This window comes from Netta rufina (assembly GCF_964035555.1).
Source record: "Netta rufina genome assembly, chromosome: 1".
Taxonomy (NCBI): Eukaryota; Metazoa; Chordata; class Aves; order Anseriformes; family Anatidae; genus Netta; species Netta rufina.
Window position 1 is genome coordinate 185,980,101 of NC_140123.1, and position 60,948 is coordinate 186,041,048.

A 60,948-nucleotide genomic window follows, 5' to 3' on the forward strand; every position below is an offset into this window, starting at 1 on the left:
TGATCTAACATCCTTACTGGGAATGGAAAAAATACAGTCACGGGAGGTGTAGAATACAGATTGCAAGCACAACCTGATTTTATTTATTTTTTCCTCATTCAGGTACAAACTGACCACTTTTCAAGAGAATGAAGAGCAAGACAAATTTAACAGGGCTCTGACCCCCCATTACTTGTTGAAATACACCCACCTGCCTGTGCAGCCGGTTCAGCACAGCATTGGCTAACACCCAGACACACACGTGGATCTTGGACTGCTTGAGCTGGCAGGCTTGAATAATTTGGCTGATGCTGGAAGCCCACAGCCTGACCTTCAATATGTTGCTATGTAATTGTTAGGGATGCAACTTTTATTAGATAAAACAAATATCTGTTATGACAAGATATGGAACTAGCAGAAACAAAATTATTTGCCCAGCAACTCCTACGCCAATGATTTGGCCTGACCTGACCTGAACCACTCCGAACAGATCAATGACAGCAATTCCATTAAATCAGAACTTTAAAAGGTTGAAAACAGCAGAAGACTAGAATGAGCAATAGGAGAGGCTATGACTGATAAAGCCTTCATATTCTAAAATGCCATTAAAGAACATGCTTTTATTTATTTATTTATTTATTTGAGGTCTAAATGCAGCCACTTACAGGTTTAAGTATCTCTTTCAAAAACAAAGAAAGCCACTGAGGGAACTCCTTGCCACAGCACAGAGTTTTAACTCTGGACTACTTGTAAGGCTGCAATAGCCACAACAGAACGTACTTCTCAAACCTTAATTACTTTTTGAAACATATTGAGAAAAACAGAACAACCTGATGAGTACACAGTTGAATACTACATGCTTAAATTTTAAGAAAACCTCTGGGATGTTGCAGTGTCTTGACTGGTCTTTTGAAGGATTTTTCAACTCTTAACGGCTCATGAACGGCTCAGGCTACCTCTTGCTTTTTGTAACCCATCAATCTCTAATCCAGGGCAAGGAGGGAAAAACATCGAGGTATTCCTGTGCTCTCTTACTTAATGCACCTCCATCTTACTCTTCAAGAAATGGTTGCAGCACTCTGGCCTCTACCATTTCTTGGTAAAGCAAGGAATTAATAAATCTCTTCCTCAAGGAGAGCATGAGCACACTTGACAATAGGTGTAAGCAGCAGTAGGGCTGAGTAGTGGTTGTAAGATCTGGTACATCATAAGTGCACATACTACTTCACTATTATTTCTACAGTGTTGTACGGTGAGACTTAGTTAACAAGGAGAGAACAAGAGAAGAATATTCAGTTTAAGGGAACAGCACAGCACACAGTTAAGGTGACTGCAAGATTACTGCTAAGCCATCAGCCAGCCCATCAGTTATTTTTCATTTTGTTGAAGTAAAATACAATGCTTTATTCTACAGTGCATTTGCAGAAACACAGAACAGTTTTCACCCCACCGCCTCCTTTTTAAATCCGTCATCTGACACATTCTGACATACATCACAGCAGACATCTGGACTACAGTAAAGAAATAGGAGAACCCTGTATGAACTCCAAGTTGTTAGACCAGCAAGTAGGGCTTTTAAGCCTGCTTGGCTTAAGATATTCAGCATCAGTTAACCAGAATGAATCATGCATCATTCAAGTTCACTGTGCGGATATATTACTGTAACACTCCCGTAACAAGATTACAAGACATACATGTTCTTGGGACAGACCGGTCTCAGAAGTCTTTACAGAAGTCTGAGAACATTGAGAAACTCAAAAAAACAAACAAACAAACAAAAAAAAACAGAATAAGAAAAAATTAACATAATTCATCAGTATCTTCTGAAGCTTGCAGGACTCATCTACACTTCTAAACAGAAGCATAAAGCTATACACTTTTTTTCCCCCTCCAAAAAAAAAAAAAAAGCAGACTAATTGCCACTCTTTACACTTTTCAGAAGTATTACAAGTGTCTCTTGGATAAACTTCACAGAATTTCAGAATGTGTGCCTTTCCCTGAGGCCAAAAGGTGTTGGATTCACTTAGGAATGGATTTCTGTTAAGCATTCTTAGCTTTAAAATCAGAAGAGGACTGAATGCATCTTCAACACTGGAAAAATCACTCACATCTGTCAATTAAAGGAAATAAGAGAAATTAATTTTGATTACCTTTACATAAATAATGATTTTAATAATTTTTTCTTCTAGAACTTCCCTTCTAGCAAGATGCAATACACGTTTAAACCAATCTTTCAAACAAATTTCTTTGACTATAGTAGAGCCACCATAAATACTTCCCCCTGCAGAACCACAATCCCACCGAAGTTCCCCTTATGATCCCTAAATACATGATGCCTCATTTGGGGGTATACAAAATACCAAAGTCAGCAATACCCTGTACTTAATGCTCAGACTTTTCTTACAGAGTGAGGGAAAATACTGTTACATGTTATGTTTACTGTACTTAAGATTGCAAAAATCAAATCTTAATATATTGTAGCAGAGGTTTTTATATGTCATCTTTCAAATGGTATAGAGCAGTCTATGATATTTTTAAAGCAACACTCACTGGTGCAGGCATTCCAGCTCAGAAGGCAGGTCACAACCTACATAAGCTTTGTTCATTAAGCTGTACTCCAGCAGTGCACAAAAACAGGGATCCTACAAGAAAAGATTAATGTTTAACATAAATCATGCTACTGTGTGTAATGAATTTTCAAACAAATTAGCATAGCACACGAATGCAGGAGATTTAACTGGACCTCTTCCAGGAACAGAAGGCGGCAAACAGTGCAGGTGTGGAATAACATTGGAGAAAGATCCTGAGAGCTGCAGTGTTACATTTGTTGCATATAGGTGTGGGGAGACTAAGCTTTTTATTCAGCTTGTTTTCTGGAATATTGTTTTTCTTCTATTTTATCAGATATTAAGAAGTGCTTGGGAGTCTACTGTACAGGTGCCTGAACTGTCCACCCTTACCTCTGGAGCTGAGGCAATCCCAAATGCAGACTGAGGACAGCACACCAACTATCAACATAAAAGATGTTCTCTCATATCAGATAACCCCATAGATTAGTCATTTATCATGGCAAATATCACGTGCAAATCAAAAATAAAAGCAAACAAACAAACACTTACTTTCACAAGAACGTGGGGATTTCCCACAACGATCAGCAAAGCTTTTGCTCTAGTAATTGCTACATTAAATCGCTTTGGGTTACAGAGAAAGCCCAAATAGTATTTCTCTTCCATAAACATGCCTTCATGAGATCGCACCTAGAAATTAATTTCAGAATTGGAATAATGAGAAACCAACTTCCCTAGCCGTAGAGTAACTATGATGAGCAACATAGGATTTGCTCACCGCAGCAAACCACAGGTCAGTGTGAGCAATGCACAAGCTAGCTTCGTAACCACACTTCCCACGATGCATTTTCCCGTGGACTTTCCACGATGGATTTTTCCAGGTCTCTTCTCCTATAGTCCCCTAACACAACTTTAGCAATTTCAGAAGAATGGCATATTAGCTTTATTTTAGGATCATGAATACCCACTGTAATTTGAAACGCAAAATACTAACACTACATCCTGAAAAACACCTTTTTTTTTTTTTTTTATTTTTAATCTTTTCAGTAGAAGAAATGGTAGTTACTGGTTTTCTAAGTTCTACAGCTCAATGATATTTCAGAGTGTCTCGTCAGTGAGCTTTGCCGTAGCCTAGAGGAAAACGCCACTGAAGCAACTAATGTGCTTTGTAATGATTTCTCATCAAGTTTTCACCTTTATTTCAATCAATATTTGAACTCATATTTGATAAAGTAATTTTCCATCACTAATAATGGGTTTGTGTAAGTAGGAGCACAGTACATACCTACAACTATTTTAAGATAGTTTACAATGCTGGAGTGAAAAGCCACGACATGATAAAGTATGAAGAAGAGTAAGCATGGTTCTGCTGCCCTTAGGAAAAAAACAAGCAAGCAAACCCCCAAATGCTTCCTCCAAGCCACAAGACAACCCCTCACCCAAACAGATTTCTTCCCTCCTTTTCCTCCCCAGTCATCCTGTTTTCCAGTCTTTGGTTGTTTTAATAGCTATTTTGTCCTCTCTCTTAGAGATCCTATGCACTGCTGTTAGAAGTAGTCCAGTGTATCTTCAGCCACACACTCCTGGTCTGCATTGCCTCCTTTCACCAGTCTGTCCTCTGTGCCATTACCCAGACTCACAGGGGCACAGCCTGTAATAGTGCACATTCTTGAACAGTTCTGAAGGATCCCAGGTCACAAATGCCTCAAGAACTCCACATTCCAGACTTACATCTTTTACTTTACTTTAAGACTTACTGCTCCAAAAACATCCTACCATTTGAACCAAAAGCAAGCACACAGACTGCACTCTGAACCCAGCTTCACACTGCAGAGATAAAGGTCTATAAAGGTCCGCATGGGCCTGTAATACCCACCAGAAAAAAGTCTAAAGCCCCAAAACACAATCACATGCACTGAACTGCTATCACTGGGATGTTCAGTGTCAGGTTAGCTTTTCTCTCAAGTTTCCCAACCACCTTCTTTGCTGACTCAGCACAGCTTCTTACTCCTGGCCAGCAGTTCAGCATGTATGTACAATATCTTCACCAGAGTATACTTGGATGTTAGCTCAGAACATAAAGGATCAGTATCACACATTCCTGTATAAAGGCATCTGCAAAACATGTCAAGATTGATCAGCTAATTGCTTATAGCAGCTGCTGCTTCTACTTCTTGACTCCACACTGAATTCTCCTTACAAGCACCAAGAAAAACCTCCACTATCAAGAGCCCCATCCAACAATTCTGTTCCTGAGAAGAAATTCTGTTCCTGATGTTTTTTTTTTTTTTTTCTCCTTATGGGGTTTTCACGTGAATCCACATACCAAAGATGTGTGCATATGCTCTGGAGTGAACATCTAGCATTGAGAGCAGGAACTGGCACACACCTGCACCTAATCAAAAACAAAGGGGTGGTAAACACTGGTGTGTGGAGCTCCTCCTCAGTCTTCTGAGGCCTGGTGTCTCAGCTGCTGCAGACAGTTTTCAGGCTGTTGACTGGAGTGTGGTAATCAATCATTGTGATTCACTCAGTTCTCTAATATTTATAATGCTTCCAGTTTGCATCTTCTCTAAACATGTTTAACTGAAGGTATGTTATCTGCATAAAACTCTAAAACAAACTTAGTGTGAACATCCAAAAAGGTTTGAAGTTTACTTCAAAAAGCCCAGACAGCACCTTGTTCACATGTGCTTAAAATAAGCACTTTTCCCAAATACTGCAGACTACTGATAATAAATATAGCTTCCTCCTTCCCTTCCCTCCCTAAGCCTCATGCCAAAGGAGCTAGAGAATTAAAAATATATTAAAGTATTCTACACAGGACCAGAGCAAAAATACATACCGTTGATAGGATGGTAACCAGGTGCTCCTGCCCTTGAAACTCTTCCACCGTGCCAACTTTAACATCTGACAAATCAATGCTTCTCAGAAGAAATCTGATTTTTTCCACCTACAAAAAAAGATTTGAAGGATTTTTATTTTTTTTTTTTTTTTTAACACATTTGAGAGTGGATTACTTCAAAGCCAAAACATACCTCACAAAAATAAGGAATTTAATGCAGACGGGTTGTAGGAAATGCCCGCAGCAAGGTTAGCCATTAGCCACTAGTGAAATTTAAAAATGAAACAGCAGCTTTTTTTCTGAGATGTTTAACACTTCTTACATGACGCAGCAGGTGAAATACTTTCACCATGTGTACAGAAATTGACAGTTTTTTGATAAATCCAGATTTCAATGAGAAAAACAACTTAGATCTTAGGAGTTTATCCATCGGAATCCTTCTTCCAGTGTAGAATGTATCCAAAACCAAGACTTAAAACAGGTGTGGTAGGGCAAGCAGCTTCCCCCATCCCTCCAGAAGACTGTGCAGAGATTCCCCCTCTGCTTGCCAGCTGCACCATGCAGAGTGAAAAGCAGAGGCTAGGTGTGCCTACAGGTGCCTGCTCTCTTCTGGAGGGTACAAGGCAGTGTTTTCCACCACAATGCTGGTATGTTTGGGATAAGCATACGACCACCAGGAAAAAGCTGCTTGGAGACTGCAGCTGAAGTGCTCCAAATTAAGTGAAAAATGAACCACGGCTAAGCCAAGGGTTACAGTGCTTCTTTTCACATCAGCATTCTTGCAAGACAAAGTGACTTTCCTGAAGCAGACATTATTAGTATGCCTTGCACCATAGGCAGATGAAGGACACAATCATACTCCCTGAACCACTTCACAGGTTTTAATATAAGAGGTTCAGCCACATCTCTACCATACATAAGTATTTGAAAAATAAGTAGTAACTGTAAATACAGGTGGGTGCATATGCTTCAACAGTGGAATCAGCACAGACAACTCTAATTTGCAAGTCAGACTTCTTCAAAAAGGGGGCTGGTCTTTTCCACATGCCTTACTGTGTTTGCCCCAGCCCTCACATGCATGACCACAAAGACTGAGATGCGCACATCAAAAAAAAAAAACTGAACGCAACCTGTCCAGAGCATCCTCTGGAAATAAAAGATTTTAAAAATGAAAGCAGACATCACGCACTTAACAGACTTGAAGTTGCCATCCAACATTCTGTACGTGTTCAAAGAGCAGTACAAGCTTCGAGCCTGACTGCTGGACTGCTAAGTCCCAATTCCTGTACTTTCCTCAAAGTCACAACAAAGCGACATACCCTCTACTTGCTACATTTCCCTTTTGTTCCGCTCCTCAGTGTGCATGGTAAGTGAGGATATCAGATACCTGTTCCAGCTGTCAGATATTAAGTTCTTTACTTGCTCCCTACTCCCAACAACTGAAATACCTGCTTTGATCCCTGAAACCACAAGCAGATCTCTCCCTATCACTTCCTAATTTATGAAACGAAGCAAAGCAGAATGCCATTAGTGCTATCTAGGTTTACAGTTCAATGGAAACATCATTAAAGATTGATAACACGCTATGTAATGACACAGTGACATCCTGACACAGGCCTTCCTGCTCTAACAAACCACAACATGAAATACACTAACTCTGAAGTTTTTAAACACTACTGATACCTGTTTACGATACGGTGTAATCACTCCAATATCAGTCACAGACACTGCAGTGCTTTCATTTTTAGCCAGGTGGCAACAGTACTGCATCACTTGGACTGCTTCAGTTGGATTAAACCACGAGGGGCTGTGGCCTTCACGTGTTTCATTGCCCTGGATTAGGGGAAGCAAAGCGAGCAGATGAAGAAAATGTGCAGAAATTAGTATGTATTTAACAGATTATATCACATCTTTTTTTTGCATTTAGGATGTTTGAGACTAATGTTATATGCTTCTTTGCTATAAATCCTTTCCAATGAACGAACAAGCATCACTTAACACCTTTTTTAAAAGCTAGATTTATAGTATATTTACAGATGACAGTGCTTTGTATACGTGACAGAGGATGCAAATCGCAACTCAGAGTGACAGGTGTTACCAAGCTGCTATCCTGCTTTTCTGCAAGGTGTAGGAGTTCAAAAAGCACCTCCAACAGTAGATTTACCACTTGCTACTTCACCACTTCTTGGAAGACCAAAGAAAACTTTTCTTCCTGATATACTATTCCCTCTCCTCCCTCCAACTTCATCTTTAATAATCTTCCAGTTGTAGGGGATTGTATTCATTCTAATACAGCAAACTCTTATCAGAAATTATCTAAATCTAATGAAGCTGCCTGTAGCTCCGTGCTGCTGCTTTATTTGCCAACTTGATTTTTTTTTTTTATATTAAAATGTCTCCACAAGACGCTGTGATCTGCAGCTACTTAAGTTGTTTGTGAACATCTGCCTTCAGTGGTTGTTTCATCAAAACCCAACCAAGTACTGAACAAGTAGATTTTCAAAACCAAGAAGCCACACTTCTTACAAAAAGCTTGTTTTCATACCCTTTCTGAAATCCATTCTTAAGAATAAAACTTGCTGTCTACATTATCAGACAACTTCTGTGAGGCCCCTTTGTTTATACTTGACTACGTGAACTTTTTACATACCCTGACTCCATGAAAAATTAACGGAAATCCCTTCCTGGGCAATTTCTCCCAATGCAACAAAGAAGTTACTACTGAAGTGTCTGCACAAACTTCCAGCTCTTTATGATAAAACAGTTTAGATGGTAAAGCAAGCAAGGCAGAATGTGACCTGTAGTTCTTTATGAGCTTTGTGATCTGCAGAGACCAAAAAAATACAAATCTGTTACTGAAACAGGCAGCTATTCATCAAGCTTCAAAGCATGCAGCAGCTCCCACACAGGTATCTTGCCATCCTGTAGTATTTAGCTTTTCTAAAGCTGCCAAAGAACTGCATTAAAGGGAAAAATTGTAATTGTGATCTGTAAGTAAATACTAAATAAAAAAAGTCTTAAGAAGGACCATCTCTTTTCCCTCTAAGGGGAGAGGAGACAAAATGAAAGAATGAAATTTACACAAAAGATGAAATTGGCATTCTCCAGTTTAAGGCATCCTATTTGCAAGCCCATTTCCTTTTTTAATCAAGTCAGATTCTTTTCTTGGAGTTTCCATAGATGTAACCTGCTTCTTGGGGGAAGCCCTGATGGGCACAGAAAAAGCATCAGACGAGCTTGTTATTAGAACAGCTAACAGAAGCTGGCCTTGGAAAATTTACTTGTCTCTAAATGAAAAAATGGCCTCGAAGAAGCAATTCCAGCCATTAATAGCCAGCTCAAAGAGCACTAAAGCCTTCACTTTGTGCTCTCTCACCATGCCAGCTTGCCTTAAGCATTGTATACGTAACACAAGAACAGAAGTTTGCTGTAACAGATTTTAAGAGGAAGTTTGAAGTAACTTTTCATTAGGTTGAACCCAACCTAAAAGCTAGAGCTAAATATCACCCACTCCCTGTCCCCTCCAGCAACTGCCATCAGACTTCCTCCTCTGGCCACACAATTATTGCGTCACCTTTGGTTTTAATTTTTCAGAGTATAGTACCAGAAGAATGAGAAGGCACTTTAATAAATCAAGTTTACATTTTAGCCCTGTATCTCAGCCTGTGACAAGAACTTAAAGCCACTGAAACATTTGTGCTTACTTACCTAGCAATGCTACCTCTGGCACTTGAAATGGACTTTAGGCACTTCACGGTACAAGAGCATTAGGAAACTGTAATGACACTCTGAACTGTTTCCCTACTAGTCAAACTGACACAGAGTCTAGCAAAAAAGGATGTTTTTAGTACTCCATATATGGACGACATATTCAACATGCATGTGTAGAGTTGTCCTCATTCAAGAACTTACTGCCCCAAATAGTGCCCTTGTCCCCAGCTTTTCATTCTCTACCTTTCAACCTTCAGAGCTATGCAAGACCACAAAGCGAGACTGAGCTTACTTTGTTTAAATTTAAGTGTTTACTCAACAAATGTTGAGTAAGAAGTAACGGTTCTGGTGAGTCGTATGAAATCTACTTATGAGGCTCTTCGATTCAAATCCATACTTCGGAATGACATTAAGGGGCTACTCTGGTCAAGGATATATCAACGGGGTGCCAGATCCTGATTCTGAAATACGCTCACCAAAACGTGTTCACCAACTGTCCTAAAAACATTTCACTAATGGTAATTTGCTTCTGATACCCCAGTTCATGTACTGGGCTGCTAGGTGTAGTTACAGCTCAGAGATGAAAGGAATAGTTTAAGTATTTCTCTATGTCATGGAACATTCAGCTATTTCCAGCTACCCTGTAAACACTGTTTTCTTATGCTTGTATGACAAATATCCAAAGCTATCCTTCAGAGGAAGAAGAGGTAAGGAAACAGGAAGTTTATTTTTTTCCCCTTCCTGAAATAACTTGTTCAAGCTTGTGCATTTGTGGAGAATTATGAGCAAGTTTGGAAAATGGAGATGGAAGGGAATTTTAAGCTGTTATTTAGAATTATGCTGTGTGTACTACGTTTGACCAGCTCTGAAGGGGCTGTCTGTTTTTAAGCCAAAAAGGGCTTTAGGAGGTTAGAAGGCTGAACGTCCTTGATATTCTGAGTATTTATTCAAAATAATCAAGTCTTCCTAGAAAAACAACTGTTTGAGTTAGTTTTAAGTCTAAGCATTAAGGAGTAAAGAAAGGTGGTAAGGAAACATCAGCAACCACAGTTTCTCCTTCTTCACAACAAGTAAACTAAAATAATTTGGTTTTACTCACCAACAAAGGATTATATGATCCAGAGGCACTGAAAGCATCCTCATCTCTCAGATACATATCCCTTGATAACAGTCGTTCCAGCAAGGACATATTTAATCCAAATGCCAATGCAATTTTTGATTTTATTACAGGTCCTAACTGCTTTGGATCTCCAACAAGAACTATCTGTATATATAGATAAAAAAAACCCATCTTGTATTATAACAGTTATTAGAAAATGTAGTTTCAGTAACATGCACACTTCAAGAAACGCAAGATGTGTTTAAGTACTCTGCTTTCCTCACAGACTTCTGGGCCTAAACCTGTGCAAACAAATTAGAAGTATGAAAAAATAGCAGCTTGCATTCTACAACATTCACAACGGTAAGAACAGCAAGCAAAAACCTTGTTCTTCCTTTCAGAAGATGACTCTAAGAGACCTACCTGTCCATTAGCTTCTGAAATCAACCCGATAGGAATCAGACTCTCTGGTTCACATGCTTGCCCAGCTTCATCCAAAATCACATGTGTGAAGTGTCCAAGCCTACAATTAAGTAACATGAACTCAAAAGAGGGCTTTTTTTTCAGATTAGTTCATTCTGCCACCCTGTGGTTGACCTCAGTAGCTCCGTAAACTTCCTTGTCATGTGCACCAGGAACCTCCCCTCCACATATACATCAAAGATTAAAATATTTCAAACACAGAAGGTAGAAGAAACAACTCACTAAGTGATTCCTCATCTGTGATTTCTCATCCACACTATCATATACGCAACCACTGCTTATCTTAAAGTATTAGTTAGGGCAAGGCTAAGATTAAAAAAAAAAAAAAACTTGGAAAAAAAAATCATTGTTCTCAAATTCCCTCAGCTACGTAATTAGAATAACGCACTTGGTTTATGCAAAGACAATCACTAGGCCCTGTTTCCACCAAACAACTCTTAAGACAGCTAAACACTTAAAGCATTCTTTTAAAAAGTTATTTTCCTCTGATTTTGCTTAATAGCACTTTATATTGAGGTTGTTTACAGCTAGTTTTCTCATCAGGTCACCTTTACTAAGTAAAATCTAATTTTTAGTGTGAACTCCTACAACAATACTTTTAAGCCAACATGACTGTAAGAAGCAATATAGTTTCTAAGGATACAACTGCTGGTGGTGGAAAACTACTGCGTCAAGACTTTTTATTTTTATTCAAGGTATTTGTTAAGCTTCCTGTGTGTGGAGAAAGTCTCAGCTGAAACATTACTAAAAACAAGAGGTTTGCCAGGAATACAATTTACAAACAGAGGTACATGCAATAAACTGCATGAAAACAGCTGAAGTTACAATACAGAGGGAATCTAAGGCTTGAGATTTTGTAATTTCCAGCTATGTCAGCAATACTCCTGTCTGTAGTACAGTACCTTACTCCTGTTTGATAAAACATTCCTGCACTGCTACAAGTGGTAATTATTATCCTGAACCAAGATGCTTTCCAAATATCTTCGCCATCTTTGCAGTAAGGTTTCACTATGTCATCAATTTGCTGCAGAAACAAAAAGGTATTTTGTAAAACAAAAATGCTACTTGTTGTTTTCATTTGAAGAAAAAGCACTGAAAACTATGTTGGAAGCTAAACAAAACGTTTTGATTTAGACCTGAAACTGAAATGAATTCTTCATGAATGTGCTTAAGCAATATATTTGCATTTCCTTCATCTTAGGGATCCAAATTTTAAGATATATTTCATATACACATTTTCCAGTTCATCCTCTGGAACGGCTACAGTAGTTATTACTTTGGATCCTACCCACCAAGCCTAACCAGCCTATTAAACATTGACAGTTACATTAATAAATCAGTAGTTTTAGATAAAATATTAGAAGTGAAATAATAACTGGTAGTTATCTGTAATACTTACCTCTGGTGATCTGCAGCTAGCATTGATTCGGACCATAGCTCCTGGTTTTAAGAGATTGCTTTGATGCAGCCTCAAGCAGATCAGATCTGTTGCAGCATTTGATGGAGCACAAACTAAGATCCGACTATCTGGTAAAGTATAATGTATCTACGTTCAAGAAGATGGACATAAAGTAAGGTTAATTTGGAGATACAGCAATAGCTAAAATGTGCTCATGTTGTGCCACTGAATACAGAATCCAGATGAGTTTTGAACATGTTATACTCATCCACACTTCTGCAGTTCAAGAACACTAGTCTTGACAATGATAACCTAAGGGTACCAACAGCAGAAGTATTTCATGGTTACCATGTTGATGTATACCTGTGTTTTAGGAATGCACTACGCAGTCCTGGAATTGTGAGTCAGGTACTGGACACAAAAGCTTTAAAAATATAAAAACGGGAAGACTTGAAAATAAGTCATTCAGGAATTCTGTAAAATTCCTATCAGAATCTTTCATTATTTTGCATAGCTCAAGAAAATTGCTTGCAAGAGCATTTCATGAATTCTTGTTTGGGAAAAAAATGTGATGGTACTTACAGAACTACCCTAAGTGTTCTAACACTGAAATGGTTATAGATGACCCAATCATCATCTACCTCTACCTGTAAAATAGCTTCGACTACCGTTATTGTTTTTCCAGTTCCTGGTGGCCCAAAGAGAATGTAAGGCGTTGGACGACATTCACCACTCACTATCCTTTTCACTGCCAGTTTCTGTTGCTCATTCAAAGCAGGATTGAAAAATTCACCAGCTCTCTGCTTAAGTGCCACAGTTTCATCAACTATGATCAAGATAAGCATATATTAAACATGAACATAAGTATTTTCAGCACACACAGGTTAAAGCAACTCCAATTCATGTTATGTTTTACATTTTTTTTCTTTGTTTAACGTGGTAACAACTACCAAACTCCCCCCTCAAACTCTGATTTTCCTAGAACAGCACAGAGAAAATAAGACATTAATATTTCAGAATTGTACTAGATCTTTCATAAAATTGAAGGACAGAAAAGGATTATCATTATCTACTGTAACCACATGTAAAAACTATTCAGTAATTTTAACATCAAGCTCACTTTTTTTTTGTCCTAGGGAAATACATTTTCAGTAATTTTTCAGGGATAATACTAGTGATATTACTTGTTATGGTGATACTACTTGATAACCAGCGGTGAAGTCATATGACAACTGTAATTTTTTCCCTCTCTCATACAGTCCAGCCCTAGCTTTCCACAACAGAATCTTATTAACCCATTAACAGAAGTACAATCTAGGCAACCTATTCCACAATTTAGGTATCCTATTGCTACAACATGATAAAATAACCCTATTTAAACATAAGCGTGCTTAATTGCTGAAGTGATGCCTCTCAGATATGCGAAGGAATGATATGCACTTTCTGAATCCTTTTAAAAATCTGTATCATTTTTTCCAAAATAGCTATCGCAGCATTCCAGTAACAAACCGGAAACTTGGAACATGAGCAAACATTTTCCAGTAGATGGCTTGGAATAATTTATTGAGTACAAAATATCACTGGATGCTTGTTGAGCTGAAGATGTTTAAATACTCCACAGAAGGACTCTAATGAAAATTCCTGCTAGTACCACTGTACAGTTTCTCCTTAAAAGAGCACGAGGGCATCTGAAAGGCACCACCATACTAAGTCCTGATTTGGCTGAAGTAATTGCAGTGTTGAACTGTTATTCTTTAATAAAGAAAGTAATAAAGCATACCGAGCTGGCTTGTTTGTGCAGGAACTGTCACCACGTCTGGTATGTTCATCTGCTTGGATGCCACGCATTTTGTCTGTCTGTTCCGCAGTTTTTTGACCTGAAAACATCAAGTCAAGGTAAATGTGTTTATAATCTTACAGTTACAGGCAATTATCTTCACTAATATTTTTGAAGTTGCTACATTTTATTTTTTCCCCCATTAAATGGCATTGTGTCATTAAACAGACTGTATGAGAAGAAAAGATGCAAGGAGTTTTCACCTTAAATCTAAGGTTTCTAGAAGTTTATGTTAAAATTAAGTATCTATTGCACAAATACTTTGCACACTGATAAGGATTGTGAAGCCATGGTTAAGTAGCTTACATCTTTCAGCAAAAGCCAATGTTCACATTCCATGCGTTTTGGCAAGATGATTTCATATTGCAGCATGGGAGGAAACTGTAGTGAACACGGCATTAACAGCACTCTGGACCAGATGTTACAGTTCTCCTAATAATACTCATCCCAATCAAGTGAACTGATGAGTGTTGGTGTTGATCACTTCTTGTACAGGACAGAGGTAGTTGTTTTCCAGCCATATTATCTTGGGATATTTGCTGCTTCCCCAGAGCCATGATGCCATGGAAATACTGCAAAACTTCTGCAGTCCTGTCCTTCTCATTACTTGCTCTGCTGCTTATCCATAGGTACTAGTGACTTGAATAGATCAGAGCTTCGGGGGTCATACAGGGATCTCTGGGGTAAGATGAGGGGTCCAAGTCATGTTCCCCACCACCCTTATAGTCAAACAGAAGGAACCCTGTAAGAACAGGCGCCTTGCAGTAACTAGCTGCGCTGCAGCTCTTACCAGTATGGCTCCGTGCTTATGTGCAGGAGCTCCTCGACTGCACATTATTCACTGCACAACCAGAGACATGCCCGAGTTGTCACCACAGGAGGATGGAACAGCAATGATATTGTCTGACGGTTTAACAACTCCCCACCAGGAATGGGACAACGTGGGTGGACTTCCCACGAACAACTCGCATTACCCTCCTGGTCACAAGTTGTGCTGCTGACTGGAGATTTCTATCATTCACATACCTACTGCAATACATCCAGGAAATTTCCAGAATTACTAGAGTGAGCTGGTGACAGCTTCCTGACATAAGTGGCAGAGACACTGATCAGGAATAATTCCTTACTAGACTTGCTGCTCCCATACAGGAAAAAGCATGCTTCCACAGAGCAGCCTCTAGTGCAGATACTGCAAGGTAACCTCAAGATCTCAAAGAAGGCTAAAAAGGTAAGAGCAGTCAGAACTTTGGACAATCTAGAGCAGACTTCAGTTTGTTTGAAGAATCACTGAATGAAGTGCTCTGGGAAGCGGACATGGGGAGAAAAGGTGCCCAGGAGATCTAAAAGCTGTCTGAGACATCTTAAACAAACCATCGTGCTGCACAAGATCATCTGGCATTTCAACAGAAGGTCTGCTTAGCCAAGCTTGTAGCTTCTTGATGAATTCATAAAATCCAAGCTGGAAGGTTAAACTAGGACAGGCAAAAATAGAAAAACACTGCTTGGAAAACTGGACAAAATCTGGAGAATCAAAGTCCAGCTGATGTTTAAGTGTGGCAGGAAGGGAGTAACAAGAACAGACTCTGCAACTGTTGTGTGGAAGAGACAGCTCAGAGATGGATGAGAGAAGACAACTTATTGAGGGATGATACACGACAGAAGAACTCAATGCCCTTGAGCAGTTTGGGAACAAGAGGGAAAAGTAATGGAATGGCACTGTGCTATGAGCCACTGCTACTTTAAGCCACTGGATGCACCCATATTCATCCAGTAGCTGTTACTCACGACAGTGATACAGTTGTGGATACTGCTGCCTACTAAACGGAAAAAAAAACACCTCCCCATCCTCCCCCCGCAAAAACAACTTGTCATTCCCACAACAAATTAGGGATGTCCCTGACAGCAGGATGAAGCTAACATTGCTCCAATTTAAGATGGATAAGGAAGATCGTAAGAACTACAGCTCTTTGGCCTCAGTCCAGTCCCTGAACAGATCATGAAGCAAATCCTTCTGGATTCACACATTTAGAAAAAGGTGACCAGGAACAGTTCACACAGTAACAAGGGACAGAGCTTTCTTAATAGGTGGCCAATCCAATTTCCTTCTCTAAAGAAGGGACTTATGTGGACAAAAGAAAGCAGTCATTGTAATACTCTCTGACTTCAGTAAGGCTTTCAAAAATGGTTTATTTACCACAATATTCTTATTTGTAGTCCAAGGACACGACCTAGATGAACACTGTTAGATGAGCTGTAAGTTGGTTGAATTACTGGGTTCAAAATGCATTAATCAATAGCTTGATACTCACCTGCAAACAGGCCACAAGCTAGGAACCCCAGGGTTGTCACTGGGGCCAGTACTATTTAGCATCTTCAAGAATTAGGATGAGACCGAGTACACCCTCAATAAAATAGCAAACAAAGTCAGGATTCATAGTTGAAATGCCTGATGGCTCACCTACAATTCAGAGGGACCACGAGAAACTTTAAGTTAGGCCAATAAAAAACAAAACAAAACAAAAAAAAACAACTCATAAAATCAGTAAGTAGTGGAAAGCTCTGTACCTGGGACTGAGTACCTGCATGAACCAAGACAGGCTGTGAACCCGCTGTCTGAGTGAGTTCCCTAAGCCCTTTCCAGGATCCTGGGTTACGGCTAGATGAATACAAACTAACAGCATGTTCTTAAGAACTTAAAAGAACTTAGCTTTTTTAGCTAAATTTGGAGGAGGTAAACAGGAATCTCTTGCCCATAAGGGCTTAAATAAATAAGACTTGGACAAAAAAAAAAAAAAAAAAAAAAAAAAAGAGAATCACAGAATCATAGAATTTCTAGGTTGGAAGAGACCTCAAGATCATTGAGTCCAACCTCTGACCTAACGCTAGCAGTCCCCACTAAACCATATCCCTAAGCTCTACATCTAAACGTCTTTTGAAGACTTCCAGGGATGGTGACTCCACCACTTCCCTGGGCAGCCTGTTCCAGTGCCTCACAACCCTTTCAGTGAAGAAGTTCTTCCTAACATCTAACCTAAAACTCCCCTGGCTAACAAACAAACCCTGGAGACAAACAGTTCTTTGCAGTAGCATACTATACAAACAAGGGATCACAACCACAAGTTGTGGGTAGAAAAATTGATACTGGAAATTGGGAAAAAATTGAGTGGAAAGGTTGTGAGACACTGAAACAGGTTACGCAGAGGCTCTGGAACCCCTGGACAAAACCAAACGAACCCCGACCCCAAGGCTGACTTGATCTGGTATTGGTGACAGTCCTGCTTCAAATAGTAAGAATGATTAGGTAGCATTCTTAAGTTCCTTTTAAGAAAGATGTTATAATTTCTTCCTGTAATTTAACTAGCAGTTAAGAAGCACAGGTAAATTTCCTTAGGCCAGGATGATTATCTTTTATGATAAAATTATTTCCTGCCACAGTGAGAAGACTTTACACATCTATTACGAAGTTGCTATTAACACTAGTTTAATGCAAATCTGACAATTCAAATTATAATCATACGGGTTGTTACTAGCACTTCTCATTCTAGGTGGGAGGGTTGCTTAATAGCATCAGTTGCTACCAAATTCTCTCTCCAGGTATCAAACAACCTCACTGCCAAGCAGGGTCACCTAGTACACACTGCACAGAATGGCAGCCAGGCGGGTTTTGAATATCTCCCGAGTAGGAGACCCCACGACTTTTCTGTGCAATCTGTTCCAGCGCTCTGTCACCCTCACAGTTCTTCAGTTTGTGCCCATTGCCTCCTGTGCTGTCACCGGGCAACACTGAAAAGAGACCAGCTCCATCCTCTAGACAACCTCCCTTCAGATAGTTATGCACATTGATCTCATGTTGATCTCAGTCTTCTCTCTCCAAGCTGAACAGGCCTAGTTCTGTCAGCTTCCCCTCATGAGGGATGTTCCATTCCCCAAATCACCTTCATAGCCCTCCACTGGGCTCACTCCAGGCTATCACACTGGTTAAACATGACTTCCTCTTGGTGAAGCCATGCTGACTACTCCTGATCACCTTCTTATCCTCCAGAAGGTCAGAGATGACTCCAGAATGAGCTGTTTCATCACCTTTCCAGGGATGGAGGTGAGGCTGACTGACCTGTAGCTGCCTGGGTCCTCCTTCTTGCCCTTTTTGAAGACAAGCTGCATCAGCTTTCAGAAGCAGAACATGACCGATTCTCTCATTTCTAACAACAGCTGTACAGTACTTAACTGTTACCAATGCTGTTAAGAGTTTTAACAAATATTTACAGAATATTTACCTTGCTCTCCTGCTGGGAGTATTGTTCAAGGCCATCATCAACACCACCATACTCGGTAATATTTTGGGTCTTGACAGCTTGTGGTGACCGTAAGAGAAGCCGTTCTGGAAATAAAACTTCAAGTTTGGAGAAGAAAGAAAGGAATTTGAAAACCACTTAAACACGACACACATGTTACTGATATCAGCTTGCTCTAAGTTTTCAAAACAAAACCTATCACAGAACTGGGAAAGACCCACGTGAAGTTCATATGAATTGTTCTACTCAACCATACAACACAGGGTACCTGTGCTTTTTATTTAATTCTGATGCAATGAAAACCACTGCCATTTCACATATTACTGTTACCACAGCATGGTCTATACAGTTCTCATTGGTTCAAACTGTTGACAGAAGTTGAAGTTTCCATTTACGTCCCCTGTAACGGACAAAAGCTCTTCTATTTTTTTTTTTTTTTTTTTTTTATAAAATAATTACAGGAAACTGTAAGAACATATTATTACAATGCATTCTTCTCAGTATGCCCTGATGTGAAAGCAACATAAAACATGAGCCTCCACGCAACTAACCCCCTCCAGACAGCTTCAGTAAACTGAAATATACCTTTTTCACCCAGACAGGTAGCTTGTTCAACCGCCAGCTGGCACCGTCTGCTCGTAATCCTGTTAGAATGGCAGATCAGCAGTTTGCGGTTAGAGTAAAATCCCAACATTCTGTAAGCTGCAAAAGCATACACCCTACAAGGCATCCCGTACTTTTTCTGTGAACCATTGCTTACAAAAACAGGAGTTTTTACACAAGCGTATTTACTGAAAAATGCACTGCAGAAATGTTAATCAACAGATATGCTGTGAGCAGCACTGATACACATAGTCTCTAGCCCTTCAGTGAGACAAAGATGCCCTTGCACTCCAAAGTCAGATAGTCTTTCAAGTAAGTTTTTGGCAAAGCCAATCTTTGATAGAAGATTATGCAGCTATATACAGATAACATGCCACAAATAAAGCAAAATGCAAGGTTTATGAATAGTCTCGCAGCCATATTGGTGTATTTTTCTTAAAAAACAATCAAAACAAAACCAACCACCCACATGACAGAAACCAATGCAACCAAAAACACAGCAACAACAACAAAAAAATCCCATACCACCCCAAAAACTACTCCACTGCCTGGCATTGCAGCAATCACTTACATGTTGAAACATTCTTGTCTTGTCTCTGTTTTGTATGTAGTGCCTACCATTGCAGTCTTATCAAGGAATATAGTTGGAAAGAAATGAAAGAATTGGCACCTGAGTTCTTAATTGTGCCCTTCCTGTATCTGCCCAGACTACCAACTGACAGCCTCATATTTTCAAGTTGCTTTAATAGAGGAATCACAAAATGGAGCTCTTTTCAAGTCTATTAAATACCTGCAGTGAACAAATTCCACATCCATGGGTTCCGAGTTGTAAGCCTGTTCAAAATCTGCATTGAATTTCAGAGTAACGTCTTCATTACATATCTGTTGCAAGAAAAAAAAAAAAGTTTACTGATGAAGGGCTTAGTCCTTTACACACAAAAAAGCATCTTTGAAAGCACTAGGAATAAAAAAAAAAAAGCCAATACCTAGATTTACTAACTACTAATACATTACATTTCTAGATTATGTTATGAGTGCTTTTAGGCCAGGTGACAATTATAATCTAGGTAGAAAAAAGGAAGCCTACAGTCTTCAAAACAACTAAATTAACAATAAAAATACACTATTTAGAGCGTAGATAAAAATCTAGCTTCCCCAAAACAGGTTAAGCTCCATGAGTTGTACTGGCTTCCCCTCTGAATCCTGCAGACTACTGTATTTTCAACAGAAAACACACCTCGCTTACCTCGGTAATATAGGCAACGTACTCTATTATATGCTCAGAGTAGACTTGACTTTTCAGTATCACCTTATCACCTAATTGTAAAAAAAAAAAAAGCCAACATTGTGACAAGGAATAGTAAAATTCTCACCACAGCACTTCATTTGTTCCCCTTTTGCATGGTTAAGGTGGGAATTTGCAGGATGACAGATGTTCACTAACTTCAGCAAAATTGCTGGATCCATGAGTACCTCAGAAGGACCTAACTGCACATAGCAGTTCAGATCACATTTTAGAAGGCACCTAATATTGGTGCCATCAGACCCTTCAAAACCTTCTGGAATCCTGTGTGTCATAACATTGAATTCTTAATTACTTTCCCAGTTTTGATACCCCTATTGCAAAAATAAACATTGCACAGTGTTTTGTGAAAAGCTTCCTCCAGTTTTGTACATAAGTTTAAAAATATGAGAAGACTCATGAGAACAGACACGTAATGCTTCTTCAGATAGCAGCCACTGTAAGACTTAAAACACTAACAGTGCAGATCACCTGTACAGTAGCCTAGGTTAATTATTTTGTGTTCAAATCCTTACACATATGACAATGCAACAGAGTTTGCACTGCACTAAAAACACAGATCAACAAGCTCTTCAGCTTTTATCTCACATCAATTACTACCTGTATTCAGGTGAGGTCTGCCTTCTTCCAGTCCTGGCACTTCTAACACTAACAAGTTCCCATTCCTTTTCAAAGTAATGCCACTCATGCTAAAATCTTTCATCTCCGTTTCTGCGTAGATCTCTTCAAGCCACAAGAGAGTAGAAAATTTTGCTTTGTAATTATTTATATTAAGACCCTGAAAAGCAGAACAGGATACATTACAGTTGCAATTTCTACACTGAGGTACAGACCCCACCAATCTTAGTATTACATGAAACAGTTCAAGTTAGACTGCTGAGCTGCCAGTTAAGGTGACTAAATACAGCATCTTAATGCACTAAGCTAAACTCCCACAACAGTCAGTGCAGAATTTTCGTATCTTCGGAGCTCAGATAAAACAGCCACTCAGCTAAAGCATTAACCATGTCTCCTAGAATCATTAGTCTCCCCTAACTAAAATGATCATTTCAACATCTGAATTCAGGGGCAGTTTAGAAACTGAATTATATGTTCACCAGTCTCAGAAAGCTTAAAAATGTAAGTACACTGGCCAGAGATGGGTAAAGATGGAGTCACATCAGTCTCTGCCCTGTCTGATGATTATAGAGCTTACGGCAAGCTGAAAGAATCCCAACTTCTCCCCTCACAGCTTAATGCACTCTCACTGAAGACATGCTGACCGACAGCACAAAACCTCTCCCTAAACCATGACTGGCGGCAAGGATTGCTTTCAGTTCGATAAATTCTCACTCAAATGTAATTTGAATGAGCAGTGCTTTTCTGGTGCTGACTTCACAACAGTCACCAGCACTAGACGGAACTTAAGATGTGGTTAAAAAGAGTTACTATTACCAGCAGGCTTTCAGCACAAAATCATTTCAAATACTACTGTTTTCTCTAGACAGTATCTCTAGCACACTACCATATGCCAATGATTTCAGGGTGTTTTGTGAGCCGTTCAGAAAGCAAACAGCACATTTTACCTACATATCTGCCCCAGTTAAGTCCTTACAAAGTTGGGGGGGGGGGAGAAGTGATCAGCAGCAGGGCTCTACCAGAAATCAGGACAGTTTCTGAAGAATGACTAATATTTGCACTAAACTTTAGGTTTCCTTTTTAAGAAAATGTATTTTAGAACTGCTGCACTCATGGGAAGAAATTGAACTAGCTGTACATTTGAGAATTTAAAAAGAGGTTTTGAACAAGCAGAAAAGAATCCTCTGTTGCTGCAATAAGCCTAAGAACTTCTACTTTCATTTCCTATGAAATAACTGCTGGACTACTGTTCCAACACGCCGAAACCTCCTTTCAGTGATGCCTACAGAGGAGAAGTGAGGAGGAATCTTTTTCACCTACTGTAATCTCTCTCCCTTTTCAGTTTTTCACATTTACCATTTTAGTTTCTTCTAAGCTTGAATTCTGTGACATACTGAAACCAGTCTAAGTTACAGGGTACAGACTGCAGTCTTAGTCTACTCGCTAACAGCATTATATCAGCTTATATTATGCTAAGGGTTACAAGTTTGTGATAAATTAAGGTCAGCTTGAACAGACGTGCTTACATAAAACACAGTTTCTTAAATAAACCTACACTTGCATACCTCTGCTAGGAGAGGCTGGAAGGTCAGTACATCTAACTTCTGCTCCACACATCTTCTTAACTCATCTGGTATGGTATAATGCGGGAGGAAGCTTGGAAGCTTTCTGTTATTTCTGAAACAAGAACATGTCAAATAATTCAGTAGCTTCTTTTTTTTTTTTTTTATTTGAAGGACAGCAAATTAATATGCCACATCCTCAAGGCTACAAGAAACCACATGCCACAAAACAACAGATTGCTTCAAGGTGATAATTGTAAGTTTTCTACATTGGGACAAAAGATAAGTGTTCCAATTACTCAGCATTTAAAAAAAAAAAAAAAGTGTCTGCTTCTATCCTCTTCTCCATTTAGTGATATTGTTATAACTAAGCAAATACTAAGTATTATAGAAGTTTATCTGGAAGAGGAAAATTTCTGAAATCAAGTTAGGAAAAGAATAACATAATACAGATGTCAGGTTGCTTGAGGAATTAAGAAGCTAACTTGCTTAGAAAATTAAGAAAAAAAATCTGCAATAACAATTGTTACTTGTAGGACAGTTGCATAGTAAACTAAATTTAAAATTTAAAAATTACATTATATAGTAGGAAGCTTCTGTATGAAGAAACTACAAAAAATCAAGCAGTACACTACTAAAAAATGTGTCAGTAAAATCTGAAATTAAAATGTTTACAATATACACATATAAATATGCACAAATTCTTCTTGTTTGGCATTTGTCAGCATTACAAAACAGATACAGCAATACTGAATACAAGAAGATAAGACAAGCATTATTCCCCGCCCACCTAACTCACAGTACCTTTTGAATATAGGGGCAACCACTGTTGTTGTCCTTTGCTGGGGTACTGAAGTAATTTTAGGCTTTCTTGAAGAAAATGGTTCCACAGGTGCTATTAGAAGCTCTGCTTCACTTGTTACTGTGGTTTCAATATAGCGTCCGATAGTAAAATCAGAAAATCCAAGCAACAGGAGTTCTTTACTGTGTCCAGGATTTCTTCAAGCAAGCAAAAGTTAAGTTCTTAAAATCATCACATTGTCTTTTCCTCAGCCGTAAGTACTCTTTTCAGTAAAACCATACGTTGTTTTAGTAACAAGAGAGCTGCTAACTTGGGGCAATTCCTTACACTCACTCCCTACACTGAGTTCAGTCCAAGTATCATGTTATAAAACGAAAAAAAATTTAAAAAATGTAACACCCCAATTTCATCAAAAGCTTGAGTAAGGGACAGAACCCCTCTCCTCAACATACCAGGTACAGAATTAATACGCCCATCGCAAGGAATGTCTTGTAATTACTGCTCCTGAAAATGATGAACCAAGCATTTCCAATGGAGGAGCCTACAGCAGATCCCTCCCTACCCCCCCTCCCCAGCAGTGTGCAGCAACAACTTTTGCTCTGCCCTGCTTAAGGCTACTCAGAATGGAGTCCTAACTGCAAACACATCAAGTGGAGAAAGCAGGAAAGATCTTTATCTTGAAAAATGCACTTTGTATCTGTAAGTGGGCCTGGGGAGTGACAGAGGAAAAAAAGGTCAGAGGGAACTGTTTCTTCAGATCCAGTTCTAACGAACTTCAGACCAAAACCCTTTGCACGCACCATCTGCTCCAAAAGCCCTTAAAGGACTCTTCCCAGCACTATCTAGAGCCAAATTCTCTCCTCGGCACTAACTACACAATCTAGTACTGTTACTGTGTGTCTGAAACAGAAGCATCCCAGAAGGATTCCAGCTTATTCTCTTCTTGGCAGAAGTGCCACTTTTTTGTGCCAACTAACACTACCTACTCAGGTTAAAGCTGTAGCCTGTTTCCTCTCTGATATACAAATTCAGTGCAGACACCAAACTGTCCAAATTTACGGTCTAAATTTTCAGTCCCTATGGTCCCATAGGTGGCCAGCAAGTACTTGTTACCTTCATGCTGTACTCTCCCATGGAGAGTTGTGTGGATTGTTAGAAGGTCCTCACTCAGGCTTTGTGGTATTTACAGATGTACAGTGAAATATTAATTGCTCTTTCTACACCTTTCTCTCCATAAAGACAGGCCATGCTGGCAGCTTACCTTCTAAACTGCAGCTAAATCACCCTAGGAAAACTGCTGCTGTTTTAAAATTGTGAGGCGGGGGGTAACAGAAGTAGCTGGAAAGTTCATGTATTATCATTTTGATGAACGAAACAATTTGACCTTGTTTTCCCCGTTCAACTTAGATCATAAAAATCAATGGTGGTGGTACACAGTTTGTAGAGCTACATCAAAAGTAACTGAAAAGTACATGAAAGTAAGTTTTCCAGCAAGAGTTTCCTTCCTGAGTTCCGAAAGAGCTCACCAAACCACAACCTACTATTCTTAGCCAGTTCCACGAAATATTTTGTACAGCAAAGTACTTTCATTTACAAGGTGATTTATTATCTTTTGTTTTGTTTTGTTATCCCTGGCACAGATAACGTGCACTTAATATCACAGGACAGTGAAGTTTGAGACTGGGACGTAGAGCAACGTGAATACATTCAGGGTGCTAAGACCAGAAGAAACATCAATCAGACAACACACAGAAATCCCCTGGAAAGCTACATTAGCTCTAGTGCTCATAGAGCAACTGATTTCCCAAACAGAATATAACCAGCTGTAGACTTTACCTTTACCTTACTACCTTTTCCCATGAACTACCTACTCCCACTATATTTCTTCATTTACTATTATCTTTTCTCTTGACAAACATCAGAACAAAGTGTTAAAACGCCAACCACTTCAAGCACCAGTATAGATTTCTACATCATTTGCTAACAGATACTGGCTTTAATGTACACCAAAAACAAAACCCACGACAGTTCCCAGAAGGGAAGTATTAAGTCAGTTTTTATGATTCGTTTCCACCATATCAGTGAGAACAAAGAAATACTTACACAGCTGTGCATATGATCACTACAGATGTTTTTCCACCTGGTGGTATGACGACTTCTCCAGTAATGTTAGTGTGATTTACTGCCTGTTCAACATCTTCTTTTTGCTCTTTTTCACCATTATAGAGATTTTCATCTTTTACCAGGGAAACATTTTCTTTTGTCTTTGATAAATTCCTTTCCTGAGGACTGTTTTCACCTGCAGGAAATGTAACGTAAACTCTTTTATCAGGATTGTTATGGCTAGCACAGGCAAGCCTTTTCAAACAAACCTATGGGTCTTCTCATGAGTTAACACTCCAAATTCAAGTGGTAATAATTCACTGTACCTGAAATGACTCCATTCTTCGTAACGCACGCATTATTCAGTGACTCATATGCTGTTCCTCCACTGCCATTACAGAAATTAATCGCAGCTTTTGAGACATTTTCTTGATTTATTGCAGAAGATGACAGATGCACTGATGGACTGTCCTGGCATTTTTGAGGAATCTGAAAACTGAATTGCTTGTCTTTCACCCATCCAGCTAATCTGCAGCTGATTAAGGACTGTGGTACACTCCCTTTATTCCTAGAAATAGTTATGTAATTATGTAATTAAATGCACAGTTAGGATTCATCTCTGCAAGCTTAATTCTACCTGTAGTTAAATGCAACCATTTGTAGTGGGGTCAGGTCACCATAACCACTACTGGAAAGAAGCAACACTGCTGCTTCTAACTCACAAGGCCTAGAACCCCTGCTGAATGTAGTGTTTCCAGGTCCACCAACCACTCTACAAAGTACAGCAGAAGAACCAGCAACATGCATACAGAAGTACCATGTATGAAAAAAGCGACAGCTTTTCTTCTCCAAATACAGGGTAACAAACTTTTAGGAAAAAAAAAAAACACACAGCAATAAATAGGTGGTATTCAGGTTGGACTCCACCTCAGCATCTTTGTACAGATGTGAACAAAACCCCACCAAAACAAATAGAAAATCCAAGGATGCACCAACATAGTACGTCAGCATGCAGGTTTTGAAAGAAAAAGTCTGGTCTGCTTTTAATATACAAGTATAGAAAAGTTTTGTTTTAAGACTGAGGAACACAGCATATCTGCATTTTAAACTGAACACACACAAGCAAAAGCATTTACATTGATCCTCATTTCAGAGAGGAAATAGTGCTCCAGGCACAGAGCAGCGGTTCCTCTGCGGCCTGTGGAGAGGCCCCTGGTGGAGCCCTGCAGCCCATGGGTCCCACATAGAGCAGATTTCCACACTGCAGCCTGTGGAGGAGCCCCCGGTGGGGAAGGTGGCTGTGGCCCATGGAGATCCCCTGCAGGAGCAGGCCCCAGGCCAGAGCTGCAGCCCACGCAGGAGCAGAGGATCTGAGGGGAGATGCTGCCTGTGGGGAACCCGTGCTGGAGCAGTTTGTTCCTGGGGGATGGACCCTGTGGTACGGAGCCATGTGGGAGCAGTTCTTGAAGAGCTGCTGCCTGTGGGCAGTCCCCGCAGGCTCAGTTCAGGAAGGACGGCATCCTGTGGGAGGGACCCCATGGGGAGCAGGGTAGAGAGTGACCGCGAAGGAGTGGCAGAGACAAAGCATCAGGGACTGACCGCAGCCTCCAGTCCCCATTCTCCTGTGCTGCTTGGGGGAGGAGGTAGAAGAGGGTGGATAGGGGGCAAAGGTGTTTTTGGTTTGCTTTTAGTTTCTCACTGCTCTAGCCTGTTGGTGATAGACAATAAATTACACTAATTTCCCCATGCTGAGTCTGTTTTGCCCATGACAAAACTTGGTAAGTGAACTTCCTGTCCTTATCTCAACTCTTGATCCTGTATTTTCTCCCCTTTTTCCTTTGAGTAGGGGGAGTGAGAGAGCAGCTGTGGTGGAGCTCAGCTGCCCTGCTGGATAAAAGCACTGCAGTGGATTACCTGAAGGCCATAAACAACAACATTTAACTACGAAAGGCTTCTGTACGAAAGACAAGTTTACAGATTATAGAGAGGTGGAAAAGTAGAAAGCTTAGAACAACCAGAAGGGCTTACTCTATCCAAATGACCATGCTTCTAGATTCCCCCTGCTTCAGAGTTCCAAAATCCGCTGTTCTTGATACTTCCAGCCCTCCTTTGTTTCTCATTAAGTTTTCATACGGGTCATCCAGATCAATTGGGTCGGAGTGAGATTGTCTGTAAGAAGATTGGATTTTATGTAGTCATTCAATTTTAGGTAGGGAATTTAAAACACGTTGACTATGGAAGCATCACTGATTCAGCACACTCACTCAGGAATTATCTTTAAGAACAACTACACCAGAGAATAGTCACAGTATTTATGAACAAGCAGGGGAGAGGCTTTGCTTTCTCAGCTAGTTGTAATTCCAAAACCATTAAGTTACCTTTATTAGCTGATGTTGTTTCATCAAGTTGATGAAAGGCTTGTTTTTAACAACACAATAAACCAAACTCTGAAACTCTGAATATAAGATAAAATTGATTAAGAAGCTAGCTGTCTTTCTTGAAGAACTGAACCAAATCCAAACAGTGACTGAAGCTACTGTGGATCTCTTTGGGAGCTGAACCAAGACACAAGAGAGACCAGGGTCCTTAGCAAGAGTCTTGCTGAGCAGCAGAGCTCGAGAAAGAAAAATGACTAGCCTTCAAACCTTTCTGAACACATACCCTAAGCACTTAGGTCTTCTGCCTGCTGCAGTCTACAAGCATACTTAAAAAAAAAAAAAAGTTAAAAAAGCTAAAAACAAAAAAGAACCTTAAATACTACTGTTATACACATTTGTGATGAGAAAAGCCTTCAAGACCAAAGCCACATGCTCTTTCCTGTCAGACAGCAACTGTAGCTCTCAACGGTCAGTGTCAGCTACCAGCAAGCCTTTTTCAAAATCATTACTTTCTTAATTGTAGAGCAGAATTCAGTTAATTAAAATGGCACTTGGTTTAATCATTTCTTCGATATTTATATATCCTCAGTGAGTACCTTAGTCACCTAACACAATGAAGTATAAAATTATCACAGCTGCTCTTTATTAGCTGCAGAGTTTACTCTCAAAGCCCACTAGATGTCTCCCATTGCAGCTTAGCCTGGCTCATTTTTGATGTGAGAAAGTCCAAGAGAACTGAGAAATCAACCCTAATATCTACTCCTGTAAGATTTTTGAATATAAAATCCATCACTAATAAGCTCAACCAAACTGTATTGTGTTCAATGTGATGTGAACACTTCCAGCTCTACCTAGGTAAAAGTTAAGCCTACTATATCCATTATTTCTGGTGAGAGCAGACAGCTTATTCCATTCGTCACAGGTCCTTTGAAGATAGACGTACTGCCCTTGGCCATCTTCTCTAGAGAGGAAGAAAGCAAATTCTTCCATAGGTGATGTTTCTGAGGTATAGGAAAGTCTGTTGTACTCTCCTTTTGACTCTCCAATTGGTCCACTGCCTATTTCTGGCTGACAGAATCAGGCTGAGCAATCCCACCTAGTCCCTGTCAGCACTGAGTGCTGACTTGAACTCACAAGTCCAGCTACAGATGTGTCCTGCAGAACTGCTACTGGCTCGTTACTTCGTATTCAGCATTTCTGCAGGGGATTATTTCATAAGATTGTGCTTCTTCCCATACTAAACTACATTTATTTCATGTCAGTTCCACTGAATATAGGTTTCAAACAGTAAAGTCCTCACTGGAAGAACATCACAAATTACTGGAAATTAAGCAAAAGCATGAGCTTGGCATTATTCTAACTAAATTGTGCAAAATTCCATCCTTGCCTAGCTGTATTTCTGAGCTCAGCTGCTACTGGTTTTACTCCTTTAGTAAGCACAGATGCCTCCACCTTCTGGAAAGGAAGGAGAAAGAGCCAGGACTAAAACATAACACTCTGATCTTCCCATCATCATGTCTTCTAGTCAACTAGTCAAGAATCCAAACCACAGTATCTCTTGTTTAATAAATGCAAGAAAATTGCACCTAAACTGCAAGCTGCAATTTATCCTTAGTCATTAGCAAGTGGAAAGAAGAAAAGAATGAATGTTACCCCTTCTGGTCGACTGGAGCCAAGCAGAGAGCTCTCCAAACATAAAATGACTGATTGCTCTCCACCACTATCACATTTACTAGATCATGTACACGAGGTGAATAGCCATCAGGAAGTCTCAATGAATCCAAAGTGAAAAATATATTCTCATCTACAGTACCATTTCTTCCACAGACGCTGGAAACGCGAACCTGGAACAGGATTTTAAGCAGGTAATACCAAGTAACACTGAATAACCTAAGTGACATACTATCATTGCTTAGTTTTCTGTGAAAGTCACGCTAGCATTAACAGAGCAACAATCTAAAATTTCAATTATTTATGAAAGACAAACATACAGCCTTAACCTAGAATCACTGTGCTTGTCTACAGATTTAAAGATGTAAAGAGACAGAAGCACTTCAAGCATTAGGTTCTACTTCCATGTGGTACGTTTGACTTAATGATACCCATTGTATAAATTAGGTAAGTTGGAAGACTTCAGTACTAGCAGTCACAACAGGAGGAATTTTCTTTTCCTCCTCTTCCTACGAGGACAAGCAGATATTATTCTACATATAAAGTTAAGCTAAATACGATAAGCCATAGAAATCACTATTACTAGAGGGCATGAGTATTTTCAGTAAAATAAAAAAGGGACAATTACTGTTTTAAAGCCGACATACTTGGACAAGTTTAACATAAATTCCAGTTATCACTTCTTTAAAAGTTTGGCTGCAGTAGGGATGTGTGGATTTTCAACATAACTAAACCAGTAAGCATCCAAATTCAGAATCAATAGCCAGTATGTTAGTTAATCAACCTGTTCTATCCAGAACGTGCCTAAATTTTAAAAAAGCCTTCACATATAGGATTATTTCTAAACCAGCAATGAGTTGGTATCTTTTATGCAACACATCTTGAAAAACATGTACCAAGTTGCAATCCTGAAAGTACCCACAAACTCCACAACTTCATGAAAGATTCCCCTTGTCAAAAACCCTAATGTAGTAGGTGGCATCACTGCTCATAGCAGGGGGGTGGACTGGAGGATCTTTAAGGTCCCTTTCAACCTGACCCATCCTATGATTCCATGAAAAACAACATGCAGAATGTTTACCTTGTCCACTCGCTTATATCTCAAAGGCTTTACAGCAACTGCTTCACTGCTCCATGTTGTTGGTTTAATAAAATACTGTGCTTGCACCAAGTCACCTACATAAGGCTTGAAACCTATGCGAAACAGAGCATTTCAAGTTAATTGCTATTGATTGCATTTGCATTACTCCCATACAGAACTAATTGAAGTTAAACAATGCGACCAGCCAAATGAATTATTTAGATCCAATGAGTTGAAGCTTCTCTTTTTAGTTCTTCTCATCCCGACCAGGTTATGACAGACTATGCAAATGGTGCCAGTGGAAAGTACACTTCTATACTCCAGGACTGCAAGTACATCATGCTCAGTGAGAATGATGACACAGCTTTCTTCACCCAACTCCCCTTATTTATTTCACTACATACACTATCAGAACTTCTTTGTGATGCGGTCTGCGTGCTTCAGATTAACAGAAAATTAAGGAAGAACAAACAAGAAAGCCCCTACACACCTTCACAGACATCTTCCATTGTGAAATGAGTAGTCTGATTAATGTAGCCACCATCCTTACAGAGAGAAGTAATATTGCCAATTAATATTCTGGCATGCTGCTCAGAAGCATTACAAGCGGTACTGTAGCTTCCCCATGTAGTCTGGACTGCATCTACCTATTAATACAATAAACAGAAAAAAACATACACAGCTGACACTTACAAGTGTGTGGTTATTTTATAAAGCAGACTGTGGGGGGAGATGTGGAGGGAGGATTGGGAGGGACCGCGGGTGGAACAAAGGGTCATGGGGATCCGGGGCGGTCGCGTGTACAGGTGTAAGAAGCTATGCTACACAGCAATAAATTGGTACTTGAGCTAGACACGGTGTGTCCATCTCTGGTGTCCCTGCTCTGGGAGCAGCCGTCCAGGCAGCCAATCGATGTTGTCTCTCGGGCTGGGGTAGCACGAAGAGTGGCAACACAGTTTATATAGATGTTATGAAATTCTCAGAATTCCAACTGCTGCTGGAAGTCAAACTCATTAGACATTCTATACTCACCATAGCTGTTCATTTTTGTAGACAAGAAGGAGCAGTAAACAGCAAGGAACTTCCCCTTTAAGAAATCTGCTGCATGCTTCAGTGGTAGACAGTGAAATAGTTAAATATTGATTTGCCAAATGTATGTCATGCCTCTTCTGCATTAGCTCTACTGTTAAGTGTCTTCTTAATATTGATAAGAGGAACTGTATCCTCAACCCTGCAATTTAACTGTATGCAAGTGGATCTAGACCATTGCTATTTCAGAAAGCAATAAAAATACACATTGTCAAAATGCCATTTATAAACACCTTATGCATTTTATGCTGTCCCTCAGTCATTCTTTAATCATTGAGATTGAAAACAAATATCTGCTTCTTAAATGCTCTCCGTATCAGCACCTCAAAAGTAAGTTTACTTGCTTAAGCAGGCCTTTGCAGAATGCAAGCCACAAACCATCAATGTTTACAAAGCCGTTTAACCCCGCACAGTTATGTTGGGGCCAAGGATAATAGGACCTCTGCTGTTAATTACTCAATATAAGCACACTAACAATGCCTAGAGCTGTGAATTGCCTTCCTTGCTTCTGTAGGGCCACTACCATCGTGGGGTCAGGAGTCCTGGCTCTACATTTCAAATGCTTATTATTCGGTTTCCTCGCTCTCTAGAAACGCTGATGGAACCAGTAACAATGCCAATGCCACCGCACAGATGCACTCAACTGTCACACAAGAACTGCTGACTCCGTACAGTATGCAGAGAAACTGGACTGTGCAACAGAGCAGAAGGAAGGAGATCGCCAGTTCTTTTGTGAGGGTAATGAGGATTAGGATGGAAGAAAGCATTATGAAAGTATGCAAGGTATCTCTGCAGTGATTAAACAAATTGAATGAAATGCCTGTGGACAACTTTTTCAATGACTGATACATATGTAGTGTAAGTGTACAAATCAGATCATTAAGTTAACACAGTCAATAATATCTTCATCTTTTTAAGGTGATGTTCCACGAAAGCTTATTTCAAAAAGCATCTCCAAATTGACAACCAGAATAAAGAAGCTGAGAGGAAACCTAACATAATGTAGGTGAGAGTAACCGGAACAAAATCAACCTAAACCGGATGGAAAAGAAATAAATAACTGTAGTGTTTTCACTTCTATGTGAAGATTAGAAACTCAGAACTAGAAAGTACTTCCTTAATGTATAACGTGAAAAGTCACCCCAACAAAGGAGTCTGTGTAATGTCATCTTTCTTTTACAGATCAACATTTGTGCAGAGATGAAAATCAGTCCTATGCCCACACTTTTCATAAATACTAAAAGGAATTTTACACTTGTTACATGCGGTTACATTTGTGTAGTGCACTTTTTGGAGACCATTTTTACCAAGAACAAGTACATTACAAAGCAAGAATAGACTGAATATTAACTGCTTTGTCTTGATCATACAGATCATATCCCAGATGCTGGCTGTGGTGGTTTTACTTCAGCTGGGCAGCTGAGCTCCACCACAGACACTCTCTCACTCAACGCAAAGGAAAGAGGGAGAAAATACAACGCAAAAGGCTCAAGGGTTGAGGTAAGGACAGGGAGATTACTCAACAATTATCATGACGGGCAATACAGACTCAAAGCAGAGAAAGATTAGAGAAATTTATTGCCTATTACTATCAAGCCAGAGAAGTGAAAAACGAAGAAAAACTGAAAACACCTTTCCCCAGTCCACCCTCTTCCACCTCCTCCCCCCGGAGCGGCACAGAAGAACGGGGGGCTTCCCTTTGAGGATGGGGAGTGAGAGCACAGTTGTGGTGGAGCTCAGCAGCCCACCTGAGTAAAGCCACCATGGAATCAGAATGGCCTGGGCTGGAAGGGACCTTCAAGATCATCCAGTTCCAACCCCCGACACAGACAGGGATGCCACCTGCTATATCAGGTTGCTAAGCACCCCATCTCTACTCCAGTTTGCGAACAGTTTAAGGACATAACTATGTATTCTACAGTCAATACTTCTATACTGCATTTTTTCCCTCTTCTGTCTGAAAAGAACAGTTGTACCATATTTCTTTTTATTTGCAGGAGTTCACAGACTACTGCATCCTTTGAAGAAATGAGCTTTGTCTCCTTACTTATTTGATTGTGAATACCACTAAAATAGATAAAATGAAGGGAAATGAGGTTACCTTACAAGATGCTAGGCTTTTATTTATTTTTTAAATATAACTACTAGAGCTGACTATTTTAGAAATCTTTCATTAGATTTCTTGTGGTATTTCATTTTAGGTCCTATGATCAAACTCTGTCTTTATTACTCTTCTTTCCTTAGTCTCATTTCATCAGCAAAACTGCATCGGTTGCAAAAATGAAATGGGTTTCCAAGGAAAAACTCCCCAAGAATTTTGCATGTAACTGGAGTTCATTTTACTATGTGATGTTGTCTTATATAGTTCTGATTTTTAATTCGAAACATCTTTATTTCAGGAATTGTTCATGATGCTATTCTGAGTAAAAGACAGGAGAAAACAGCGCAAAATGGAAGCATGAAACATTTGAAGTCTTCTTGAAATCATGTTATAAAAAAAGATGTCTTACATTCAGATTTAAAAAAGACCTAGTTGTTATGAACTGCAAACATCTCAGAAATAGTTTGGCATCATTAGTTATTATCTAACCAGCAACGGAACTTGAAAAAAGTCTGCTGAAGTAACTACTGTGTTTCCCCAATCATCTATAGAACTCATGAATATATAAAATGCATCTAAACACCCAAACATCACACAGTAAAATGCAAATCACTTAAGTCTTCTAGCACTTTATTTTCTATCTACTTTTATTTGAGAGGTCACATTTTCAATCAACTTCATTTTACCAGACTCAGCACAGTTACTGCCAATTCAGCCACTAAAGAAGAAAAACTCCTGAACATTTATTTTAATAAACAAGCAGCCTCTAGGCTATTTCCATGATGGAAATAGGAACTTACGTGCAAGTCCTTAGAGCAGCCAGAAAGTTTGGCTTCCCCCTTAACTCAGTGTTCATCTCATGGAATGAGTATCATGTTCAACTGAAAAGCATGGTTATTACTGATCAATAGCGATTACAAAAAGGCTTTTAGCCACCATCCAGCATCTTTGCACTGGTTTCCTGTTTACGGGTTAAGTAGATACAGGTCTTTCCATAAAATTAACAGCTATACTGACTGATGGAAGTTAGAGCTTAAAATCTTAAGGGGATCTTTAAATTCAAGGCAAATTAAGCGATATAGTAAAATAAATGTAACTTTCTAGATTACCTTCTGTAGGAACATGTATTTTACAGAAAGCAGCTCTTTCAGATGGTAAGCACATACCTTCACTTCTCCTACATCCACAAAATCACACTGATAGGAAGAATCTACTACAGGAAATAGAGCTGTGTTGTACTGAACTGCTCATGCAATCAGTCACAAAGCAGCCTGTGATGGTATTTGGTCCTTCCTTACAAAGGCTCTACTGGCCATACACACAGCTCTTCAAAAAGAGCAGCAGCATGAATAGTCACTTTTAAAATTCTTACATTTTCAGTCATATATACATAAAGCTCACATACACATCTAACACATGCCTGCCACCACACGCACCCTTTTCCGAACATTGGATGTTTTATGCAGCAAGGCACACTAGCAATTACATGATCTACACATCGCAGACACACTGCAGATGCCTCTGCACATATACATGACATCAAGTGGAATTCCAGCTGTTCAGCAGTTTACGGTTTTAGCTTGAATTCAGACACATGGGAAATTAAAATAGATGGGTCAAATGCTCAGATTTTAAGGATTTGGGAAGGTGAAAATGAGAAATAAAAAATACACTCTACAGTTTCAGGATTGTTCAACAGACATGTTCGGAAAACCATACAGTACATTGCAACAGACAAGCCACCAGTTTCAGTTACGATCTGTAAATCATCCTGCTACAAACATACACCACTTGGCACTAAGCGAGGTGTAGTACACATCGAGATAATGCAAACTGGCTTCCGTAAGACAGCTGGTTATTGCTGGACACTGACCAAAACGTTTCTGAAGTAACAAAATCAGGATACTGCACAGAAGGAAGGCATGAGACATCAAGAACACTACATGCTAATCAGTACAAGATTTTGACCTCCTTTCCCTAGTTATTGACATCATTTGTCGATTTAGCATAGTAAGGGCAAGTAAATAGCAATGATGAGTTCTTCAATCTGATCACTTCTACTCCCATTAAACCTGTGTATAAGAACTTTATTTAATTTTTTGTAACCTTTACTAATACTTTGTTTAACCATCAACTTCCTATTACCTGCAGCATGATGCCTGAAGCTACTGTGATGACTACATTCTTTATAAGAAGCAGGAGAACCTAAAATCCTTAATTATAAAATATCCATTTACAAGGAAGGTCAGCTTCAAAATCACAGTTATATCGAGACTGGCTCCCTGCAGCCAGCTCAAGTCCAGCTAGACTTACTCTCTTTGGCTCAGGCTTTTGTTCAGGGTGAGTTTGCTGATGAAGCACACTGGCCCAGTGCTGAACTCAAAGCATAATGTAGCTAAGCTGAGCAGATGCCAGCAAAGAAGATTGGTTCTGTACCCCCAGTTACCAAGTGCTTCTGCATGGCTGGCAGCCTTTGAAGCAGCAGTTATGTTTACATAATATCCAAACAAAGAAGGGCTATTGGACTCAGCCTCTCTGTGTAAGAAAGCTAGATTATCACACGCACCTGAGCTACGCCTGATTTTAAAAAATTACAGCAGATTAAAATTGAAAGCAATGGATAATCAAGCCTGAAGTAGGTTTACAGATGAAGCATCAAGATGTACTGAAATGTCCCTTTTAACAACTCTGTGGCATTAAGTTATTGAATTTTTACAATAAGAAATTCTGACATTTGTGTTCTTGTTCACTTTTGTTCCAAAAAAGTAAACTTACAGACACTGGCTTTATTCCCCTATCAATTCATATAGCAATGTCATAAATATAACTCAAACTCAAAAGGGAACATACAGATTCGAGTTAGCTATGATTAAACAAACTCTGATGCACTTACCTCAACCAACAGTATGTAGTAAATAATATTTACTACATCTGGATCTACACTCAGAGCACGAGCACTACAAGAATAATACGCTAAAAAAAATAGCATACATTCAGTGCAAAACCAATTATCCTCTGTAAGTGAAAAGCTGGAAGTTTCTCTTTTTTTTTTTTTTTAAACCATTCAGGAGACTAAAATTATAGTAACTTCCACAACACACACAGTCTCAATTAATTTACAGAGAAAGTGAGACTACCATTTATATTCACCTCTTACCCTGATGGCCTTCAAGCCACTTGATATTTTGTCCTCTTCAACAACAGCAATAACTTCCTGTCCAACAGCCAGTGGCATACCATTTGAAACGGCATCTTTTGTGAAGATTATCAAGTCATTGATCATCCCATAATCATGGCAAAATCTCGTCACCACTCCTTGCACGGTTTTTACTTCTTTATGACCTGCATCTACAAAAAGTAGGTGTAAAAGCAAATCACTTGATCAAAGAACCATTAAATGTGTAATGAATGCTAGTAAGAATGCTATTACTTTTGATCAAGAAGTCATTCTCTTGCCCAGCTTAAATATCCACAGCAATTACAAACCAGTTTCACACTTAAAACTTGAAGGCTTATAGAAGAAAGCTTGTTTAACACAAATACTGTTTGTCTTTAAGCTATATAGAAAACATACTTCAAAAAAACTTAAAATTAAAAACAAACTAACAAAAAAACCTGAAAGTTAAACAATTTCTCCCAAAAGTTCTGGGCCAACAGCTATTTTCAGTATTTTCCATATCAAAAGAAACAGTTCTCAGCATTCTTTTCATTAGGAATCCAACACATTTCAGTTTTCTATACTGAAAAAGTAGGGAAAGTAAACAAGCATGATGCTATATAAATCAATTTATCACAGCTGTTTGTGTAATAATATGCTTCTGAACTGAGATGTGCTGTTCTGGAAATCCGTAACTTTTAAGTCTTTTGTTTTAGAAGTAGTATCTACTTACACACCACAGAAACTTTCCCTCAACAGCACTGTAGTACAATGTCAGGCTTAAGCTAATCTACTTTAGCCCAGCTTTACAGTTCTAAGGTATTATTAGCTACACTAACAACCATGACTATTAATAGTTTGTTTTGCTTTGTTTACCTGAGTATGCAAGAAGTACTTTTTAGTAGTTTGAATAAAGCATTATTTGTAAGATATTTGCATTTATCATAGTTAATGCTGCAGTAAACAAAATGTCTATTTAAGTCACCAGAGTGCTCCTCCCTGTTAAACCATCCCATATACCTGCTCCAACACAAAAAATTTAGCATTATCCTATAATCTAAATGCAGAACGAGCATGCATGAAAAATAAAAGATTCCTACAGCCACAAAACACAAGGTTTGAAAATCTAAACGCAATACTTTGTTTAAAAGCTGATTTAATTTTAAGAAACATCAGTGAGGCTCCAGCCCTACAAAAATCAGTCCTCCCTAGTTTGATGCACCTAGTTCATAGAGGTTGTAGCTTAGAAACAAGCATTCCTGGGGAATCCTCTATAAAAAAAAAATAATAAAATAAATAAAATAAATAAAAAAAAAATTAGAGCACTAGTTAATAGTAACATACTACTGAAAATAATTTTACAATTAGCTATCTGTGTGAGAAACCAAGAGACACTTTTGTCTACCTCTAAACGTAGAGCAAAAAACTAGATTTTGTTTTAAAAATATTCCTTCTTGTTTTGGTCACTTACACTCACTTCTGGGTGTGTACTGCATAATTGTAAGTAAGTTTCCATGTTGTGCAGTCCACTCCATCATACAACCTTCCTGTTGACTGTCCCCCCCAACAATACTTACATATAACACTACTAGAAACATCTTAAGTGTACACCATTTTCAAGCCTCAAAGCATTGAGGTTATGTTATTTCTGGCAGCAGGATGCAGTGCACATCCTTCAAGAACTACTTACAAAGAGGTTGAAATACTTGTTCAGGTACCTTTGTTTACTCATAGATGTGGAGTGATGCTTACATTTTTTTTGCTTACTTTTAAAACTTGTATTATGACTATTAGGTGAAGGAATGTAGCAAAAAAATGTATTTCTTATATAAAACATTTAATCCTCAGCCTTTATGTCCTCTGAGAGGGAAGAATTGAAAGCTGAAGTTATTTCTCCAGTGACTTCAGGTCTTAAATTTATCCTTTAGAGGTATTAACAGTTTTTTTTTTTTTTTTTTTTTTGCTGATGTTTGCATTCTGTCAACAACCTATTAACATTGTAAATTCTTCTAAATGCAACTTTAAGTGGTGAACATTGGACATAACCCAGAAGTTGGACTCAATGATCATAACTGGGCCCCTTCCAACTCAAGATATTCTCTGATTCTATGACCTTCTCCACATAACAGCCCATTAGAAAGCAGCTAAGAGAACTTACTTATGAACACGGTGTTACAGAGGAAAGCCCCAAGAGCCAACTGGCACCACACACCCTTCACGCCTCACTCCATGCTCTAACCAGCAACAGTGGTTAAAGACCCGAGGAGAGGCGGTGTGAAGCAGCTGCCAGGATCCGGTTAGGAAGCCACAAGCCCCTTCTGTTCCCGCTCTGCCTCCCCGCCCTGAGCAGCTCGGCCCCGGCCCGGCCCCACCCAGCCCCGCACCCGGCCTCATGCAGCCCTGCGGGAACCTCTACCTGCGCCCGCCCGCCTCACGTCGCCTCCTTCATCGCCCTCCGCCCGCCTCCAGAAGAAGGCGAGCACCCTGGAGAGCAGCCCCAGCATCGCGCTCCGACACACAGCGACAGCGACGATAACGACACGGTCAGGGACAACGACAGCCACACCGCCACCTCAGCGCCCTCCCGCTCCCTCCCCACACGACGCCAGCCAATCACGTCGCTGGTTCGCGGTCACGTGGCACAGCCACCGCCGCGTGCCCGCGGGCCGTGAAACGCTAGGGCAGCCCGCGGCGCCATTTTGTGGAGGGCGCTGTAGGCGGGGAGGGGGGTAAAGGGAAATGAGGTTTCGTTCACTGTCCCTTGGAGATAATAAAGTTGATGTATTATGACATTAAAGTTGATGTGTTACAGAGTTATTATACAAATCCTCAAGCAGAGAATGCATGCGTTCTGTTGGAGGCTTCAGGGGATGCAGCCTGATTGTGGACATGCACAATGGGTTTTCTGGATTTCTGTAAATGAGGAGTTACTGACCAGGCAAAACCCTTGTCTGGCCTGGCCTGAGGGCTGCCATCAGTGCCCATGTTTGCCCCTGGGAGAGTGGCATGGAACCTACTGACATGACATAGAGACTGTGGGAGAGTACACACATGTAAATAACATACTACTGAGTTGTAGCATCAGCAGAAGCAAATGTCAAAGCAACAGAACAAGCTCTAGAGCATTATAAACTTGGTGAACAGCAAAAACAAGTGTTGTTTGTCCTCCTGTCATTAATATAGGAGCTGCTGTGGCTCTAGAGGAAATAAAGGTTGACTGACTGTTGCTTACCATTTCATTATTTGATATTTTTTACCAGCTCTCCTCATGCAGCCTGCTTTAGGCGTTTGGTGTAAGCCCCCTTTAAATTTTATTTAACAAATAGTGTTTCACAAAGCAGTTCCTGAGCTGGTGAGCTCAGCATCCTGGTAACATCAGTGGGAAGAGCCACACGAGGCTGATGGAGGAGACGGTTCCAGGAGGTTTGGCAGAGCAGCTTACGCTTCTGTGGGAAACTGCTTTACGGCTGTTAGTTGGAGGAAGGTGGTGTAGTCTGTCATCAGATTCTGAGACTGGAGTTGTGGTTGTCTTCGGCAACCTTTTATTTTCTGTTCGGATGGTTAGCTCAGCGTTATTTAGGCAGGGAAGGGCTAGGAGTGCGCTGCAGACTGTTTGACGCTTTTACAGAGTTGTGTCTGGTTCCTAGGCTGGAGGGAATTCAGGTTGCCAGTAACTACACACGGGTTGCCATGTCCTGCTCTGGAGTAACTGGGGAGATGCTTACTGGGAGGCGGGATGTGTGAGTATGAGTGTCTGTAGCCACCGATCTCTTTAGAAAGAGATAAAGATCCTGTCTGAAGATCCTGTTCCTGACATAGTTTATAAAAGCCTTCACAGGTTGATTGTGCTGCTCAGGAACTTTCCTGCAAGGCGAAAAAGGCAAGTATTTAATCTGGATGTCCTTTTAAATGTGAACATGATGTGTTTGTTTACTGCATCCATACAAATAGAAGTATTTAATATTTCAGTAGCATAAATTGGATAGTATATATACTGATCAAACTGGTGTGAACTCTTCAAATGATGATTTGTGTGAAAGACAGAAAAAAATCCAAAGAAATATATGTTATACTGGGACACAAGACATCCCTTTGAAGCTATTGGGCCTGTATTTTGCTCTTGGTTCTCTACATGTCCCAAGACATAATCTGGGAAATGAAAGTTTTAGGAACAGGCTCCAGAGAAACAAAATACTTCAAAAAGATGATTTTAAAAGACCTGAAAACACTACACAGGAAATATAGATAATAAGTTACAATAGTATAATTAAATAAAGTGTAAAAGAATGCATAGGTAACTATTATATATACATATCGTATGTTACGTATAATACAGTGTTTATACTGTATTATATATAAATAGTGTGTATTTCCTTATGTATTATATATAGGAATCAGAAACTGAATCAGAACATTAATATGTGTGTGTACATATGTAATATATATATGTAGGGAGCTAATAAAAACTCATCTGAGTTAGTTAAAGGAAGAGTTAGTTAGCATGATAAAAATAAAATTCACCAGGGCTATATATTTTTGCATTTACAAATCGTAACAAAGGTGTGACCCTGGGTTCACAGGTAGGGAAACTGCCTCAGGTTAAAATGCTTTTTTGTTCTTTAGCAATATAAACCTATTAGTATAGCAAGTTTATGTACCTATTTATCACATTGTCCTTTGGCAAGTCGAATATAATCTTCAACCTATTTTTTGTCTTTGATGGTTACTGTGGGGAATCTATCATGGCACAGCCCTGGCAAATGGCCCAGCATCTGCTACAGCTGCTTCAGGAGTTTGATCCCATTCAGTGGTCATTTCTAGCTGTTAAGTTCTTTGTAGCCTCTCACCATTTGATTTGTTTGTCATCTTGCGTTATCTTTTAACCTAATTTAGAATAAACATGCTTAATTCGTAAACCCTTTTCAGAAGCCTGGAACATTTTGTTGGCATTGTTATGTCGTCTGCAGTCTTCATGTAGGCTTCCTGTGCACCTGTTAGAATTAGGAAGAATCTCTTAATCCAGCACCTTTGTACAGCACCTAATATTACTAGGTGTCTTGGGCTCTGACTACCAGATCTTGCCTTGTGCCTTTTGTGTATGTATAAAAATGACCCAAGACTTTGAATGGAGTCAGAAACATGAAATTAAGGGAACTTAAGATCCCCAGAAAAAGGTTTTGAGTAGAAACTGAAGGCTGAAGGTTAGTTGCTTTTTTGTTGACACTGATGAAAAGTGCAGGGGATACCGTATTAACATACTGAGCCTCTCTGCAAGCCAGCAAATACTGAGAAATGCAGAGGGAAGGGGGAAGAAGGAATTTTGTTGTAACCTGAGGAAACACTGTAGTGCTATGCTTGAGCGAGGGGGCTTTTAGGTTCCATACTGGCTGGGAGACTTGGAATTGTGAACAAAGATTCCTGGTGTTGTTGATCCCTGCTCCATTCAGTGACATGGGACATTATAAATTCAGTTTTACTGAAAGAGATTAGATGAAATAAATATCTAAATATCTCACCAGCTTTGTGTATTTAAATAATAATTAAAAAACAAAATCAAAAACAAACAAACAAACAAAAAAAATAGAAGAAACACCTCCCTAAACTGACATGAATGGTCTAGAGGAATAAAATATGATCCTGTTTTATATCTGAGGTAATTAATCTTAGGGCAAGTCCATACTATTAGTACCTAACAGCCCTTGAAAAAGACGTGAAGTAAGCACTATCCATTTTCCATTAAAACGTAGTCTTGGAGAGGATTCAGAGAATGGAAATATTTCTATAGTGTCTTCTGTGAGCAGAGGAACAGAAGGGCTTAATTGCTTAAGACAGTTTTGCTAGGCTACGGTTTCTTTTTTTTGCCCTTTTCTAGCACAGTTTACAGCTTTGTATAGTGCATGATTAATTTCCAAGTTTCAGCCTATTCCAACTGTAACATTTGATATTTTTTCAGTATTGGCTGGCATTTTGAGAAGAACAAAATCTACAGTCAGTACAAATTGAAAAGCAGTGCTGTTCTAAAGTTTTTTTTAGCATACTTTAAAAGGTGATGCTCTTCAGAGTCCTGAAAATCTAATTGTGGCTTGGGCACAACAGTGTTTAAAGTGTACACAAAAGACCCTGTCATTGCTGCAGTTGTCAAGGTGCCAGCATTTTCAAGATAAAAGCATTCTTTCTCTCTCTCTCTTTTTTTTTTTTTTTTTTTATTGCCTAATAAGCAAGAGGACTGGATCCAATGTACGCTGGCCGATGCATGTCACTGCCGCCTGCTAGATTTTAAGTACGTTGCGTAGCCATCACAGTGCTCTCTAAGTGTGAACGGCAGCTCGATTCCAGTGTGCAGGCTTTGTCGGAACACTCCAGAAAACTAAGGTTAGTAGAAAAAGGTAAAGAAGAGTTCTACAGTGAAGATAGGATTCTTGGTAAGTTTCAAACTTTTAACTTCCCAACTTGTTGGGATACTTGAATTTGTATCTGTAGGGTGTTATAAAATAATACTGTGTTCTGAGCAGCTTTTGCTCTTTTGAAACAAGAACCAGATTGTTGAATATTGTTATCACTGGCTACGATAATAAATAAAACTGGTAAACTATGAGGAAGGTTTTATTTAAGATGCCAAGTAAGGGGTAGTACTTGATAAAAAAGATATTTGAAACTTTTTCCATTTGTTGGTCTGATTTGGAAGCAGATCTGTATGTGCGTAGTATGGTCATTTTCTAGTGTATTCTGTTAATTAAAATTCAGGAGGCATTTTCCTGTTCCCTGGCCTAACCGAAGTTTTTGCTGTGCTTTTGTTCCCTATCTGAATAGATGTTGTTGAAAGCCAAAGTGTAAGGGAGAACTTTTCCAAGACGGCATGACTCACTGAGCGGTGAGAAGATCACAAAGTGTCCAGGCAGCTGTGTTCACAAGGCTCCTTCAAACTGACAGTTAAATTCTCAGCCAAAGGTAAGGACGAAGGTTTTTAACTGTTGGAAAAATGTGCAGGAGCTCTAATGCAAGGTACTCAAGGTATTTGAACAGATTGGCAAGCAGTGGGATGAACGGAAAAGGGCAAAGTGAACAAGCAAAATGGTTGATACTTGGTAACTTTTAGAAAAAGTTTGCTGTAGCTGAGTTACTGTGATATATGAGTTCTTCGGAGTCATAGTGAGGTCTGTCATTTTAGATGCCCAATAAGTTTTACAATCAAATGTTAACATCTAAGCATGCTTAAAAATCTTTTTTCTGTCCTCCATATTTTTTTTAAAGGGGGGGGGGGGAATACTTTGTTTATAGAGTTACTTCCAAAGATATTTTTTAGATCTTAGAATAAAAGTCTACTAAGGTGTTGCAGATGTACAAACTTTCATTTTGTTGGTACTTATACTGCATTATTATGAACCGTGGCTACAGGATGTAATTTAGTTACTGTGTGCAAATAAGTTCTTGTAAACCTGCATATTTCAACACAGCTTAGTACTAGTACTACTTTTTTAATTTTATCCCAAATAGACAAAAAAATAGCTGAGCACTGATCTGAATATGTGAAGAAACTAAGTTATATTTTTGTTCTTTCCTCATCATTAGCATTGCCATTATTATTTAATTGCCTTTGCGAAGTGTTATGACCAGGGAAGAAGGTTACAGAGAAGAATTTAGCTATGACAGAATGCCGACTTTGGAGCGGGGAAAGCAAGAGAATGGAAATTATGTAGCAGATATCAAATCCAGTGACCTTCAGCTATCAAAGCGGCTCCATCCATGCTTTATTTACAGAACATGGATCTTTTCTTTACTGATGGGCGTAAGTACTCTGAATATAGAAAATTTAAAAGTGTAAGGGAGGTCTTAGTACCCTGGAATTTATCCTCTTGTGGATCATTAGAGAAGTCACAATTTCATCACTGATGGTGTTGAATATAAACATTTGTACAGAAAACAACATATTTTGTAAATTTATAATGTAGCTCTTAAATAACTAATTGTATTCTTTGGATCATTTTGCACTAATTAAATATGCTATGCAAAGGCTGATTTTTGTCTTTAATATTAAATAGAGTGATTGTTGTGGTTTTAAGTATTAATCCATTTGTATGTATTAGCAATGCCTTTTTGTCAAGTATCCTGATCATATGCCTTATTTTAAGATGGTTTTAAATATTGAAAGTACTTTACTTGCCATGATAGCATTTTGGCATTAAAAATGTATATGATATTTAATTGCTGAGTTCTTCTGTTTCAATAGTCATGGAGTTATTTGATGTAATTTTCATGTAGTAGGTGACATATTCTGTGTCTTACATGAATGTCATAGTGGTTTGAATTTTTGTGTCATTGCTCTAGAGTCACCGGACACTGATCTTGCATATGCATTGTGTTACTCCATGTTCTGAGCCAAGATAATTAAAGTTCATTATAGCAATTACAAATAAGTCATTTTTTTTTCTTTTTCTGTCATCTGGTGTGTTTTAAAGAATAATTCTTGTAAGATCTAATATGTTTCACTGTTAATACAGTAATAACTTATTTTTGCACAGCGAGTAAAAGTAGTGCCTTATTTTCGAGGAAACAGCTGAACATTTTTCCATCCTGACAATCTGTGAAACTTGGGTTTCCGTTCAGATGTACTGTTACACAAAAAGAAAGAGCAAATTAAGAGCTGGCTTTCTTTGCATTAAATTTTCTCAGTGTCTGTATGCTAAGCAACAGAAGCATTTCCTTCCATGGCGAAAAGACACATATTCAGGGCAGCAGTTGCGATGTATATATGGATTGACATCAAAGTGGCTGAGGGTATAGGCTCTTCTTGTGGAGAACAATTCAGTATGCTTCAAGCACTATTTCAAGTTGTGTTCTATAAATACTGTTCTTCCAGTGTGCCTTAGCTCTGTGTGAATGTGTGCGCTCATACACACATATGCTGTCCTTATTTTCTCTGATCTGTCTTTTGATGAGGACTTTTTAAAGACCCTCCCCCCCAAGAACTTTGTGACATGAACAAAATATCCAAATAAGAAAGAAGAGCCATTCTGTCTCATCTTTTCCAACCCCTTTGAAGAAATGTATACTCAGAGGAAAACAAACAAACAACAAACAAGCAAAGAGAATAAATCATTTAATGCTGGAAGTTTAACTCAGATACAATTATGGAATAAATAGAATGGTTGGCAAGGGAACAGCAGGAGTTGAGCATTTATGGTTATGCCACTAGATGAAGGTGGTAAGGGAGTTTGGAGGGAGACAATAAAATAGGTGGAAGAACCTTCATCAATATATCCTAATATTATTCCTGTTACTGTGTTTTCATTGGTAATTGCCAGGCTGCCCACATAAATCATGAATGTTGGTGGAGCCAAACAGAATGTAAAGTGGAGGCTTAGCTATTTTCTGAGACATTTTTTTTGCTGTTGAACCATCTGCAATTACCTTTTGATCATTTCCGTATGTACTTGCCAGCTCAGGACGCAGTACTTGATTCAAACATGCTTGTATTATTCAGTATTAGGTCTTGGTTAGCAGCAAAATATATTTTTCAGAACTCAACATGTTTTGATATTTTGCTTCAAAATTATTAACACAAAGACTGCATTATTACATGTACATCAGTAGCTCGATTTGAAAGGAATTCCTGACTTCTCTTTTACAAATAGTTTTATTTGTATTAATTTATATTATTTGTTGCTTTGCAGACTTGCCTCCTTATTACTTCTGGATTTTCGCTGTATCTGGGAAATATTTTTCCGTCTGAAATGGATTATTTACGTTGTGCAGCAGGTTCAGTAAGCATTCTTAATTATTTGCTGTGGCTGTTTGACAGCAAAATCAGTAAATATTTTTTGTGGATTTCGTTTCTTTTTATTTCATCTGTCTTTTTACTACTAACTTTCTTTATGGAAGATACAATCTTATTTAACAGTTAGTTCATTAAGTGAGTTTTCATCCCATGGGTAAGGGAATAGCCATTTTCACAAACAGTGATTTGTGCTGCCAGTTTTGTTAACCAGATTACCATGGGCAGCCAGTAATTATCTGCATTAATGTTTTCCCTGTGCCTGGTTTTTAAAGAAATTGCACTGCTTTATATATGGGGAATTTCTTGCCTGATTACTTGAAGAAGTATTTCAGATTGTATTTCAAAGTTTTATGTTTTTCGGTATATTTTGTGATAATATCCAAATCATATTTGTCTTACTTATGTATTTATGTATATGCTTAACCTACACTTTAGATCTTTGTGCATAAGATTGTTCTGATGTACTTGCTTTGTTCATGGCACGATTCTGTTCCACCATTGCTTTTTTGGCAACTTGACCTGTGGATTTGTTTTAAGTTTGATGTACGGCTATTGTTTTAAGTTAGATGTATGGCTAATGCTTTATTTTAAACAAGTCCCAGGAGTTGTTCCATGAATGAGTTGGCACTTAGGCTTCTGCTGGAGGTGTTAGAATAAAGCTGAAGCAGTTTTTGAAGCTAATGACTTCACTCATCTGTTATGCTCTGCAACATTAATATGGTTACTGAGTTACTGGAGTTACCTTTCTCTGCCCCAAATTTTGTCTCTTTAAACCTTGTATTTATTGAGAATTTCCAAAGATAATGGAGGCAATGCAGGTGGAAGAGCCTAGAGAGCTGTATAGCTCTATAAATGACCACTGGCTCGTTCGGGAAGAGCAGCATTGCTCTCTAGACCTTATTGGCTATCTTGACTAGGAGTAGAATTCAGTCACCTAAACATTATCAAGTGATGTTCTAGAGACTCAGGGGCATCCAGGACTGAAATGTATCTTTTGATGAGGTTAAATATAGGACGGTTAGGTGTTAAGGAAGTGCTGCCAAAAATTTTAAATGTCCATGTTAATCTATTTGTAGTGGTTCCATTGTTAACCATCGCTGCTCAGATGTGCAAAAAGATAATTAGTGAAGAAATGCAGCATTTGTTACACAATTGATCTTTTAACATGGAAGTCTTTTCAATAATTTTAGTATATTTTTATTTTTCTTATCAACATGCTGCCAACATTACATATTTGTGGAAAATAGAGCTGGATCTGTAATAGTAACATATCAGTTTTGGTGCAGGGCACTAGTGAAAGTTTCCTAGTGAAAGTAATGTGGAGGTCCTACGCACTGTTAGTAAAATGTAATGTGATGCAGCAGATCAGTTTTTACAAAGTTCTTTGGAACTGTGTGGTTGAGATTGGCCAAATTCTAGTTTCAACAACCACGACGCTCTCTTTTTAAAAGAATGCAGAGGCCAAGTCTAGGAGTAGTTGTGTTTTTCTTTTCCTGTTTAAGGATCTCATGCCTTCCAGAGTTAATTTGAACTAACAAAGGCGTGAAATGCCTCGTGAAAGACTTTCTTTCTTTCCTTTACTCATCACATTGTGCTGGATAGCTAGTAAAAACTGAGGGTTATGGAAGGCTCTTTTAATCCTCTGGTAATCCTCAGATACCAAATGTAATTAATGAGCTCAGACAAGAGGGACAGTCTTTCCTCAGAGCTTCAGATCTTATGTTTGTCCAATTATTAACTGTAATATTAAATCAGACCCAATAAAAACCATGTATAGAAAAGTATATAAAATTCTTTGTGCAGAATATCCCACTAGTCTTCTCTCTTAATTTTCCCAGTGTATTCCTTCAGCAGTTGTGAGCTTTGCTATAGCAAGAAATAAAATTAATGTGGTAAGTATGAGATTTTTATTGGCAACTATATATATATATATTTTTTTTTCACCTGTTGCTAAAATGAGAGAGAAACCCTTTCTGAACCTGTTTTACAGATACCCAATTTTCAGATTCTGTTTGTCTCTACATTTGCGGTTACAACAACATGTTTAATTTGGTTTGGATGCAAACTTGTCCTAAATCCATCAGCTATAAATGTAAGTTACCTAAACAATTACTAATTAATGCTACATTTATCCTCATAAAAAAAAAAAAAAAGGTGGAGATAACATGTAACTACACTGTTCTCAATCTAGAGAGATTGTCTAAGCAGTAACTTTAACTTTTGGAGTAAGAGAAGACCTGAAAATTGACATTGGATATAAAACCTTGTATGGATAAAAGATGCACAGTACCGCTAATTTACTGGAGATTAATATAGAAATGACTTTCCTGTCTTGTATTTCCAGTTCAAAAGCATAAATTAGATGTTCAAAGGTGATCCAGTTTAATCACCTGACTGTTTACTTTTCTGTTAACTGTAGTAATTTCTAATATATATATATATTTTTTAAATAGAGTAGGATCAGAAGTGAAAATAGTGATTTAGTACCTCTGCTGTAGATAAGTCAATTTTCAGGGTTGAATTCTACTGACATGAGAGTGTGTCACAAAAAGTGGTACTTCTAGGACATTTCAGATTCAGCGTAATCCTTTCTTGGATCTTCTACAGTGTATAGTTTTGCTTCTGAGGTCACGAGGAAAGAAACTTTTGATGAACATTTTCCCTATACATCATCAACAAAGAGAAGGCAGCTGCAAATGTTATTCAAAGCACATGTATTTCATGCTGGGAAAAGTTCTGTTTTGGAATCACAACCTTTTAACACTTGTCTTTGGCAGGCTAAACCAAAAAAGTAAAACTATATATATATATATATATTTTTTTTTTTTTTTCCTATGGTAAAATGTTCTGAATCCTCTACACTATATAAGAATATGATGTGTAAGAATGAGTAATATAGCAGTAGGTGTTACTGTTACTTTTGATAAATATACTTTTGATAAATACTTACTCTTGATCAATGCTCTATCACAGAACAGCAGTGCTTGATCCAACTACGTCATACATTTCGTATGAAGGTTAATGACTGCTATCATCTGCTATTGTTCATTTCTTCTCCAAGCATTGTATCAGCTGTTGTGATAGTAATAGCTCAGCAATAATAATAGCTCCCTGTAATAATATAGGAGATCTAAATTGGTGTTACTAACAAAAGACTTTTTAACAGAAAAATAATACAGGCAGTTTGCTTTAGCTAGATGTGCTATTTTAATAACATCTGGTTAGCTCCAGATTTCACAGATGTTGAACTTTTAAATTAATTGTGTTTGCTTCCCCATGAAATGTGTGGAATATTAGGTCAATACTTATAAACCTGCTTTTAAAGTTTGTAACTAATTCCAGGTTCACATTTCTGTGCAGCTGGCCTGATTTCTGTGCAGCTGGCCTGATTTTCAGGAACCAGGTATTGAGGTCAGTAAGAGCTGTGGAGATTTAACACTGGACAGTCAGGTCACTGGAATTCAAGTGGTATTGGCTTTAGATATAGGAGATTTGTCCCTGTGATTGATGGGATGTGTTCCTCTGGGTTCTGTGCGTATCTAAGGCCAGATTACACCAGTCAATTCTTTGTACAACCCTTGGTAGCTTATTGAGCAGTTCCCTCATAAATTTCCCCCACCACACTTCAAGTGCCTTAGGCTGTTAGGACTGAATGAATTATATGCCAGGCAGAAGGGTACAGCCTTTATCCCCTTTAACTTCCTTTCCTGGTAGAAACTTCAAATATTAGAAAACAGTCTGTGTGTTTTGGGAGAGACGAGAAGAGAAGTGTGTCTCAGGCCTAGTGAGTTCCTTGACGTTCCCTTCCACTGGTGTGTAGACAGGATAACGGCCCTGTCAGCGGGGAACTGTGTCTGCCCAGGAAAGGTGGGCCCAGGGGACTCACCGTGCCCCTTACCATTCATGCAAGCATGTTCAATATGATTCAGTATTTCTGCTGGCACTGGCAGCCAGTAATGGTAATGAAAGGTAATGAAATAAAAAGGTACTGAACCCCAAATGGTTGGCTGAGTAGCTTTCTGGGCGCCCTCTGCTGTCTGCATGGACGGCATGGCCACCGACAGGAGTGGAAGCTTAGAAGATAAGGGTGCGTGGAGATGCTGGAGTGTAGGTGCTTGGTTTGGTTACCTAACTATAAGTGCATGTCCCAGTTAGCTGTGGAGCGGCTCATCCTGCCTCGCTCCAGGTAGGGCGTCAGTATTCTTTAGGTACTCAGACATTATTTGTCAGACCTGTGGACATGGCTTGGAATATCTGTAAGATATCTCAAATCATATTAATGTATGTTTAAACAACTATAGTGAAATTAAACCACATACATTTTGAATGGAGTTCTATGTTTTACATATAAACCACATTTTTACTACCTGCTGCAGGTTCAGAGCAACTTGAATTAAGTTTGTGATGATCCACTGTTTTCTACCCAGATGCACTTGCGTGTTCCTTAGTCACAGAAGAGGATTGCAGATGTAGCTTACATGGTTCTGTGTATCTGGAGTGGTAGTTATAGAGAATTTTCTATAGTACTTTGAAATCTAACATTGATTTTTCCATTGTTATATATGGTTTGAAAAGGTATTTACTTCTAGCTTTAGCTGTATTTCTGTTTAAAAACTACAACCAAACTTCAAAACTGTTGATATTTTTACTTTAGTCTAAGGGCATTGAATTAATTTTGCAAATGGAATACTCTGATACTCTAGACACATTATATCAGAAAAAATACTGGAATGATAAAATTTAAATTTTAAAATTTTGATTTTATTTACTGTTTTTCTTCAATTTCTGTTATTTTCTTATAGCTAACTGTAAATGTGCTAGTGTGTCCATGTAGTTATGGTGCTTCTGGACCCAAACTTGTGTATCTATTTGGCACTGCACTGTATAACGTGGCCTTGCCAGCCCACGTCAGTACCAGTGCTATGTGTCAAAACACATCTAAATCATGGGAATTTACAGGCTGGATTAAATTGTTCTGCAGGCCACATGTTTGACACCTCTTCTTTTGCCAAATAACATCTTTATTCTTCAGCTAGCACTTTTCCTAGAAGCTTACCACTATGATATTTATTGCTGTTTGTGGCTCTAGCACAACTGTACAGTCTGTTGTGTCCTGCAAGGAACACAGTTGTGGTTTTTTGAGAAGGATGAATTTCAGTACAAAAAGCCTCTCAAATCTGCCACGTATGAACTTTTTCAAAACATCAAAAGAAAAGCAAGCAAGCAAGCAAACAAACCCAAAACCTACACTGCAAGATGCATGTCAAAGGAGAATTTAGATTTGATCATCCGAGAAACCAGTTTGACGTGAAGAAACAGTATAGTTCAAAGAACAACAGTTTGCTACAATTATATTGGTTCTGAATGGGGTTAGTTCTCCTTAAACTTTCGGTACTTTGCCCAGTGGCCAGACCTAACCATCACATATTTTCTTGGGCTGCCACTGGAAAAACATGGTGCTTCTGAAGACTTACACAGGGAGATCTACACTGCCTAACTTGCGTGCCTCTAAAAATGATCAATCAAACCCATGTAGAGCATGTGTTGTCTCACGAAAAGAGGTAGATAAGGATCCAAAGAGAACATTAAGTATTCCATTCACAGTCATGTCTTGAAGATGAACAATGGCAGGAGGAATGGCAGCATCCATGTTTTTATACAATAATGTAATCTGTTAGACCTGCAGGAGTTGTAAAATCACGAAGAGTGTTCATCAGTGCTTTACTAGCATGAGGCAGAACACAGAGCCTTTGGAAAAGCCCAGTTCTTTGGAATGCGTTTTCATTCAGCATTGCGTGATTTGCGGTGTAGGGATTGGAAGCCTGTGGCCCTCCTTCTCTCCCAGTGGATTTCCTTAGCCCCTGGGCTAGTCAAACTCCCTCTTGTTTGTCTTCTTTCTGTTCCTGTGAATCTTTCATGATTTGCAGCAGTGTTCTGGTTTCACATGAGAAGTTCTGCAAAAATGCAAGAGTACCTAGTAACATCCCCCATGTGTTAACACTGTCTTTTGGAAGACAATAATGCACTATTCTTCAGGCAGATTATTTCCATAAGTGAAATAAACATCTTTCTCAGGTTAGGCATTCTAAGTATTGTGTAGGCAACTAAGTGCTGTCCTAGAAATTCATCAAAAATAAAAAATAAAAAATATATTAAAAAGTATCTAATTAATAGATACATCTAAATGTCAGAGAAAATAGACAGCTGGATCCCACCCCCTTGTTTACTGTTAATATGGAAGATATAACTCTTCTGTCTGGAATTCCACTGACAGATAAATTTCAACTTGATTCTGCTTATTCTGCTGGAAATCTTCATGGCAACTACCGTGATCATCTCAGCTAGATCTACTGAAGACTGCTGTATGAGAAAGAAAGTAGGTACCCTTAAAATTGGAATTCATTGTACTTTGCTGTTTTTTCTAAATAACCTAAAAAATATTAGATTTTTCTTATATTATGTATGTTGACAAGTTACTGGTGACTTCAGTGTATCATATCATATTTCATGGTAAAATTAGGTTTGAACATTATAAAACTAGATTTAGACAGTAATTAAACATACTGTACTGAACAGTGATAGTCTCTTCTGTCTTTAAGAGTTCAATGAACCCTCTGCAAAATGAACTACTGCAATTATGCACCATGGGGCTGTGTGAATATTTTATGAACAGGCATGGCAAATGTTTTATTTATATTTTGTAGAACAAAACTTTATGAGGTATGAAACATTAGAATACTGTGACTTGTATGTATGCAAGCAATGCCTTTTTGATGCATGAAGCAGAAATATCTGTCCAGTATGCTGATTTGGTGGTGTCTGGACAATGAATTTGTCTTCAGGATTTCATAGAATCCTTGAATGGCCTGAGTTGGAAGGGACCTCAAGGATCATCTAGTTCCCACCCCCAGTTTGGGGCTATAGATAAAATTGTCTTTGCTCATAATCACTCTCCCAAATCACACCTTTTTTCTACATTATTTCCTTTACCTAAAAATGAAGAAAATGCGTGTGCTTACAGTGTGTTCCAGTGGAAGCATTGCTTGCTAGATAAAGTCATGTTGTAAACTGTCCTCCTTCAGTTACTGTTTATCCATGTCTGCAAAATCTGAAAGATTCTGAAAGATTTCTGAAAATCTGAAAGAACTTTGGAAGGATCAGGAACGAAATATGTATTTTAAAGGTGGAAAACAGCTAATGTGGAACTACCTCACTTATTTTCAATGCTCTGACACGGATGGTCTAACACTGGCAAACACTACAGTGTGTCACTGGTGGTTCTGGTGGGCCAACCAAACATTGCCTACCATCTGTAGGATCTGTAACAGGTTCTACAGGATATTAAAAGAAATGTATTGCTTTGCATGTTTTCTCAATCATGATTTTTATTCCCTCTAGAATACTGCATATGACAGTACCATTGTTACAAGCAATGTCAGCTTTCCTACTCGAATTCTGAAGTCATACTCAGTAAGTACTTGTTTTTGTTTTTGTTTTTTCATTAAATCAATTTGTTATTTCATTGTTCTAAGTGCTAAACTCCTTTAAAGTCAGGAACAGTTCAATGTAGGTAAGAACTGAAAGAACGGATTTAGAGGCAGAAATACCAGATACATCCTAAAATGCTTCCTTTTATAATATTGCAAGATAAATGGTAACAGCCCTGTACAATAGGAAAAAGACTACTTAATGACTTAAAGATAAATATTGTGAACTGAACTGTTTAGTGGAGCTAATAAATGAGACTATAAATATGTATAATGAAGCTAATCTTGTTTCAATGTAAGCCAGCAGGCATTTTGCCATATTTTATATCTGCAAAACTTTGACTTTTTGCATATCTAATGGCACAAAAGCATTCTTTTTTTTTTTTTCTTCCACTGTGTTCTTTTCTATATGCAAAAAGGAAATTTAGTGTTCAAATATACTGTTAATAATGTGTGTGCTCTACTTTGTTTTAGGTAATTGAGGTGATTATTGGAATTTCATCAGTATTTGGTGGCATAATTGCTTTGAATATGGATGTTCTAGTCTCAGGTCCATATCTTTCGGTAACATTCTTTTGGATCTTAGTTGCTGTAAGTAGAACAAAATCGATGTACTCTTTTAAACAATGCCTTTGATTTTTCTTTTTTTCTCCCTACTAGAAAGTTCTCATTATACTTAATATATTATGTAATGTGGTTGTTCTATTTTGATTTACAAGATGGAAGTGAGAAATAAAACAAGAGTATTGGAAGTTTTCTGTCAAACAGGTCCCAGATTTTAGAATATTTCAGGCTGCAAAATATAAAGTTGAGTATAATTTCAGTGTGGTAGCATCCTTAGGTTGTTACCTGTATCCCATCAGCATTAATGGTCTTAAAAGTCTGAAATTTGTTGGTAATCCTTGTAACAAGTAATAGCCTGCACCTAGGAGCAGTGCATTCATAAAGCACTAAGGGCACAATCTGCCTTCAGTGAAGCCACGTTGTCTGGTGATTAGTGACAGCCAATCCAGATTCACTAAGTGCAGATCACGCCCAAAAAATCTGGTGGCCTTCTATGATGGGGTTGTAGCATTGGTAGATAGGGGAAGAGCAACTGATGTTGTCTACCTGGCTTTGTGCAAAGCATTTGGTACTGTCTCCCATGATATCCTTGTCTCTAAATTGGAGAGACGTGGATTTGGTGGATGGACTCAGTGGGTAAGGCTCAAAGAGTTAGATCGCACTCAAAGAGTTGTGATCAGTGGCTCAATGTCTAAGTGGAGATCAGGAAGGAGTGGTGTTCCTCAGGGGTCAATATTGGGAACAGTGCTCTTTAACATCTTTGTCAGTGACATGGACAGTGGGATTGAGTGCACCTTCACCAACTTTGCCAATGACACCAAGCTGTGTGGTGTGGTTGGCACTCTGGGAGGAAGGGATGCCATCCAGATAGACCATGACAGGCTTGAGAGGTGGACCTGTGCTAACCTCATGGGGTTCAACAAGGCCAAGTGCCAGGTCCTGCACCTGGGCTGGGGTGATCCCAAGCACAAGTACTCATTCTCCACAAAGGAGTGGAGAATGGATTGTGGATTGAGAGCAGCTTTGATGAGAAGGATCTGGGGGTGTTGATGGATGGGAAGCTCAACATGAGCTGACAATGTATGCCTGCAGCCCAGAAAGCCGACTGTATTCTGGGCTGCGTCAAAAGAAGCATGGCCAGCAGGTCAAGGGAGGGGATTCTCCCCCTCTACTCTGCTCTCATTAGACCCCACCTAAGGTACCACATTCAGCTCTGGGACCCGAGAACAAGAAGGACATGGACGTATTAGAATAAGTCCAGAGGATGATCAGAAGGCTGGAGCACCTATCCAATGAAGACAAGCTGAGATAGATGGGGTTGTTCACCCTGGAGAAGAGAAGGCTCTTGGGGAGACCTTATAGCAGCCTTCCAGTACCTAAAGGGGGCCTATGGGGAGGCTGGGGGGGGAACTCTTTGTCAGGGAGTGCAGTGAAAGGACAAGGGGGAGTGGTTTAAAAGTAAAAGAGGGGAGAATTAGATAAGCTTTTTGGAAGAAATTCTTTACTGTGAGGTTGATGAGGCACTGGCACAGGTTACCCGGAGAAGCTGTGGATGCCCCATCCCTGGAAGTGTTCAAGGCCAGGTTGAATGAGACTTTGAGCGACTTGGTCTGGTGGGAGGTGTCCCTGTCCATGGCATGGGAGTTAGATGGTCTTCAAGGTCCCTTCCAACTCAAGCCATTCTATGATTCTATGGTCCTGTGATAAAGGATGTTGTGCTACCCTGCTTGCAACAAACAAGAAGTTCAGAAAGATGACCGTGAACACTAGATTTATATATGGCTCCTATGTCTGGAAAATTCCTCAGTATAAAGAGGGAAAAGATAATACATAAGTTCTTCAGAATGCAGAACTCACAAAGTTCAGTAGGGTTCCTTAGGTTTTCATGCAGAAGCGTCAAGCTTTGTGGGTAATATTTCAGTCTGTGTAGGTTTAATGCATGAAACTCATTAAACGTAAGTTAAATGAATACTAGTTTTACATCCATTTAAGTAATTGATTACCAATGGTGTCATAAAAAGAATATATGGCTCAGGAAATTCAGGATGTGATTTATAACAAGTGGGAATCACTATTGCACACTTATAGATTATGTAATTTTCCAGTAGGTAGATATTTATTTTGTATACTTTATTGTCTTGTATTATATTTAGTGCTTTCCAAGTGCCATTGCAAGTCATGTGGCTGCTGAATATCCAAGTAAATGTCTGGTAAGTGAGTAAAATCCATGGGTATTATCATTAGAGAGAAGTAATATGCATTTGCCCACTTGTTTTTAGTTACTTTTACAAATACAACAGAAATTTATTGCAAGAGTGTAAGTTGATATTCCTGAAAAGAAATCCAGTAGCTCCCTTGGAGTCTTCCATCAATTCTAGGAAAGAATTTTATGGATTTTTTGTTGTTTATTTTTGGTTTTGTACTGGTTCCTAGGGAATGGATATTGCTAAATGGAAAAGAAATACTTCATATTGTACACCCAGAAATGATTTCATGCTCTTCAGCTGAAGTCCTTTCCATTATGTGCTGTGATTTCTGAAAGAAGAAAATTAGGCGTGCAGTCTGTATTGGACTTAGAGCCTATTTTAAACAACTTCCTGATCTGCATGACTAGCAACAAAAATAAAGAATGTTCAGTAGAGTGCATTTAATCCATGAGTGTCCCAGATGTGTTGTAAAGTCTGCTTAAAACATCTGCTCTAAGTTACAGTCATGCAGCCATACTTAAGTCAGTAACGATGCATGACCACAACTGAAGTCAGAATTTGATGCTGTAGGATGATACTTGAATGAAAACTAGGCTGCTATTGTATTGCAATAAAGTTGCCTCAAAGCACTCAAATCTATTTGCATAGTTATTTTAGGTTTTAAGTCTGCAATATATGCTGTTAATTCTCATTGTTTCACACAAACTGAAGAATAAATAATGCTTCTTTACTAGGTCTCTAAATATGGTATTGTTTCCCCTATCTGCATATGAAAGACATTTTTAAAATTAGACAAAAGACTCGTCACACATCTTAAATGGAAAATTAATTACAAAACATCAGTGTTTTGGCTAGGAAAATTAATTTATTCAAAGCTTGTTTCTGTATCTCTGTACAATGTAAATGGCTGCGAAGATTTGTCTCGTGTAATTTTATGTACTTCTGTTATGCTTCCTTTAAGGAGACGCAGCTAACAAACCAACATTGTTATTTGTTTTTGTCCCTCTTTTTCATTTATTGTCTCATTTTATTTAGGTTGAGGTTCTGATTGCCATTAGCAGTGTCACCTCTCCATTGTTGTTCACAGCTTCTGGATACTTATCCTTCAGTATCATGCAAGTTGTAGACATCTTTAAAAATTATCCACCTGCTGTTAAAGTATGTATTTTTATGCAGTTGGAAAATTAACATCTACCTATTAAAGTAGCAACAAAAGAATGAAGATATCCATGTCTCTATTTTTAGCAGTCTTATGATGTACTACTGTTGCTTCTGATGTTGATGCTGCTAATTCAGGCATGCCTTACTATTGGAACTGTAATACAGTGTGTAAATTACAAGACAAAAATGAAACTTCAAGATTTGTCCTGGGCAGAGTCACAGGTTAAAAAACAAGAATACAGAACAACAGAGGTATGTATTTATAGCCACTAAAAAAACTTAAAAATCTTTATTAAAATTGTGTTTAGTTAACTCAGATCACAAGTAAAAGCTGCTGTGTAAAACTAAAGATGTGAACATAGTGGTGAATTCCAATGTAAACAGATAACGTTTTGCTGGTCAAATGATAACTGTGGCATGACAAAATCACATTTGTGACAAGTCCTGTTACAAGAAAAACAGTTGTAAGGTTAAGGCCCCGATCTGTTCTTATTTGTATTATGGGCTTCCAATTACAGACAAGGTCCATCACATAAAATAAAATGGTAGTCCTACTGCATATGACAATCCATAGTTGTTACTTATATACGTCAGCACAAATCTTTAGAAAAGAGGATGCGTTGCATGACTGTGCACTGACAATGGGATAGCCATCTATTAAGAAAGGAGTGGACTTAATCTTTTGAATGCAAGATGAAGTTTTGGACTATGGAGTGACAGTAGTCAGTACAGTCATATTCAGTAAGGTCTGCTATAGGGGAATGAATGTACTAAGCCGAGTTAGTTCTAAGTTCCCTAAGCTGCAAATGGGAAGTGTTAGGAACGTGGAGCATAGGAACAACACTTGGCAAGCTGCATGAGTGGCTACCCATGTGTTGTGGTTTAACCCGGCCGGCAGCTAAACACCACACAGCTGTTCGCTCACCCTCCCCCCTCCCTCTCTGGGACGGGGGAGAGAAATGGAAAGTGAAGCCCATGAGTTGAGATAAAGACAGTTTAATAAGACAGGAAAATAATAACAATAACAACAACAATAATAATAATAATAATACAATGATGATAATAGTACTACTAATAATAATGTGCACAAACAAGTGATGCACAATGCAATTGCTCACTACCTGCTGACCGATGCCCAGCCTAACCCCGAGCAGTCCGGCCCCCCTCCCCCGGCTAGCCACCCCTATATATTGTTTAGCATGACGTCAGATGGTATGGAATACCCCTTTGGCTAGTTTGGGTCACCTGTCCTGGGTCTGTCCCCTCCCAGCTCTTGCTGCACCCCCAGCCTGCCTGTTGGCAGGACAGAGCAAGAAGCTGAGATGTCCTTGGCTTAGTATAAGCACTGCTCTGCAACAATTAAAACATCGGGGTGTTATCAGCACTCTTGTCATCCTAAGCCAAAACACAGCATTCCACCAGCTACTAGGAAGAAAATTGACTCTGTTCTAACTGAAACCAGGACACCATGCTGGTCAGTAAGAAGTAGAGAGCAGAGGAGGGTGTATGGTATCATACATAGCTCTTGCCATGTCCTAACTACACTGCTGAAGTTGTTCATGATCAGAATTGATATTCTCTATTTCCCTCCTGCACTTCCATGCTTAAGCTATCCTTTCAGATACAGATTTAGCAAATACTTTTTTAGAGCATGGTGGTGCCAGTATTACTGTTACCACTTTTTATACAGTATTTCAGGGCTAGAGTGCTTTCCCAGGGACTGGGGAAGCCCAGCTTTCTTCAGTCTGCAGAGATTAATTACATCCAGCTCCTACAGTGCACAACACTATACAGCACATTTAGGCCTCAGGCTTTTCTCATCTCTTCCCAAAGAGCAAAGCACTATATTCTTAAAGAACAAGGCAGAGTAAATCATCCAGTTAACTGGGTGCTAGCTCTATGGCTGGTCCAGCATTGGAAAGGCTGATCTGACGGATTCAGTCTCTGCTCTAAAAGGGGCATCGGGAAAACAGCATCTAGAAACAGCACTGGATAGACAGTGCTGGAAGCAGGGACTGAATTTCAGTAGAGCTATTTCACAGCTGGTAATGGAAAGTGCAAGCTGTGGAATTAAGTTCCCCTCAGGCTGCTGAAGGCTTTCTGTGTTGGTTGCTGATTGTTTGGATCTGTGATCTGAGAATTAAGTTCTGTATAAAAGATGGAGCATAGCAGAATTTCCACTGCTATAAGTCACATTTTTGAGCATAGGTGATGTCATGGCTGAACAGTTCTCTTCTGGGGATTATTTACATGAGTATGCCTTCCCTGATCAATTAAGTGCAAGTCAAATGCTAAAAGGAGCATTTTTATTTTTTCCAGAAAAGCAACACTTTTTTGCTTACCTTGTAGCATTTAAACGCATGAATAATGTTACAGGTAAAGGTGTAGGTCTCTGGCTTTTCGTGAGTCTGTGTCCTTAAGCAAGACACTGTTTTCCTTGCATGTACGTAGATAAATCTTGATTCAGTTGCACTATGAGGGCTGGAGTTATGTGATTAAAACAGGAATTTGGCGAAGTTTCATTGGCCCAAATGTCTGAAGTATTATACAATTTACATTATTATATTTGTCTATTGTAAATGTAAATTTACATTATTATATTTGGCTATTGTAAATGTATACCACACAATATACAAAGCTATGCAATTTGCAATGTTTATGGTGTAAGCATTCATGTTCATGTTCTCCCAGATTGTCTCAGATGTTTAATTGCTTAAACTTCAGTTTTTTAACCAAAACATTGTTTCATGTTTCCATTTGTTTGAAATTTGTTTCCTTTTAGGTTTCCAATAATACCTTAAAGGATTTTGACAAAGACAAAGCTTGGAAAGCGGTTGTGGTGCAGATGGCTCAGTAGTTTCGATTCTGCAAATGCAGCCAATACAGTACAATCCAATACAACGAATCAATTGTTTGACTTAAGGCTTACAAACTTTTCAGTTTATAAACAGCAATATAGTTACAGTGGTAGGAGCCAAGGAATAACACAGTAAATAATGTCTTTCTAATTACTGTGAAATATGTTGATAATATTTTTAATACATCTGTCTTTTCTGTTGGTATCTATATCTTAG

General features: G+C 38.8%; 2 protein-coding genes across 2 annotated transcripts; one reads left to right on the forward strand and one right to left on the reverse strand.

Moving 5' to 3' along the window:
• Positions 1–2,525: 2,525 nt before the first annotated feature.
• Positions 2,526–39,184, reverse strand: MOV10L1 (Mov10 like RNA helicase 1; the record flags this gene model as incomplete). Its single annotated transcript, XM_084306229.1, has 24 exons — positions 2,526–2,621; positions 3,099–3,236; positions 5,392–5,499; positions 7,075–7,224; positions 10,202–10,366; positions 10,625–10,724; positions 11,587–11,708; positions 12,084–12,230; positions 12,731–12,909; positions 13,864–13,960; positions 18,195–18,310; positions 18,798–18,856; positions 19,606–19,697; positions 22,302–22,413; positions 23,103–23,297; positions 25,204–25,399; positions 25,530–25,591; positions 25,841–25,975; positions 27,232–27,372; positions 29,235–29,425; positions 30,334–30,446; positions 30,824–30,980; positions 36,681–36,871; positions 39,097–39,184. 24 exons carry the CDS (start codon positions 39,182–39,184, stop codon positions 2,526–2,528), a joined length of 3,150 nt encoding a protein of 1,049 aa, XP_084162355.1.
• Positions 39,185–44,286: 5,102 nt separating this feature from the next.
• Positions 44,287–60,731, forward strand: MLC1 (modulator of VRAC current 1; the record flags this gene model as incomplete). The annotated part of the gene is made up of 11 exons (XM_084302493.1): positions 44,287–44,466; positions 46,352–46,441; positions 48,294–48,347; positions 48,446–48,547; positions 52,730–52,831; positions 53,854–53,925; positions 54,417–54,533; positions 56,660–56,716; positions 57,749–57,871; positions 57,959–58,126; positions 60,657–60,731. 11 exons carry the CDS (start codon positions 44,287–44,289, stop codon positions 60,729–60,731), a joined length of 1,140 nt encoding a protein of 379 aa, XP_084158619.1.
• Positions 60,732–60,948: the final 217 nt, after the last annotated feature.